Source organism: Manacus vitellinus, unplaced genomic scaffold (assembly GCF_001715985.3).
Source record: "Manacus vitellinus isolate BGI_N305 unplaced genomic scaffold, ASM171598v3 scaffold_2_pilon, whole genome shotgun sequence".
Taxonomy (NCBI): domain Eukaryota; kingdom Metazoa; phylum Chordata; class Aves; order Passeriformes; family Pipridae; genus Manacus; species Manacus vitellinus.
In genome coordinates this window covers 12,208,389-12,279,832 of record NW_021940208.1, presented here as the reverse complement: position 1 = coordinate 12,279,832, position 71,444 = coordinate 12,208,389, and the positions used below count along the sequence as shown (strand labels likewise).

The following is a 71,444-nucleotide window of genomic DNA, read 5'->3' as shown; positions in this document are numbered from 1 at the left end:
GACTCAATTCCATGGGATCAAGAGGTTTTGTGTTAAAATTATCTGACAAAAAATGGGGAACTGCTGCAGCAATCAGTAATGCATCTTTACTCTTGAAATCTTGTCAAATCTCTTATGCAGTGTTTTTTTCAGTGTATCTGTTGTATTCAGTGTAGTCTGTGGGTTACTGTAATGATCAAGAAAGGAAAATAAGAAAAGCTGAGCTTTTTGCAGGAGGCTTAAATTCTCTATGTAGCATTTTCTCTGCTGAAAATTTTTTAAAAATTTACATAGTTAAAAGGTTTAAAAACTGCTGTTGCAGTCCTGAAGCTGTTCACTTAATTTGTGGTTCACAGAGGAACTGAAAATACAACCAGTTCAGTTATGATGCAGTTTGATTTCTTTAGAAGGGGAATATAAAGACATATTACAGTGTTGAACCACTTTTTATGCACACAAACATATATCTAATCAAAATATGAAAATATACTTTTTCTGTCTTTCATTACAGAAGCATGAACTCTAAACAAGGAAAAGTTATTTTACTTAAAAATAAATTTTTCTCTATGTGGTATTTCTGCTGAGTAACCTGTATAGGAAAAGAGAATGTGAGATATATAGAGTGATTGTTCTTGGATCTGCGATTCACTGCATTGACTGGTGTTCTGTTGTTTGAATTTATCAGATTTAGTCTGTTAAATAAATGCAGATTTACACTGGTTTAGCGATTTCAGTTAAGGTCAATTATATGAATGACACATTATGTAATAAAATCTCATTTTGGTGTGATTTATTCCTGTAAATATTTAAGCAGGGGTACAAGCATGGTTACAGTGTCAGTGTAAGTTGACTGTACTTCTTGAATTATTTTGTCTTGGACCTGTAACACATAAGACAAAGGTTGGTGTTGCTTACTATTTGAGTTTCATTATTTAGTTGTTGAAGGACAGAAACATTTCTATGAAGCACCCTTAATTAGGTCTTGGAATATCAGCAACCCTTTTAAATTCCTTTATCATATTTTCATCTTGTCTTTATTTCCAGTACGTACAAGAAGTGGAATTGTAGAAATGAAAAGACAGAGAATGCTTCAACAGTCCGCTCCTGCAAGCTCAGGATTGTTGTCAGTAGCCCATCAGTCAGGGCCACAGAATTCTTCTTCTGTTGTATCTCCTCAAGTAATTCACAGGCCAGCAGTAAATCAAAGTGTGCTACCACAGACGAGACCGAATATGCTGTTTGTGAGCCAGTCGCAAACTCAAGAAAAGATCAACAGTAAGTTGCACACTTTTTTCTATGAAAACTACGGCTATAGATGGAAGTCTTCTAAAACCAGGGCTAATCATCTTCCACCAAAAAGTTTCAGAAAATTTGTGCTTTGTTCCCTTAGCTCTCCAGACTGGTTCAGGAGATTAAAATAAAAGGAGTGCCCAAAAGAGAAATGGTGCTTACATACTTGCTTGCTAATGTGAGTTCAGAGATCAGAAGTGCATCAGTGTGCAATTACTCCGTCCTGTGTTCTCACCCTTACCCAAAACACTTGTTTTGGCAGATAGAGATGATCCACATCAAGTGGATATTTATTTCAGGATATGTTTAAAAGGAATGGTCTTCATTTTCATGGTAGTACCAAATTATTATGTATGAATTCCGAGGAATTGATTGAAACATAATAAATAATGTTATTTTTCCCTTTATAAAGCAGGAGGTTTCATACACATTCAAGTTCCAACATCACAAGAACGGAAGCTTCATTCAAACTTGCTTTCTCCAGGAAGGCGAAAAAGGTAAACATGAGTGTGGTTTTGGTTTGGTTTGGCTTGTCTTTAAAGATCATTTAGAAATTATGCAATGTTCTGACCTCTAGTGTAAATTTTCTTACATGGTAGGGTGTTACACATTTAGGAGCCACTGAGGGTGGCCAGGGTGTGATGTTCCACAAAGGAAAGGAAATTCATTAGAGTGATAGGAGGCTACTTGTATAGAGTCAATCTTGACATTATTCCAATATTAGACATAGGCAAATAATCCTGGCACTGAGACTTAGTCTTCCTTCCAAAATATCCTTTTCAATTATAAAAATTCTTAGTATTGATAAAAATGTGCATTTAATATTGCAAAACTATTGGCTTCAGTAAATTTTGTCAGCAAAAAAAATTCATATTTGCTCTAGAAGTGGTGTGGAAAACTGTTCTTATACTAGTTTTGCATTTTTTATTCTCTGATTCCAATATCCTTTTTTTTTAATGAGTTGACTGGTCTCTTTGCGCTCCATTTATTGTCTTTGACTAAATCCCAGTCGATGGTTTTTCTTACTGTTTTTCCAGACCCTTAGGAGTTCATACCCTTTCCAAGTCTTTTCTATTCCTGCATGACTTTTTTTGTATGTAATTGATTTTAATGCTACTGCTGATTGATGTTTTCAGAAGAGCCGACACTGTGATCTCATATAAAAACATTATATTTCCTATTCATCATCTAAATTCTTTCTCAGCCTAACATTTGTTTTCTTCTTTGAGAATAGCTGCTCCTTGAGAGGTCTTTGTTTTCAGTGGTAATGCCTAAATCTTTTTTTTTTGAGTGCCAGTTAATTAGGACCTGTACCACCACTTAAGGTAACATGTAGTGGAAAGGGGGGGAAATACTGAATAGTGGGCACAGAATTCAATTTGCCATTGTGCTGTTTACCCACAGTCTGTATATTTGTTTGTAACTTCTGTGAAGTCGGACACCATAGATGAATATGATATAATGAAACAGGTATCAGCTTTTATTATATTTTCAATATGTAGTTAATTTTCTGTTGATTAAAATCTGTTGTTTGCTAAGAAGGAATAGAAACACTTCATTCACTGACCATTGGGTCTATTGTTTGCAATGCTCTCATAAAATACATCATAAATTTCCTGCAATGTTTCAGTGAATCTCAGAAGAGGAAAAGTATTGGAACATCTGGACCTCTTTCAGCAACTAGAGGTTCTCAAGACTCTGACGAAGCAGTAACAGAAAAAGAAAGTGAGCCTCTTGAAGAATTAATTGATGGTAACTTTCCAGTGAGTATATCGTTATGGGAAGTATTTACATTTAAAAAACAAATTCAAACTGAAGAGAACTTGTCTCTTATATGTTCGTGTTGAGTATTATAGAAATTACCTTTAGAGGATAAATGAATTGGTTTGTATTTGGAACTAGCTCTTCTGTGTATTAATCTCATAAGGTTGTCGTGGCTGTGTAGTATTTTGTTTTTCTTGATTTATTTGCTTTGCTAAGGTAGCTGTAGGCTGTTGGAATACAGTAATCCTTTAGAGAATGGAAACCAGAAGGCACAACAACACTTGCTGTACTTTAGAACAAGCCTTGATATATTTTAGGAGATTAGAAGTACAGGAATGTTTTGCAATGATTTTCATAGCAATGTCATGTCACAGATTGGCTGTCTCTCTGTTACAAAAGTCTTCTCTGTTTGAATTGATTTTTTAAATGTTTTTTACCAGTAAGTTGGAAATTCATCCTCCTTTTCTAGTGATGATAAAAATAGAAACCTGACTGCTTTAAAACTCTTTTCCAGCAACTGGTTATTGAAAATGCCAGAGAAAAAATTTTGAGCAACAAATCTCTTCAGGAGAAGCTCGCTGAAAACATTAACAAAATCCTGGGCAGGTAAGAAAAGGAACCTGTGAACTTCATATGTATTCTTATTTGATTAATTTGTGAGTTCTGAACTAATGACTAATGTATTGCAGTGATGGCAGTGTTGCACAGGCCCCTAAACAGACAGACAGTGGTCCCACAGAACAGGAGACTTCAATTGATGAAATCCTTGGACTTCAGGTGGGTGTAGGTTGCCCTCTTCACATTTTTTTAAGACCACGCACCTGAGAATGATCAGTTATGGGAACTATGCTGAACCTCTGTCTGATATCTTGTTATTTGTCTCTGTTTGCCAACACACCTAAGCCTACCCGATGGCTCCTTGCATAGGCATGAGCTCTTACCTTGTATGGTGCTGGGCAGGTTCGAGGAGCTGAGCTGACAGGACACTGGTGTTCTGCAGGAACTGATTTTGTGCTGGTTTAGTGCTCTGAATTCATTCCCAGTGCCCATACAAGGCAGCATAAGCATGCAGCAGGGTCAAAAGCCAAGGGAATGGGATTGCTTCTGGCAGTAATTTGCTGTTAACGTTGCACTCAGACTGGATTTAAGTACACTGTCCCACAGTCATCAGCTGCCTGCTTGTCATTGAATCTTTGGTGCCATTAATTGGCTACCAGCTTCTGACTGGGGATCTAATCAATAGCCTTATAGAAGAAAAAGGAATTTAAAATATCTTGTCGTCTCCAGAGATGTTTGATCTGATCTGATTTTCTGATTTGCTCTAAGATAAGCTTGGATCTAGTATAGCAAGAGAAATTGGTTTTGGAGCCTAAATAATGATCAAATTTAGTATCTTCTCACTCTTGAAGGAAATGTACGTTCTCCTTCTACAGCCTAAACATAGTTATAGTGTTCTGCCTTCGTCCTCCTGCAAGCCTCAAGCTGGTAATCACAGAATTAAAAAGGACTCTTAATGAGTGAAATTACAATCTTCACAGCCCTCATGAGAAGGACAGGAGAGTAGAGGCAGTTGCCCATTTATGAAGTAGAAGAAGAAGAAATTATTCTTCTGTTGCATGATGACTTTAGGTCAATTGTCAAAATACAGAGCTGAAAAGCTGTATTCCATTTTTCTGAGCAGAACTAAATCAAAGCAGCTTCTTGGTTTAGTTAGAGTAGCTCAGACAAAATAAGCATATCACAAGGGACATCCACCCTTACAACCACCATATCAAAGATTGTAGAGTGCTTAGGGGATCTTCAGGAAGTCAGGAGAAACCTTGTATTTGGACGCTTGAGTATGTACTGAGTCCCCCACTCATTCCTGGGCCGCTACTAAACAAGTCAGCTTGAAACAGGAATCTTAGAGCACTGTCCCATGTAGCTGTGCTTTCCAATTGCCCTCCACAGAAAAGTAGTTGAAAGTTATATTATAGAACATGTAATGGGTAAATAAAATTAAACATCCTTTTGCTTAATGTTGGCTTCTGGATACATTCAGACCCAAGAAATTAGGGTTAATTTGGGGATTTTTTTTTTAACCAGTGGTTGGCTCATACAAGCTCACAGGATCCATAGTATTTACATAAGCTTCCAGTATATCCTGAGATTTTGTCCTTCTTGTTGGTCAGTGCTGGTTGTTATGTGGAGAATACTCATACTCCAATATGATGCATGTAGAGAGTGTAGTGTATGACAAGAGACATTTGGGGTTTGGGGAACCTTGTTTCAGTCACTGATATATTTTAACAGACGTGACGTTTGTGGCAGAAATGTTCCCAGCATTAGTCTTTATGTTTCTGCGCTGAGTAGAAGTAATAGAACTAAAAACAATCTGAAATAAAACCTATTCTTGTCTGTTTTTCTTTTTAAGTTGTGGAAGTAATTGTCTAATAGTTCTATATATCTTGTCTTTTCTCAGGGTGAAATTCATATGTCAGAAGAGGCTATACAGGACATTCTAGAACAGACAGAATCAGATCCAGCTTTTCAGGCTCTCTTTGACTGGTTTGATTATGGTAGGGTACATCATGCTCAATTGTAGTGTAACTGTGAAGCATCATGAATGATGAGTTTTCCCAAGTATTGCTTGACAAAGCAAAGTAATTCAGCAGGCCTTTTTTGCAAGAGAAATAGACTGTATGGCATTGGTGTCTCTCAATTCACAATTAGATTCTTAGATGTATTTATACATGGCTATAAAGTACAGCATTTTCCTGTGGCTGAAATTCAGGGTTTGTGTGATTGTTGCCAACGACTGTTTTATTGCTGTTATTTTAGACTCTGCTGGTCTAAAGAATGATAGTTTATATTTGTGCTGTTGTAAAATTTTTCTGTTTGTCTGATCAGGGATATTCTCACATTAACTGTAAGGAGATTTTTATGCTATAATTCATTTAAAATGTAATAATCACGCTTGTGTGTAAAATGACATATTTAACTGTTCTTCCTGCTTTATTTTGAAAATAGGAAAGAGCAAGGTAAACAAGAACTTACCTGCTGGTATTTCTGGTCGGAGTGGAGTAGAAAATGAAATCTTGGTGGGTGAGGATAGCCTGGAAACATTTGGAAGTTCTTTAGGAACAGAAGAAAGTAGCAGATGTAGGTTTTTTATTTTTTCTTTGAGATTTCTTCTAGTGTGTTCACTTATCATTATGAAAATATTTTCAGACAATTTGTACATTTCAAACTATTCCTTTTTTTCACTGGTAATATCCAATCTGATGTTTACATTGCAGGCACATACAGATACACCTACAGACATGTTCATTGCATGAACATACAGATACACATAACAGACACCCGATGTGTTAGAAAGTTTCAGTCTATTAAATTTAACAGTAGTCCCATCAGTGTACTTAAAAGTTGTACTTGGTAAGCTCCTAAATGCAACCATACTATTGGCAAATCTGTTTTCTCATTCAGAACAGAGATACTTTGCAGTATTCATTATGGAACACTTAAAGATAATATTTTACATTTTACCATATTAATCTTTTATCTCCATTCTGTATTGTATCGGTTAATTTATACACAAAAACAGTCCTACTCTGGACAACAGGTATGTTTAGTCTGTCTACACCATTCTTGACAGTAGTGCATCAGCAGCAGATACTTAGTGAAAGTATATGAGAAATAGAGCCAAGAGGTCTTTGTCGTGAGATGATTTTTGTGCTTTTGGAAATCTGATTTAGTGACCAGAGCTGTTTGCATATTATGTGTGCAATTTTAATTATTAATGTACAAACTGATTTTCCAGATTATCAAGTGTATGTAACTGTATAGATTCTCCTCTCAACTTGAAAGTAAGGATGAGTAGCTTTATTCCCACTTAGTTTCATGTGAAACAGTTTTCCATTGAACTGATAAGTTGTTTCCAAAATGCTGTAAAAGGCTCATCTGTTCTAATATGAAACTAGTTTATTCTCTGTTTTACAGGTGATAATTCTAGAGAATCACTGTCCTGTAAAGATTTTCAGTTAGGAGAAGCAACATGTGCCTTGAAGACCAGCATTAATGATGATGATATGGCTAAGAAAAATGCAACCAATGAACAGCTGCATGGAAATTGTAGACCAAGGAAGCAGACTGAAGTACTTACAACTATTACCCCTGAACATATTGGAGATCTTGAAATTGCTTTTGACTCTGTGCCTGGTTTGACTGAACCTGACAAGAGACAGAGTTCTGACAGCAAATGTAATGAACACTGTGCAGATACTTATGTTACAAAAGAGTCCTCTACGTTAGTGTCTGAAAGTGAGAGCGCTATGGAAATTGAAAAAGGCCCACCAAGTCATAGTTCTCAAAGTAGTCCTAGTTTAGAATATGTTCGTTCTGGTAGTCCACAGATTTCTTTGATTTCATTGACAGAGGATACTACAGCCAATGAAAACAAAACTCCTTCTCCAAGTAAATGTCAGTTATCACCAGATACATCACTGTCTGAAAAAACACTTTCTGTAAGTCCTTGTGATAGGAGCCTTGGCCACAGTGTACAGCTGAGAAAAAACAATTCATCCATTTCTAGCCCATCAGCAGATACAGAAAAAGAACAGACTGTAACAAGTGATACAGCTACCTTACCTGGTGTTGTACAGGAGAACTCTGGTCACCACTCTGGCCATCAGGAACAGAGCACACAGCCAAACTGTGCTGCAGGATCTCCAGGGGAAATTTCGGATCTTGACAAAGCGGAGTTGCAGCTGGAAGTTGTTGATACATCTAACAAAACTTATTCAAATGATCAGCATACACTTGATAAGCCTTGTAAGAAGGATTTTAACCTCCCTTCAGGACTGTCAAACTCAGAGGGTACACAAGGGGAAATGCAAGAACCTTCCTCTTCTACAAAAGTAGATGCCGATAATTTATATTTCTCTCCTGGTGATAAAGCATGTTCAGAAATTCCTGTAGTATCCACTGAAAATAATCTTACTACCTCTGAAATATGCCCCTCTCCTCTCCCAGAAACTGCGTCCTCAACAGATGAGTCAGGTACTGAGGCCAAAAGTATAAGCAGTGTATCTTCTAGTAGTCAACCAATGGATGTTGATCCTTCTAATATAATGTCCCTCAAGATCATCATCAGCGATGATCCATTTATTTCATCAGACACGGAGATAAATAATGCTGTTTCCAGCATCACAGGAGAAAATTTGCCTACTATAATACTGTCATCTCCAGCCAAATCCCCAACTAAAACTGCAGGCCTGTCCAAATGTCTGACTTCAGAAGACACAGAAAAAAATGTAGATTCAGCTGCCTTGGCAGAACAGAATCTTCTTGTGCTTAGACCTAAAGATCCTGTGGTCACCTCAGTTAACACTCAGAATGAAGACTGCACTGGCTTTTCAGTTGCGGGTTCAACTCATCTTTCCAACGAAGGGGGCCTTATACAATTGATGCCAGCAACAAGCACAGCTTTTGGGAATTCAAGCAACCTTTATATAGCCACCTGTATGACTGATCCAGCAACCTTGGGCACAGCTGTAACACCATCAAATGTAGTTGTATTGCCTGGCAGTTCTATGCCACTTGCTTCCCAAGCTCCAGCTGTACAACAGTTACAGACTCCTCCTAGATCGAGTAATACGTTTCCAGCAAACCAGACTGTCTCCCCAAACTTCCCACAAGGTAATCTCATTATTAGAATATTAGGGAAAATATGGTGTTTATATGGTGCTTTTCTTTTCTGCTAAATAAAACAGGTTTTTGTTTTAATAAGATTTCTGTTATAAATGGAGTGCTACATGTTATAAGCATCCATACTGAGATTAGATAACTGGGTAGATGTAGCTAGCCCTTCCCAAATTACTTCCTTGGTTTTGTTTCATTTTTCAAAATCCTTGTCTGCATTAGAAGTACATTTAGGTAAATATGTCAGTATAAAATTATTTCTTTCCATGATGTAAAATCTCCTGATACAAGCATTTTTATTAATACAGCAGTAAAAATTTCCGAGTGCTTTTTAGAATGTTATACCCAACTATTAATCACCTGTAATCAACACATTTAGATTTCTTTCCAAAGCTAAAAACTTGCTGCAGATACCCTTGAATTTCAGTGTGTAGTCATTTTGTTGTGATCAGAGGCCAGTGCAACAGTATGTGCAAGATCTTAAGAGTGCCAGCTTTTTCTGTCACTAAGATTTCTTTATGCAATTATTACCTTAATTGTTTTTTCAGATAGAGAGAAACAGTTTTCTTCACTTTTGAAAATTTTCTTCCACTTTTCAATGAATGTGGTATGATAGTTTCCCTATGTCATAATTCACGTCTGCCTGGCAGCCAAATGAGCTGTTTGATGTCACTTTTACTGGTTTTTATACATTAGTTTAAATCAAAGTGTCAGCCTTAAGATAGGTTTATCATACTTTAAGCTTAATTTTGAACTATTTCTTAAAAAGACTTTAACTAAACTAAAAATAACACTGGTAGTTGGCCTGTTTTCTAGTAGTGCTATATAGCAAGGACAGGGAAGTTTTTGTAAAAAGCTGCACCTTTTCTTGCCACAGGTTTAACCATGCATAATTTTAATGAGTCCTGTCTTGAAGCTTTTCTTTTCACTGAAGTACTCTTAGTTTCTGTACGATTTTAACACTTTTATATTTTTTTAGGTTCTGCCATTATAATTGCTTCTCCAGTGCAACCAGTTTTGCAAGGAATGGTGGGAATGATACCACTCTCAGTAGTAGGACAGAATGGAAATACGTTCTCAGCACCTGCCTGCCAGGTAGCACATCGCAAATAAAGATTTTCAAAATTAAAGCAGAAGTGATAAGAAGTCTTTTGGTGAATTGTAACAGAATATTTTGATCCTTTCAAGGTTCTGCATATGCCTGTGGCTAATCCAGTGTGCAACGGAAGCGTCCCAAAACTTCCCATCCCTCCCAAATCACAGAAGATTCCTGGACCAAGAAACAAGACTAATACAGGTACCCACCTTGCATTCTTGAGAAGGGCAGAAGAAGAGTGGGAGGGTTCTAAAAAGATGTGTCAGTTCTAAGTAATAAAGTTTTTTATAAATACCCCTGCTTCTCTACCAGGCAACTGCTGGGATGGCTTTGAGAGAGGCCTGTACCTGCAGTTAGTGACTGTATTTTGCCCGGTTTACAAAGAACTTCCAGCACATAACATAATTCCAGATCTGGAATCAAGCTTATTTCCAAATTCTAATGCTTCAAGGCTATCATGCAGTTTTAAAAGTTTACTTTTCTTTATATTTCTGGTAATTTTTCATCTTGTTAGTTTTAAGTCCATTTTACTGCTGCCATTGAAACCAAGCTACATGGTAACAAAGGAGATATTAGATGAGTTGGCAGTGCTAAAAATTTATTAAGGAAAATATTTAATAGAAGTGTTGCATGTTTGTACAAAAAGATGCACTCTGCTGTTTTCACTTTGCCATTTTAAGTATATGCTTCTGTATATTTGTTTTATTGAGACCTTGCTTCTTTAAATAGTTAATTGTAACAAGACTGGTGCTACATTCATTTCTCAGCATTGGGAAGGAGTAAGTAAAAATAACTGAAAATAGAAAAATTGAGTTATAAGGGCAACTTGTGCTTTAGCCTGTCTACCTTTTTAAAAACCAACAGGCTTATGCATAAAAATGAAAACAGAATGAAATTTCAAAATTAAGAAAAAAGCAAGGATTGTATAGTTAGTTTGCATTCCTTTTTGCCAGTGGATAAATGAGAGTTCTCTGTGTTATTTCCTTTCTACTTGGAAATCCCCACTGTGCATTTTTAAGTCCAGTCGTGCCAGGCCTATGTATTATCTGGGTGTAGACAGCAAGCTTCTTTTCTATACTTAGTTGGTGACCTTTGGTAATCCACTAATCTGTAAACTTTAAAGTTACAAAAAAATAGCAGAGTTTTGTTGCTGGCTTTTCTTTACTGGTTGGTTCTCTGTCAGGTGAAATGGCATTGTACTAACTGTGAAATTATTTACTTGGAATACTGTAGTTCATTCATACTTCATCTGTTGTTTCAGGAAAACTGGTTCCAAGTGTAGCTGAGCCTTTGAACCATACAAATTCTCGAACACAAAGGTCAGTAGTGTTAAGTATTGAAACTTGCTTTCTTTTTCCTGCCATGAATTTCTTCGTTCAGTATTGGTGGAAAAGAGAGCAGCTTTTTTTAACAGTGGCAGAAGCAGTACCCCCTTTCCTCCTGCCTGTCTGCAGGAGTATTGATACAGATGTCTGCTCGTACTGGTGCAGCCTGTGCTAGGATTTTCCTGTTCCTATGTTACTTTTGTATGGCTTTGTGTTTATTTTCTCCTGTCTCAATTGTTGAATACAAATTGTTTGGGTGGAGTCTAAGCTAGGAGAAATTGCTGGTTACATTGGAGATTTAAATGACTAAAATTTCTGTTTTTTCTTTTCAGATGAGTGGTAACCCATGGTTTTGTAGTGTAGCCTCATTGCCTTTACCGTTTTCTAACCCAAAACTAGTAGTTTATTAGATTGGGTTCTGCATCTGTGTTTCAGTTTTGTGGATTAGAACAGTGCTTATTCATTTAAAAAGTGAAAACTCAAAGATGGCAAGGACAACAGCACGCTAACTTTATATTGATAAACATAACAATTGCTGATTGGGGTAGGTACTAGTTTACTGTTGGGCAAGGGAGAGAAGAAAGCAAGGCTTCAGTAGTGACTTCTTATCATTAATGGACTTCAGAAACAAAAGGATGTTGGAGTGAGCAAAAGAGTGTAGAAGGAGATAACAAGTTCAGTTTAAATATTAGAGGTGAAATGTTCTTTTATTGTAAAAATAAGACATACAAAAAAAATCTACCTATTCAGAACTCAGTTAAAATGTTGGAAAAGTGGAGGAAAACAGGGACAGTAAGGTCAACTTATTAAAAAGCCCCAGTCATATACCAAGGTATACAGCACATATGCATGCAAAAAGCAGTTATTTTTAAAAAGCCACAGAAGCAAGATTTTGGATACTATCACTTTGATAATTCAAGTTTCCATTAACTTTAATTGATTTCTCGACATATGTTTTGCAAAATCCTCCCTGCAAGGAGATATAGTTTCCCATTTCTAGTCTCCACTCTCTGTTTCATCTCAAATTTCATGGAACTAAAACAAACTGCTACCATCCATACCTTCTTTACTATCCCAAAGGCACCAAAGATAGCATCCCAAAATTAATTTGACTTTTCCTCTTGGGAGTCATAAAGGCTTATCTGCATGGGGAGAGTCTCACTAGCATAGATGAATGATGCAGAAGCTTCTCGTGAAAATGCAGCATAAGCCAGGCAGAGGGCACAGACACAGCAGTGGTATGAGCTGACAGAGCAGAAACATTTTTCTTTTTTGACATTGCTACTGCAGTGGTGGCTTTTTCACTTCAATGTGGTTGGTTGTCAGGTGGAGACCAAGCCCCAGGGAGTTTGTATATTGTTGTCCAGATGCCCATTGGAAGTTTTGTCCTGCTCTGTATCCTGTCACCCACAGCAAATACATAGGGAAGAGTACAAGGCATGCACATGGTGACATTGCCCAGAATATTCTGGCAGCCTCTTAGTAATTTCAGCTCCAAGGACTTCCAGAGCCTTAACTAATATTCTGGGATGGACTGTACTGTCATGAATGCACCCAGTTTCTTTTTGAAGTCAAGTTAACTACCATAATCTACAAATACCTCAAGGTAAAAAAGTTCTCAGGTGAAGTTACATGCTTAGTTACATGCAGTGTCCAGACCTACTTGTTGTATTTTGAACCTGATCAATACTAGTTTTACTCAATGCCCCTAGTTTTTTGACTGGAAGAGGCAGCAAATAGTTTCCTATCTGAGGGCTATTTTCACAGAACTTGGTTACATTTTGCCTCAGTCCTCTCTCTTTCCAGACTGAAGAGTCCCAGTCTACCTAACTGTTCCTTGTACAGACTCCATTTCATACCTTTTTGTCAAGAAAGCCTTCTCTGAGCTTTCTGCAGTTGTCATCCCTTTCTCTTGGTCTTTGCCTGTTGATAAAATACTTATATTTAGAATGAAGAGAGCTTTAAACATGTGTTTTGAGGGGTGGGTGGAGATTTCCAGCCAGCTCAAACGAACTTGCCTAGTAAGAATAAGTGTGTTGATGAAGTGTTTTCATCTCATTTTCAGGACTGGAAACTGGGACAAGCTTACCAGTGCAGAACTGGGAAGGAAAGTGGAGGAGAACTTACCTGTTGCACCAGTAGAGAGCACAAGCTCAAATTCAAGACAAAGTGAGAGTCACAGGAGGGTGCTTTGCTTTGATAACCTCCTACCCGCTCCAGGAGGAAACACCCAAATTCAGGCTACTAAGAGTTCATCCCAAAAAGAAAGAAACGAAAATACTTTATTTGCTGTTGACTCTGCTTCCTCCTCTGCTAAGGCACAGGTGCCAAAGAGAGAGAAGGATAAAACGTTGCCCAGAATTCTGTGTAAGCCAGAAGTTGGTAGCAACAGAAGCACATCTGCAAAGGAGCTGCAGCCCGAGCGGAAGGTGGCAACTGCAGCACTGTCACTGGATCCCTTCCACAAGACTACAGCAAATAAAGAAAATGAATTACAAAGGGATACTGATGAAAAGCTGAAGAACCAGGACACTGCCAAACTCTCAAATGGTCAACAGAGTGTTGGCTTATGGAATGAGAAGACAGTTGCTTCGGTGCAAGAGCTGAACAAAAAGCAGGGATCACTGTCCAGTGGGACTGGAAATAGCAAATCTTCAGGGCCTGTTTCTTTGTCCTCAAAGGAGCCAAAGCGAGAACCGGCTAAAGTTTCCAACCAAGGCATTTGCCTGTCAAGTCCATTCAGTAAACAGTGTGTGGAAATGTTACAAGACATTCAGTGGCAAAGCCCAACTGGTAAAACCGTTGAAAACGGAGAGTTGCCGGTGCCCCGTACGCCGTCTGGAGTCGGGGACAGGCACACAGATGATACCACAGACAGTGTACGGACACCGACCTGCCGGCGCTTCAACGAGGACAGCACAACCCCCAGAATCATGGTGCCCCCTGCCACGCCAGACCTGCCTGCCTGCAGTCCTGCCAGCGAAACAGGGAGTGAGAACAGCGTCAGTATGGCAGCTCACACACTCATGATCCTGTCGCGGGCAGCCATCGCGAGGACTAGCACTGCCACCCCCCTGAAGGACAACACTCACCAGTTCAGGTCTTTAAGGAGCACAGTAAAGAAAAGGAAACTAGAGGACTTGAATGAGGGTGAGAGAAATTCTCGTTCTGCAAATAGGAAAGACCTTCAGAGCTCTCCAACACCATCAAAAAAGAAGAAAATAAAGGCAAGTGCAAGCATTTACCTTTTTTAATTTAAAATCTAAATATATACTAGATATCTATCTATATATTATTTGTAATGGAATGGTTCAGAGATGCTAGTGGAAATCCCTGACAACCTATTTTTATTTGTCAGTTTTTCTAACTTTGCTTCTCTGAAGTAAGTTTTCTTAATCTTCAGATGCACACAGGTAATTCCTGCTGACTCTCTAAATACATACCTGTGGAAATTACATTATTTCTCCTAAAACACAAATGAATTTCTAAATTCTAACTTCAAACTACATTCTAGGCAATGTTAGGAATTAGGCCAAACTCAAAGTAGGCCTTACTGGAATTCAGGCTGTTTTTACATCCTCATTAATCACCATGAGTAGGAATTCCTATTTTGTGTATTCCCAGTCTCTGTAGTGTGGAGCACTGTGCCCTTGACTTGAGGATTTAAAGGGAATCTTGCTGAAGTGTAAGACACAAAAAGGTGATGTATGTAAATAACCAAAAAGGAGACACAGTGTCACTTTGTAATTCCCCATGCTTAGTTCCAGCATATTCCTGAAATACTGTGTCTGGAAAAGGCTCTGTTTCTTACAGTGTGTCTGTGCCTAGCTCCGAGGGGCTGTGCCAGGCTCAGCTGGGGTGGGCTCCTGCTGAAGCTGAGCTCAGCTGTTCCTGTCCCCTGACTGTGCCATTGGTCCCCAGTGCGTGTCAGTGCACACGTCAGTGCAGGAGCACTGCGGTGTCTGAGCTCGGGGTGAGATTTGTGCAGGCATGTCTGTGAGGGAGATGGAAGGGTGAGGAAGAAAGGAATGCTTACAGGCTCATCAGTGCCCTCGGGTCTTTAGTATTTAACATACCTCTTACTCTCTTCTACAGAAAAAGAAGCTACCAAATTCTTTTCCAGCAGGAATGGATGTGGACAAGTTCTTGTTGTCTTTGCATTATGATGAATGAACAAAAAGAAGTTGAACTGGGACTGTCTGAAGCTCAGTGGAACGATGCTGAGGTTTTGCATGGGAATAGAAGTTAACTCTAAAGGGCAAGTTGCACTTTGAGTGCACTGAAGTTTCACTTTATAGCAAAGTTGTGCTGTTTCTGAAGCAGGTTGCTAAGTGTAAATATCATTGAGTTGGTATATGTTTATTTTTGAAAAAGCACTTGCATAATTATAGAGCCATTTAATTTGCAAAATTGTAAATTTGTGTAAATGAAGTGTAAGAAAGGTTGCACATTTCACGTTACACCACGTTGTCTGTGTTCTGCTGCTTTCTCTACTTGCCCCATGAACCAATCAGCCAGTCTGTGAAAAGGTGGTGAATTTGAAGGTAGTGTTTTATCATTCACCATTCTAAGACAAGGGCAGCTACCTTGGCCACTTCCCATTGTCTTGTTGAATCCAAAAGGGACTTAAATCTTCAGATCTAACTGGCTTGTACTAACACTCTCTTCTCTCACAACTGTCAAACCCATGTTGTAAGGCTTTGAATGAGTTAACAAAAACACCAGTATCTAAACATACAGCAAATAAAACCTCAAAAAGTATTTCTCATCTGATGAAGCTCTTCCCAGCCAGTCCTTCAGACAAGAACTTTAATTTGGATAGGCCTCATCTGTTTACAGTATTTGCTGCATAGGATGTAATTTGAATGCAAAAGCTGTTTACAATGTATTTTTCTGTGGGGTTATACCCCAGTATGAATACTTAAACTGGAGCGACAGCAGACATGACTGACAGTGTGTTCTGTTGCAAAAGTCAATTCTTTCACCTGTCTTTTGTACTGCTGAGAAGTTTGTTACTATCTATCTCTTACATTTTTAGCCAGACATGAAAAAATTTGCATCTGATTTTTCTGTTTAACATAGAGGTTATCACTGCTATTATACAAACTCTCTTCAAGAGAGGTGCAGGAGAAGCTCAGCCTGCATTTTACTAATAACTAGCATGGGTTGCTCCAAAATGGCAGAATTTTCTCTATTGGTCTTTCTTCCTGTGTTCTCAAATTCTTGAGGTCTTAAAAAATGCAAGTTTTGTTTTAAGAGTTCTGTACAGCAACAGGGCAATGTTTCAGATCGAATACAAGGATTCCTAAGGAACCAATATTATGCAGTAGATGTTTATATTAAACCCATCCAATAACTAAATACTGCATAGCATTTACAGCTTGAATAAATATTTTTGTTTTAATAAAAATTTGTATGTCTTGCTTAATGTTTTTAAGTCCATGAAGCAGATTTGCAAATATTGTATAGAAAAGTCATGTTGATCAGTCATTTTTGAAGACAAAGAGTCGAGTATTAAACACTAAATTCTAATACCAATTGTCAGAGGGGTGAGGGCAGGCAAGTGAAAAATTGCCATAAGCATAAAATGCTTAATAATATTGACAAGTGATAGGTGATATTTTAAAATAATTTGCTCTTTATCTGAGACCTAATGTAGCTTTTCCATGGGACAGCTACTACCCACCATAATGTACAGGTGATCTGGAAATACTCAAGACACGAATTATGAGTTCACTTTGAAGGGGTCTTCAGTTCCAAGCTGCTGTCATACAGCAAATAATTTTTAGGAGAACAAGTGGAAGAGCAAGAATGAATGTTAGTTTTCTTAGATTGTAGTGTTTAAAGCCCACTGTTCATTTACTACCTCTACAAGTGCATTCCTTCCCAGAAAAAAAAAGGTTCCAGTACAAACCAGTCCAATTATCTGTGGAGGAAAATATTAGGACAATTAATTTGTTCATTAGTTCCTGTTAAAACTACTGTCAGATTTGCATGTGAGCTGGGTTCAAGGTCCACAACAGTAGAAAACCCACCTTTGATTATTTTTTTTTTCCATGAAAATTACTTAGTAGTTAGAAAAATTAAGCAGCAAACTGTAAGAGCTGTTCCTAGTAGCAGCACTCTGAGTTACCCAGAGAATTCCTTTTCAGAGGCCTTTGAGAAATGATACACCGTTACATTCTTTATTGTCAGGTCTCAAGACATAATTTGACATTACTTATTTGTACTGTACAAAAACTTGCACTGACAAAGTAATAAAAACCCAGTTATCTGGATCAGTAATCAATGATGCTGTAAGAAATAGCAGTTACAGAATTCATCCATCAATTGATAAATAAGATGTTAACAGCTACCACTGATAATTTTGATCAGAGAGCATGTAAGGCTGTGTTTCTGATGGTGTAGCTGTTCTGTAGCTGTGTTCGTACTACAGCTTCTCTATCAGTATTGCAGAAGCACCTCCTCCTCCATTGCAGATTCCTGCAAGACCATATTGTCCTTGTTTCAATGCATGGGCCATGTGAACAACAATTCTTGCTCCAGACATTCTAAGTATAAGAAAAAGAAAAGTTATATAGCTTAGTTTAAAGGAAATTCTTAATTTGACCCACAAAGGATAGTGGGCAGAATATAATACCCAAAAAAAGACCAAACCAACCCTTTCATCTACAGGTATATGTGATACAGATTATTCCTCTCTAGCTATGGTACTTAAACACAAAGGTTCTTACACATGCACAAACAAAAACTCCATGTTTATGTAATAAAGTTTCTTCTGGAAAAAGAAATCACCTCTATGTCAGCCTATATATATTATAAAGTATCTCTACATGTAGCAAAACTCTTTCAAATAAGATAACAAATCTACCACAAATCATTGTAATGATTAAATTCAAACACCTTATTTGTTTAAAACTTGATACAGCTCAGTGTCCTACTTTGCCTAATGTGAAAATCAGACATGTAAATTCTGTCAAAATTAACTTTTAAGAAAAAAAAAAGTCATTTTCCTGTATCAGAAGCAGTTGATATGGCAGAGGAGATGCCAGCACATCCTGCAGGATTATGCCTTGATTAGAGCTTTTTATGAAACACGAAGTGCTTCTATTGCTCCTGATGTACAATCTATGCTGGACTGTGCAGTGTGATCACTCCTGGGGAGGTTTAATGGGATACACTTTAGTTATGAGTAAGTGACAATGGTTGGGGAACACAGCAGGTGATCTAACTAACCAGAAGACAGAACTTAAACACAAGACCCACCACCATCCTCCAGACTGTCCCTGCCTTCTGCATCAGGTGCTGGGAGACACCTGCGTTCACTGCCAAAAATCCTTTTATGAGACCTGGAATTTCACTTTGCTCATGTAAGAAAAATAAAAGTCCTTGGACCATTAAATTCCCGGGAAAATAGGTTGGCTATTTTCATAAGGCTACCTGTAAATTTTGCTGGCTTAACTACTTGATTAATTATTATTGTTTATTCTGTCATGTTAATAGGGATTTGGTTTAGTACTTCATAAATCCATATAGCTGCAGTAACAAGTAAGATCTTTATAAAAGTAGGTGATAAGAGCATTTTTCTCTTCGTGGTTGGTTTTCAAGATACCTTCAAATTTAACACCTGGTTAAATAGAGGAAACTATGTACTCGATAGAAAATTTTTTTTCCTTTCCTACTTCCATTAAACTTGAGAAAACAGGTAAATGTGTTAGCAGTTTACCTATAAAACAATGCCCCTGTGCAGAACAAAACCTAGTGCTTATTTTACTTACCCTATTGGATGTCCAAGAGAGACAGCACCTCCATTAATATTTACTTTTTGTGGATCAATGCCCAGCATTTTAATATTGGCCAGCACCACAACACTGAATGCTTCATTAATTTCCCACATTGCAATATCTTCTTTTTTCAGGCCTGTCTCACTTAGAATCTAGAAATAACAAAAAACAATTACTACTATGAAAAAAACTAGGAAGCTAACTATAGAAATAATCAGGTCTGTTATACAGAAATAATCAGGTGACTCAGGCTGCCCGTAGTCTGATTCAAATTCACATTTCGGAACCTCTTTGTCAGATGAGAAAAAGCAAAACTGAGGTACTGAAGCACAAACTTGAGTTTTCACAAAAAAAGGAATGAAGAGTAGCCTATGCCAAGGATACATTTCCGTCACACTTACACAAAGAGCGCTGCCGTGGTAAGTACATTTAAACTGACACAGTATTGCCTCATGCCATACACTTCAGTTCCTTTTAGAAAGAGTCTATCCTTGTATCACGAGCTGCAAAGCTTCAAAGGTGGAAACAAGCCCAAAGTTGGTAAAAGTAGTATTTTCTTTCAAGATAGGTGTGAGAAATTTGTTAACTCTGAAGATCTGCATTCTAGCATCTGTTCTTTGACCTTACAACATAATTACAATTTCAGTCCTAATTACAAGAAGATCCACTGAGGGATGAACCAACAATGCAGTGCTAGGGAAGTTTGGTTTTGTTTTTTTTTTCCTCTCCAGAAAACACTGAGCTTTATTCCTACCTTAGGAACAGCATATGCAGGTGCAATTGGGAAATCAATAGGATCAACAGCAGCATCTGCAAAAGCTGTAAAAAAAAAAACCAACAAAAAAAACAACCAACAAAAGGTGTTTAAAGACCTTTTGTTTTTACCATACATGATTTTCTTTCATGCAAGCACCAAACCTGCCAAGATTGAAAAAGTCTGAATATAATGATCCATGAAATAGAAGCATCTAAAAATGTAGTGCCCTAAGTGAGCCACACAATATTTTCAGATTTTTAGTATTATTACATATAGAAAATTCTGTTCATGATCAAAAGCCTGATGGTGTAACACTTGAAATTTCAGGGACTGTATGGAGAAGATGCAGCCATAATGTCACATAACTAGTAAAACAGGACTCCCAGTCTGAGAGCACACTTTGAGAGTGTTTTTCAGGACTACAGCCAAAGATAAGGAAAATCATACCTACTATCCTTGCCAAGGGTTTGACTTTCAGTCTCTTGGCTGCCTCTGTAGTCATCAGCACCAAAGCAGCTGCTCCATCATTCAGAGTGCTGGCATTGGCAGCTGTAACTGTTCCTGGAAAAGGTAAAACATTGTCTGAGCAGAGGTGAAAGTGTGATGCAAAACAGCTCACGTATATCCTGTTAAGGATTGTTTTTCCCTTTGTTTATTGAACATAAGGTCTCAACAATATGGTGATACCTGTTGCGTTGAGTTAACCAAGTTGTTTTTTTAAACTGGTTTGATTAAACAAGCACAACCACAGGTATTTGTATCTTTACCCGGGTGCTGTTTTAGACCATGCCTAATGGCAGCTGCACTGCTGGCATTAACACAGGCAACCTCAAGTTAGACAGAAGGGTTTATCGCGATTCAGGGAAGCAACAGGCAATGCTCTCAAGGCCCTCCAGCTCCCACTGAAAGAAGAGCTTACACCTGGCAGAGATCAAGCCAAGAGCTTCGTTGAAACCAAGCTGTTTCAGTCTTTTTAAAGTAAATGTCCAAAACAGAGGTTTTCACTAGTTTAAGCTTCTTGGACCATCTTTTAATCCAAGCCAGTTCATGCTGTTGTGCAGCACACTTCTATATCTCAGCAGACATTTAAAAATCAAGGGAGTATTGTTGGGCTCTCAAGCTTTTCTGAATAGTACTCTTCACTGTAACAAAGTATCCCTGCACTTGGCAGGAAATTAAGCAGTTCATTTAACAACATTTACCGTTTTCTTTTTGGAAAACAGCTTTCAGCTTTGGAACTTTACTGAAATCAACACGTTTGTATTCTTCATCTTCTTTCACTTCCACATCTGGCTTTCCTGAAATTCAGGTCTGGTTTAGTATTTTGTGGAACACTCCATTCTTAAAACACTCTAACACAGTACTTTGATTAAATGCTGGCTTATTTAAACAACTTATTACTTTGGTAAAAAAGTGTAAATGCGTGTAAAATGCACATCAAGAAAGGTGCTTACGAAAACTGAAGAAAAAAAATTACTCCTTAATCAAATTTATTCACAGCAAATCCATTTATACTTTCTGGTGGCTGAACAAAGGAGACAAAGAACATATCTTTAAGGTAAATTAAAACACAGATGTCCTTAAGCCATAGTAGCTAAATTCAATAGGTAGTCTTCTACTTACACACAAAAGGAAGAAGATATGGTGTGTAACATTAAAGAAAAATTAAGAAAAAAAAACCAGGTCACTGACCACTGTTCACCAGAAAGTCTGTCTAACAGAAAATTCTTAGCTGATCTAAAATTAATATTCCCAAGATCTGCATGTTAAACAACAGTTTGAATACAGACGGTGTTACAGTTTTCAATGAGAAACACAATTCATCTCATCACACACTTCCATAATACCTTTTTTTGAAACAGTGACAGGAACTATTTCATTTTTCAACACTCCTGAATCCCAGGCTGTTTTGCTCTTGGTGTAAGAGCCTATGGCGTAAGTGTCTTGTTCCTCACGAGAAATGGTGAACTTCTTCGCAGTATTCTCAGCACAGTTGCCCTTGGAGAAAACCAGGTATGTTAGGTTTGATACTTCTGAGGATGCAAAGCACAAAAATAACAGAAAAAAACTCAACCAGTAGATTTCCAGAATTAAATATGACTAATATTTGGTGTCCATTTCTAATTTACACAGTCATGATCAAACAGTAACTTTTGATTTTGAAATACCATCTTCAGATTTAGAAAATGTTTTCTGGATCCAGACTACCAAAGCCATAAAGGAACTTTCCTTAATTACCTTTTTTAATTTTTATTTTTTTTTTAAGTTAAAAAACTGCATGTAAAAGTAAGTTTTAAAGTGCTTAGGGCTGACACCTTCAGAGACTAAGGATCATTGTTCAGCCACAGAACTCTATGTTCACTTCATCTTACTAGTATTTTCACTCCATTCTTAGCTTGCCTACTCCAAAGATTGCAGAACAGGTCAACACACAGGCCTTTACTTGGCCCTTGGGATCTGATACTCTAAAAACTGTAGAAATAAAAGTATGTCTAATAACTATTTTTGTTTAATACCTGGAATGAAATAAGTAGAATGAAACAATCAAATATTTTTATATATAGATCAGTTGTAATTATACAATCAGAATTCATTTTCAGCACTGTCTAAATACTTGGTGACAAAATAAATAAAAAAATATCATTTACTCAAAGACTTGTCCTTAAACAGGCTTTGTTCCACCTCTCATTTCTCTAGGAAACTCAATGAATCAACACAAAACCCTTTACTACTGTGTTCCTCCAGTTCTTAAAAGAAGCAAGTTCACTTCTATGCAATTAAAGAATTAACAGTCTTCACGGCACCAGCAGCTCAATCTATTGCTAAAACACAGACAAGGGTGAGTTCCTACAGCCATCCTTGGATTTTATGTTCTCACACAGACTTCTAAGGCTTTCCAAATAACCTAGAGCTGCTATAATGAAGACAAAAGATTCCAAAATATTGTCCCCATCTATTAAAACTTGTTGCATTATAACAAACTCCTAGAGATTTTCCTCACATACGGGAACTAGCAAAGCCACCATTTACACTCCTCACAATCAAAATCCATTTTAGCTGAAATGTGGGAATGAATTTCAACCAATAGCCTAAGCAGAGTGCACTGTATTGCAAAAAGAATAAAACACACACAGAGCAGCAAGGTCTGTATCAAATCTATGGAATACAGTAGAAAATTCTTCATTACATGTTTTCCTGGACCTCAGTAAGAACACTAACTGATCAATCAATAATGCCCTACAGTTGTGAATTACCACAAGCAAAGGTCAGAAATATTTGTAAGCTGAAAGCAGTCATTCTCATTTCAAACTGTTCTTCCCTGATGCTTGTTCTTGGCTATCTTTGTATCAGTTGTTTTCCAAAACCATCCCAAGTTTGCACTTGTCTGTCCAATTTAAGTTACCGTGCTGATGAGCAAGCACATCAGCTGACTCAAACCTTCCCACAGAAGATATGAGATATGTACATTGGGGGAGAGAAAAAACATGAGCCCACTGAACCCTACAGAGCAGGTACTCTAAAAGACCTCCCTCCCACAGATGGAGCAACAGCAATCCATCAGTAGCAAAATTATTTTTTCTTTTAATCCCTGCTCTAGGGTATTTGGACTTCAGAGAAGGTAAATATTAACACAGACTGTGCTGTTCTGTTTTGGTCTTCTGTCTAGCCCCTCCACTAGAGTTACTACAGGAAATGGAAGACTTTTTCCTCCTCGTTTCAAGGCTTGCTAGATGAAGAAGTTCCATAATAATTATAAGCAAGCTCTTCAGAGCTGCATCAGGTTATGGTTGATATGTTAGCACTGTGCAGGAATATTTACCATATGGATATGGTTATAAGCATCTGTCAGCCCATCTTTTACTATCAGGTCTTCCAGCTTTACTCCTCCATAAGGTGTTGACCCTCTGCTCATGGTATAGGGAACATTAGACATGCTCTCCATTCCACCAGCAATCATTACATCCTGCCCAAAGGAAACAAGTTAAAATTAACAGTAATGCAGTGTGTTCTCTATGACTTCTTGTAGGAACAAATATTACCAAAAGCTTAAGCATGGGCATTTTAGTTTTCTGAGGAGTCTTAGAGAGAGAGGAAAAAAAACTTTGTGCATTTAAAAAGCAAACAGGGGAACAACTGAAGATAGTTAATCCACGCTGGCAGAACAACAGGACTTCTGTCTTGTATGCAGCTTTACAAAGCTGCAAGACCCATCTTGATCCCTTGCACTTTTACATCAAAAGCTTTCTGAGATCAAATTATAAATTTTACTTTTAACAGGTTTTTCTCCTTTTTCTCGTTTTCCTTCTTTATTCCCAGCTTCATATCCCTTTGGAACAAACAACAGTCAGAATACTGGTATATGAAGAAACACATTTACAAGCACCTGCAATTTTACATAATATTGTTTCATCTTACTATGTAAAGACAGATGACTTATACTATGGTTTTATCATCTGAGAAGGCCACAGAAAAAGACACATTAGTAATTAATGATTGCTTAGTATACTTTTCAAGCTGAAACAAAGCAAACAGAAAACCTACAACAGCAAAGCTATAAGGATCGTAACTATACCCACTGTTTGTCAGGCTACAGCCCCAAAATCCCTAGGATTTCAGGATGTGAGGAACAGACACGGTTGTGTTTAAGGGCATATTTGAAATACACATAAATGTAAGAAATACACACACCACCGTGTGAGTCCTTGAGAGTTCAATAGTGCTGGTAATAGAAATTCAAAAACATTTTACACAAAACAGCAATGAGAAGAAGATTAAAGCTTTTTTTGGTTTCTTTAAATTAAGGTTCAGAGAAATAATGGTTTGGTTCAGAACAGATCATAAACTAGATCCAGGAACAGTGACATGAAGTAATAAAGAAAAGAAAGAAGGCTGGAGACAAAACTGAAATGACAGATAAATTGAAAAGGCAGTTCAGATATGGAAGCAGCAATGGATCAGAGGAACAAGAGTTCCTGGCATTTCAATTCCATAAAGTGAAAGACCTGGATAGAGAGCCAATACAATTGTTTATATAATGGTGTACACTGACTCAAGCCACTGGGAACCATCACCAGCTGTCACACCACAGATACCTCGCAGTCCACAGCCAGGAAAAACGAATACCAAAACCCCCCATAATTTATAGCTCTAAGAGACTAATAAGTAGCTGAGTCTCTGCTTTTGCTGAGACTGGCAGCACAGCATGTATGATTAATTCAGCAGAAAACTACGATTCTATTCAGAGCTCATGGCTTACATCTGTCAAACCAACCAAATGCACCACCTCTCTCATGAAGTCATTGGATATAAATTACTAAATCCAAATGTAGCTGTTTACAAAGACATGCTGGGCCTCGTTCAAAGTCCTGTGACAAGACTTCCACCGCCTTCAGCAGGCACCGGACAAAGTGCTGTTCTCTGCACGGCAAGGCCAAAGCAATTCAGCAGTTGCTTAACTCAAGCTACACTGTTATTTCCACAGAAGGGACACCAAAACCTAAATATTTTACTTCTGTTCTAAACACACACACACACACAAAAGTATTTCTCACTTATGAGGCACTTACTTTTTTAAGCCAAAAATATATATTGAACAGACAATACCTTCCCTTTAGAGAAGGAAAGATGCTGACAAAATGCTTTGAGTATGGAATTAAAAACAAAACTGAAATGTCTTTTTTCATATTCACACTTCTCCCACATTCTTTGCTGTACAGCATTTAGTGGCTTACTGGAGATGATGTATTCTCCTATCCTCCCATCAAGTGGTAGTATTTTTTTTCCAATTGTATAGAAAATCTTGGAACATAGTTGACAGAGATGAGCAATTCTCCTCCATCAAGTTCTTCAATGAAAAACCTTATGCAGCAGCAACAGATTTCGCTTCTTCTAAAACAATAAAAAAGGCTGAGACATCTTTAGTGTACTTGGAAACAACACTGCTTGAATATGTATATTTAATTCAATTAAGTGTTAAAAGTGTCTGAAAGTCAGGTCATCAAAAAACAAGTCTATAAAAGTTTCTTCAGTTTTTCAAAACTGAAAGCTTGAAAATTCCCTTAATTACATTTTCAGGGCTGGAGTGGTAGGTGGGGTAGGGGTACAGCAGGAGAGAAGATGTAAATACCCTCCAAAAGAACCCATTACTTGTTTGCTCAGCTCTAAAAACATATCTGACAATTTTTATTTACTTTTTTTCTCTTTTAAACCAAAACGCACTTAAATGACTATAAAATAAAGGTTGCATAAACAAAACGAAACCTCTCTAATTAGCTTTATTGTCCCAAGCCAAAACACAATAACAAATCAAAGAGCAGAGTCATTGGTAGGACAGGATCTACAACATTAACTGTGTGTTTTTTCCACAGAACAGCACTAAAATTCACATACCTGACTCCCACACATCAGGCTTTGTGCTGCCATCATGATCGACTTCATTCCTGAAGCACAGACTTTATTGACAGTTGTAGTAGGAGTGGCGATTGGTAGACCTGAGTCAAAGAAGTTGTTTGTACAACTGTATTATTTAAAGGGTAGACTAATACTTTACTGGTGTTCAGCAACATTTCATATGGGACCAATTTTTATCCAAGCCCAGGATGTCCAGCTTCCACTATTTACCCTGTCAGGGCAATTTATCTACCCTCACCTGTAGTTACCATCCTTCTTTGAGACTCTTGTTTTTTCTCCCCTTCCAACAAGAGACTTGTGGTAAAGAGATCAAGCAAGCAAGGAATCAGAGAAACAGAAGGTAAAGGAAGTGACACCAGAACTATTCCTCCTCCCAAAATCCCAATCCCCACCTCTAAGCAGCATCCAAGACTGAAAAAGCATAAACAAGTTTCAGAATTTAGCAACTGGCAACAAGGCAGACTCCTGAAGTACAGGGATTCTAAACATACACAGTACTAAGGTCAGTGTCATTCACTGGACTGGTTATTATTGAGTGATTATTGTTACTAAGTGCTCATCACAACAGCTTTGGGCTCTGCTGTGTGCAGCTTGGCTCAAGACCCCTGCATCACTGCCTTTATGAGCCTAGGCCTGCTCACTCTAGTGTTATGGCTCTGGTACCAGCACATCACCTCCATACCAGCAGAGAGAGAGAGAAAATAGCCAGGGCAAATTCTTAACATTGAGGGTGGTGAGGCACTGGAACAGGTTGCCCAGAGAAGCTGTGGATGGTCCATCCCTGGAAGTGTCCAAGGCCAGGCTGGATGGGGCTCTGAGCAACCTGGTCTAGTGGAAGGTGTCCCTGCCCACAGCAGTGGGGTTGGAACTAGATCATCTTTAAGGTCCCTTCCAACCCAACCCACTCTGTAATTCTATGAAAGAAAAAAGCCGTATTCATGACTTTCCTCACATGGAAGCAGTTCCTTCTCATAGAATCAACTGGGTTGGAAAAGACCTCCGAGATCATCAAGTCCAACCCTTGATCCAACACCGCCGTGGTTACTAGACCATGGCACTAAGTGCCACATTCAATCTCATCTTAAAAACCTCCAGGGACAGTGAATCCACCACATCCCTGGGCAGACCATTCCAGTGTCTGATTACTCTCTCTGTAAAAAATTTCTTCCTAATATCCAACCTAAACTTCCCCTGACAGAGCTTAAGATCATGCCCTCTTGTCCTACTGCTGGTTGCCTGGGAGAAGAGACCAACACCCAAAACCATACAGGAACAGAGACAAGCAAGCATAAGATCTTCCCTGATCCAAGACTTTCCTAGAGCCATGCTAAGGTATGGAATCCCATCCCTACAGCAAAAGGGAGCAGAAAATAATTCCTGCACCCTAACAATATTCGTTCTGCAGTTACCATTAGAGTGAACCCTACAAGTGACAGCTCCAGACTCCAGAGAAAGATGAGTGTAATGACATACTCTTATCTGCAGTTCAAGGAAACTCAATGACCCCTTATCCAGTTAGACTTAAGAGTAATGATATAGTAAAGAAAACCAGTCTGTTTTGTAAAAGATTCAAAGAGCAGCATCCATCATTAACATAAAGTGCTGTGGTCCCCAATATTGTCTTCTCCAGGTTCTACAAACACTGTAGGCAGTAATATCCCACTTATATGAGTACAACATACTCCCTTCATCCACCATGGGGTAAAAAGGTACACACAGACTGTCTGGACAAAAGGCTGGGCACAACTGTGCTTTAACTTACAGTTCAATAGACTCCATCTACATAAAGACAGAAAACCTTTGGTCCCAGTATCAAGAGAATGAATACCTGCACCCAAAACTGCTTGTCTTGCTGGAGCTTGTCCTTGTCCAGCCTGCAAGACATTGCCCATATACGCCTCTTTCACTTCTTCTGCAGGGATACCTGTAAAACAAAATTGTTTTGATTCAGGATCCTTTGCACAGAAGATGTAACTTCCTTTTACAAAAGCTCCAATTGAAGTTTTCTATCAAAGACTAATGAAACTTGCCATGTTTGATCCACGTGCCAAGAGCACACAGTCCCCTGTTGGGAGCCTTCCAGATCTCTACCCTCATGTTCATGGAACATGGTGAACTGGTAAGCCCCATAGAACAGAATTTCCTTGTTATCCTGCAGAACAAGCCACAGTTTGCTAACTAAAGCAAACATTTCCAAGTCTCACTAGTCACCCAAGAAGCTCAATTTTTGTGGATGCTTAAATGCACAAAACTTTCTATGTGCTACAATTATGTCTAAAGACGGTTTTGTTAGTCTGTTTAACTAAGGGCAAGCCAAGGCCACAGCAAGCTGCCAGCAGAGAGAAGAGGCTCTCCCACTGAATCTCTTGCAACAGCCCTTGTGTTCAAGTCCTTGTAATATGCTGTTTCAAGAAACCAAATCTGTAGAAAATTAACCTTCCTCTCCCCTAAAAAGACTTTTTTGCTCATTTCAACCCATCAATAGACTCACAAGACTGTTCTTCAAGCATACATGCCCATGTAAAAAAATGGACAGGGAAAGGAAAGGCTACTGGTTTCAGCAACAAGTAGCCTTTGCAATAGTTTATGTGAGCCCTAAAACCCCACCCCAGAAAAACAATTAGCAAATTCAATCAGATTTGGATTAGCAGAGATATCCTTAGGTAACATTCTGCTCCCAGAAGCAGCACCTAATTCAGATTGAAACAAAGCCCAATAGTCAACTTTATTTAAACATTTGTGGATAGATTTAAGAATGCCACAGGAGCAAAAAAAAAACCAGGGCATTCTGTTTACCAAGCAGTTGAAAAGAAATAGACTGATACTGTTCAGAGCCACTTTGTCACAGAAAAAAACATATATACATACCTGCTCTGTCAATTGCTCCTTTAATTGCAATGGAACCAAGTTTAGTGGCTGGTAATGATGAAAGAGATCCTTGGAAAGATCCAATTGGAGTCCTTACAGCACTTGCTATTACCACCTCCTAAGTGGAGAAGCATAGGGTAAAAGTCAGTCTCTCAGAATTGTGCACATACACCAGTAGTTTTTAAATGTATCCACTTTTATTCTTTCATTGATGTCACAGCTTCTCTTTTATCCTGAAAATGTTTCAGAGCACTAAAATAACCTTTATTAATGCATGCAGCATGAGGAATAAACATAAAGAGATCAATGTGCAGCTGCAGGGCTACAATCTTGGAATCACGGATCCATGGTGGGATGGCTCACGTGGCTGGAGTGCTGCCAAGAGGGATAAGGTCTCTTCAGGAAGGATAGATCAAGAAGACAAGGTGGAGGGCAGCTTGGCCTTTATGTGACAGAATAGCTGGAGTGCATTGAGCTCATCTTCAGGATGGATGATGTTTGCAAGAATCTTGAAGGTCCTAGAGCAAAGGGAGGATTGAAGATAGCTGGTTAATGTTCAAGGATTATTGCCTCCAAGCTCCACAGCAGTCCATTCCAACAAAGCACTACGTCACATAAAAGTGCCAGGATGGACACAAAAGATGGAAACAGGGACAGAGAATCTGGCAGACTGTCTGCATATGCAGGGATGAAGTAATGAAAGCCAAAGTTCAATCAGAATTGAATCTGGCAAGGAATGTCAAAGGCAACAAGAAGGGCTTCCATAAACACCTAAGAAGCAAAAGAAAAATATGCGGTCGCTGCTGAATAGGGCAGGGGACATGGTGACAAAGGACATGGAAAAGGCTGAGGTACTGAATGCCTTCTTCACCTCAGCCTTCAGTATTAAGACCAGCCTTCAGGAATCCGAGGGCCCAGAGACCGGAGGAAGGATGGAGCAAGGAAGATGTACCCTTGGTGGAAGAGGAACAAGTCAGGGAATATTTAAGCAAACTGGACATACATAAATCCATGGGCCTTGCTCAGATGCCCCCTTGAGTGCTGTAGGAGCTGGCAGCTTAAGGTCACTCTCAATAATCTTGGAATGGTCACAGCAATAGTGAGAGGACTAGAGAAAACACAAACATCACTCTTATCCTCAGGAAGGGTAAGTAAGAGGACTCGGGGAACTACAGGTCAGTCAGCCTCACCTTGATCCCTGGGAAGGCAAGGAAACAACTAATCCTGAAAACCATTTATGAGAACGTGAACAACAAGCAAATCAGCAGAAGTAATCAGCATGAATTCACCAAAGGGAAGCCACGCTCAGACAAACCGTTAACCTTCTATAGTGAAATGACTGGCTTGGTAGATGAGGGGAGAGCAGTAGACACTGTCTACCTAGATCACAGTGAGGCTTTCACTACTGTCTCCCGTAAGATCCTCACACAGAAGCTAATGAAGTATGGGCTGGGTAAGCAGTGAGACAGTGGGTAGAAAATGGCTGAATGGCCAGGCCGGGGGGTGGTGATAGTGGTACAGAGTCTGGCTGGAAGTGAGTAACTAGTGATGTACCCCAGAGATCAATACTGGGTCCTGTCCTGTTTAACATCTTCATCAATGAACTTAATGATGGTGCAATGTGCCCTCAGCAGGTCTGCTGGTGACACCAAACTGGGAGGAATGGATGATACACCAGAGGTTTGTGCTGCCACCCTGAGGGACCTCAACGGGATGGAGAAATGGGCTGTCAGGAACCTCATGAAGTTCATAAAAGAGAAGTGCAAATTCCTGCAGTTATGGAGGCACAACCCCAGATACCAACATATACTGGGAACCAGCCAGCTGGAAATCAGTTTGGAAGAAAAGGACCTGGGGATCCTGGTGGACACCTGGTTGAACATGAACCAAAAACGGGTCCTTTCAGCAAGAAAACCTGATGTTGTCCTGGGCTGCATTAGGCAGAGCACTGTCAGACGGTCACAGAAGGGGATCCTTCCCCTCTACTCAGCCCTGGAGAGGCCACACCTGGAGTGCTTTGTCCAGTGCTGGGTTCCCCAGTAAAAGGGAAACATGGACATGCTGGAGAGTGTCCAACAAAGGGCCACAAAGATGATGAACAGACCAGAGCATGTGACATAGAAGGAAAGACAGAGAGCTGGGACTGCTCAGCCTGGACAAGAGAAGGTTCAGGGGCACCTTGTCCATGTACATTAATACCAGAGAGAAGAGTGCGAAGAGTACAGAGCCAAGCTCTTTTCAGTGGTGTTCCATGACAGGAGCAGGGACAGTGGACACAAACGGACAGCAAAGGATGTTCTCACTGAACATCAGCCGACACTTCTTCACAGTGAGTGTGACTAAACACTGGCACAAGTTAGTCAGAGTGGTTGCGTGGAGCCTCCATCCCTGGATATATTCAAAAGCCTGGGTCCCAGTGTAAAGTGTAAGCAGTACACTTTATGTAAGTGTAAGTAAGTAAGACATGCTGTGACATTCAGCTCTACACTAGAAGATCCTCAAAACAGATGTACTCTTATTTTGCCTCTTAGCTTTAGTGTTACATCCACATGTCTACCTGATAACCCTGTGAGAGCAGCACAAGAATCTGGCACCAAAAAAAGAGGCACATTTCAGACCTCTGGCTGCCCCAGATAGCTATGGACTAATGACTGTCTCCAATTGTGCTGGTTTCAGTGGAAGTTAAGCAAAAAGCTTTACAGGGTCTCACCACGAGTTGTTGGGATTCTTTTGTTGTTTGTTTGTTTTTTTATTTAGACAGGCAAAGAAAGAAAACACTAGAAAAAATAAACAATAAAGACAAACTACACTTGTTTAAAACTAAGAAGGGCTGTCTGTTATTGTAACCCCTTCTCCATCATAACTGACTTCAGTGATAGCAACATATTTGTCCTCATCTTTTAGTTTGTAACAGCAAGTTGCAGGATAACACACAAATAATTTCAAAGGGATTAGCTGACATCAGCTGTCTTTTCCAACTATGAGTAGATAGGCGCATTAAGCTTAAATTAGCTGACACGTTTCTAATCTTGTCCCGCACTGTCAAACAATTAGCAAATCAAAATAAAAATGGAAATCTGACTTTTATCCCACATTTTGCAGTAAAGTGTGACTTGGGCACAAGTGACATTGTCTTCAATGCAGACTTTTTTTGCGTTAATTTTTTTCAAAACTTCAGTGATTAAGAAACAGATTTAAAACAGTGATTTACTACTGTGAGATAGTGCTTTACACTTACATTTAAAGTACGCTGGGATGCATAGCCACGGCTTGTACACTTCAAAGCCTGAAAATAAGAAAGTCCTCAGAATTTCATATCAAGAAAGCTAATGCCATGATGTTTCAGTAATGTACCATTTTCATAGAAGTCATTATTTCAAAAAATAATATCTATGAAACACTGAAAAAATATCGTGATATGCCTTTTAAAAGAAGGGTAGTATAAGTACAGCCTCACCATAACACCTGTGATAAAATATTTTCCGAAAAATAAACAAATACTCCTTCAAAAACAGCAACCAATTCATTTTGTCCAAGTCTTACATGTATACCTATAGCATGTGTCTGAACCAGGACTGAGTGGAGCTATATTGAAAGAGTTCACTAGTTCTTCTGTCTGCTTCCTTGGACTTTGGTTCATTCATTCCTATCATTGACTTCACTGCTTTTTAAACAGTGGCAGTTTGCATCTACAGTTTGCATCTATCTTCATTTCATTGGTGTTTCATGAACAAAAATGAGGATAATGAGTTCAGAATGTCACACCAAAATATGATAGTAAAGTAAAACCAAGAAAAAGGTATTACCTGAGCAGGCTAATTTACCAGCTACTAGGTCCATCTAATTAAGCAGCATAAAAATACAAAATTACATCTGTAGGTATTGTTTTGTACATTAAAAGAATGTTCTTTCCACTAGTGGTTCAAGTCAACTTCTTAGCCATTTCCTTAGACAACATTGCAGCACACTGGAAATTTAATTACTGAATTACAGCTAAATAAATATTAATTAAAAGGACACCACAAGAATACCATCGTTTTTATAAATCAAAGAATGCCTTCTGGTATTGTGTCTCCAATATGAAAATTTAGCCTGTTTCCATTTCTTGTCTTCATTTGACAACCTTCAACTAACAAAAGACTGATTTTTTTACCTACTGTTTTGAATTAGTTGTTCAATTTTTGATTTGTTTAGGGTTTTTTGTTCATTGTTTGTTTTCCCCAGCTCATGCTGTAAAAGCCAGCAGAAAGTTTTAAATTAAACTTGTACCTGAAAAATAATTACATCCCTCCAGGGCTTTAACAGTAGCGCTTTCAAGGGTTAGTGTCAAGAAAACCAAGCCAAATCAAACAAAAACCTAACCTAGCAAAATAATATACCCTCACTACACAACACTTAAAATTTACCTTTGCAGTAAACTGGACAAACAAGTCAATTGTGTACCAAGTCTGCTAGGAGTGTTCATGCTCTGTGCCGATTATAGACTTAAAAAAAAAAGAAAAGAAAAGAAAAAAAGGCAACCCCCACTTCTACAGCTAGTAAAATGCAACGTTCAACTTCGCACATGGCAATACGGAGGGGATGCACCGCCCATGCTTCACCTTCCTTTTCCTTCCCAGCACAGCTCCCCACCCCAGCGCTCCAGGCAGGAACGGCCAGCACCTCCAACACGGCCAGCTCTGCCAGGCACTGAGGCTTTTCCGGCAGGAGCACGCAGCATCCCGCTTCCCAGCTGAGAAGCGATACCTACAGATGTAATTCTGCGTCTTTACAATGCTTAATTAGATGACTCCTACCCGATTCCTGCCCCCGCCCCGGCTGGAGGCCGCCCCCGACAGCTGCCGCACATCCCCGCGGCTGCAGCAGGTGACCGGATGGCACAGTGCTGGGCTCCGGGGGGCCAGCGGCGAGCCCTGCGCCCAGGGTGCAAGTGCCAGGAAAGGGCCGCAGCCGCGGCACTCCCGGGCGCTGACAGCGGAAGAAAAACAAGCAAGGGCTCAGGAACGCGGATAAAGCGTCCCGCCTGGCATCCGCGCAGGGCCGGCGCGGCTGCGGGGCGGGGGCGGGGAGAGGCCGCCCTTCACCCCGCCAGCGCTTCACCTTTCACCCTTCTGCCTTCGCCCCTCCGCCCGGCCCGGGACCCGCTTCCCTCCCTTCCCGGGTCGGAGCTTCCTCCGCCGCGCCGCGGCGGGGATGAGGGGAGGAGGCGGCAGCCACCCCGCCCGCCAAGAGGACGCGCGTGACCTAGGCCGAAGCCTTCCCTGCCCGACAGCGGGGCAGGGGCTGCAACAGGGAGGGAGGGCGGAGAGCGGAGGAGGAAGGGCCCGAGGCCCCGCCGGCCCGCCTCACTTCCCGCAGCAGCCCCGCGGCCGAACGCCGCGCACGCCGCCCAAGCACACCGCCGCCATGTTTCCGCGGCGGCGCCCCCGTCACCTTCGCCAGCGCCACCGCCACCGCCTATAGACGGCACGCGCCCCGCCCACGCCCAGCTCCTATTAGGTCCGCCGGCGGGGGCGATGCCAACACAAATGTCCTGCCATTGCTGGTCGGGAAGGGGGCGGCTGTCAGGGGCGGCGGGCCGGCGGGGTGCAGGCGGGGTGTGAACCGCCCGGCGGCTCCCGCGGCCGGGGACTAAAGCCCCCTCGGGAACCCGTTTGAGTTGGACATTAGGAGGAATTTCTTCACAGAAAGGACGATTAGACATTGCAATTGGGCTGCCCAGGTTGGTGATGGAGTCCCCGTCTCTAGAGGTGTTTAAGGAAAGACTGCACGTGGCACTCAGTGCCATTGGGTTGTTCTGTCCAATAGGTTCGCGGACTCGGATGATTCTCAGAGGTCTTATTCCAAAGACAACTGATTCCGTGATTCCGTAGCGCCAGGCGCGTTCCCCTCGCCCGGTGCTGCCGCTCGGGACCAGGCGGCTGCGAGGGGAGCCTGGCAAGCACGCGGCTGCAGGGGCACAGCGCAGGCGGACAGCCAGGATTCTGTGCTGAGGAGGGGACAGTCACTGGATGTACGCGAACGTGTGTGAACACAGACCACGAGAACAAGAACCAGCCCGCGCGGTGTGTGTCCTTCAGCTCGAGGGCGGCACTCCGCCGATCGCCGGCCCGGCCCCTCGCCCGACCCACCTGCGGGTTAAACTGACGTGAAACCACGGGCGTTTAATCCCCATATATATGGAAAACAACCTGCGCAGCCACAGGGCCTGTGCGGGTGCCGGTGTATTTCTGAGTTCGGGACGCTGTCTGGCCTACCCGTGTGCTGTAGCTGAGCGCTGTTCTCAGAAAAGCCAGCAATTTCATTCCCCTTACGCTCCTCCCTGTCTAGCCATGGTATAAACAGCGCACAGTGTTACCTCAGAATTCAAACATAGCTGAGAACGGCCTCGGCAGGGGCCTTTACAGAAAGACTGATGCCTGCTCAGCCCCAGCTCGGTCTCAGGATGACCATCCCAGTTCCACAGTCTTTCCTGCACTTGGCTTTGCCCCCTCAAGTTCTCTCTGAATCTGGATTTCTAGATGAAGGCCACCATTAAAACTCTACAGCTGTCTACCTGCCTGACAGTGCCCCTCTCCACCCTGTTTCTCCAACATGCACAGAGCTAGGCCAGGGAAAGCCTGGTTCTTTCCTGGTCTTGAGCTTGATATCTCAAAAAACAGGTGCAAAAGACAAGGTGATGTTCTCTGAATTGTGCTGTTGCACTCTGTCTAGAATAAGCAATTCTCTATTTGTTTCTGGTCAGTCTTGCTTACCTTCTTCTCAACCACTTTTTTAATTCCTGAAGGAGTTCGCATGCTGTTACAGTAACTGACAACTGAATGATGCATTCCTTGGAGTTGATGTCTACAAGTCAGGTAAAGCAGCATTTACTTGCACTATTCCTTCCCTTTGTACCACAAACTGGAACAAATGCCAAGAACCATGCTTTGGACATAGCATCTAGAAAGCAAGGGTATTTCAATAACATCTTGACATCCATTTGCTATCATGACTAATCTATTGTTACTATTTTCTCTTCACACTGTAAAACTAATCTTTGTCAAAACTGCTTCAGTTCATTTTCTGTTCTACATCTCATTCATTACCCTGTGAGAGAGGATTTCACTTTGTCTGTTCTCAAAAGTAAAATACTTCTTGCTTTCCATATACATCTAAAGATTCTCCAGACATGCAGCAAGAGGCTAATTGGGACTGGCATAGATGAAGGAAGAATTTGTACTCTTTTTCTTCCTTGACTGTCAGTAGCTGATATTCTAAGAGTTTGACCAATCTAGTCCAGAACTTTGATTTAGAGCCAAAGTTTTCAAGTACAAACCAGAGATAACATAGGGACTGACAAATATTGACTCAGGAAGAGCTGAAGGTTTTACCTCGAAAACATATATGTACCACAGAGGAAAACCATCCAGCTTGGTTGGATAAGGATATTTTTCAGAAATGAGTAATGCCAAAAAGATGTAGAACAAAAAAAGAGAAAGCTCTTATTTAACTTTGCTCTTACTCCTGCAGTATAAAGCTCTTTTTCAGGGATATAGCCTACAAATGCACCAGGACTAACATCTGTCTCATCTCAGCCAGAAAAGCACTTGGACTCCTGGACATATTGATTAATAGGCCCTTTATTGCACCTAACAGAGAAGGAAAAAGAGGACAGTAAAGATAATCTTACTTCCCTTCAGATACAGGCAACTTGGAGCTTCGCAGTATCAGACACACGTCCAGTCGGGACAGAACCTATGGTGCAGATCCCATCCATGAAGAGGTTCCCCAATGTTATTGTTTTTGAGGCTCTTCTGAGTAGAAAACAATTCCAATCACTATTCCTACTGTCAAACGAAAGCATGTTCACACAAGAACATGTTGCTTAGTTTTGAGATAAAGACAACTTGCAGGTGGAGGAAGCTCTTACAGGTTCCTTCGTTATTTCATTACTTGGCTGGCAAGTATTTTCTGTGGCCAGGGAAATAGGTGCAGCACAGGATAGGCCAGAAGGCCAACTGCCTGCTCCAAGAAATGCAGATGATGTGCTAATTTCCTTAATATCTTCGGTAGTAGAAATCAATGACTGCAATAGCTGGCAAATCCTGAGCTGTATGTACATAATATTAGACCATGGTCTTAAAACCAGAAAGAAAACCATACTGCATTCTCTTCTTTAATTCTTTCAGCATCTTATGAGAAGCGGCTGAGGGAACTGGTTTTTTTTAGCCTGGAGAAAAGGTCATGGGTGGACCTTATTGCTCTCTACAACTACCTGAAAGGGGGATGTAGCCTGGTGGGAGTCAATCCCTTCATCCAAGTAACTAATAAACAGCCTCAAGTTGTGCCAGGGAAGGTTTAGATTGGATATTAGGAAAAAATTCTTTGTAGAAAGCGTTGTCAAGCACTGGAACAGGGTGCCCAGGGAAGTGATTGAGTCACCATGCCTGGACATATTTGAAAGACATGTAGATGTGGCACGCAGGGACACGGTTTAGTGGTGGACTTGGCAGTGCTGGGTTAACGTTTGCACTTAAGGATCTTAATGGTCTTTTCAAACCTAAATGATTCTACGATTCTATGTTGACAGGTGAAGCAAAGCAAGAAAAAAAGCCACATCTTAACTTTATCAGAAAAATGAACCAGGTTTTAGAGCCTTTTGTATTTAGGTCAGTGATTCTACCTAACCTGTGACCAATTTACAGTGCTAGGAATTGATTCAGCTAAGGAACTCCTGTGATAACTGGCTTCTAGAGAACAACTCCTCCTGGGAAAAGACTGCACGTTGCCCTAACAGAGGGAAAAACATTTGGAAATAATGGCAACCTGCTATCAAAGTTCTGCCTGCAAGAACTGTGAGCTGGCAAACTGCCATGCACACTACTGAACAGTCACTCAAAAAGAGCTATTTATTCCATACAAATACTTCTAACTGTGGCATGTTCCAGAAAGCACAAAACACTGATGTTAGCTGGTGCACTTAAAGAATGTAAAAAGAGATTCACATTAAAAGACAAGGACAATCAGAGAAGAGCCATTACAGTAAAAGCATTTCCTTCAGGCAAGCGACTGTTCCCACGGCACTCTTTACTGCAGGATAAGGTACCCGAAGGTCCCAACTGTCTGGTGACACCACCAGTAATTTTCAGTGACACACAGTGTAAATAATTTCAGAGACAAATCAACCAAAATATTCAGCAATCCAAGTACATCCCAGGAAGTTGCAGAGACATAACCCTTTTTAAAAATGCCATAAACAGAAACTGAGGCACCCTCAGCCACTTCTGGCATGGCAGGCTTTGATATACTGAAATGGAAAGACTGAGGTTCATCTTTAAATAGAACTTGGAAGACTAAATAGTTCTATGTATAACCTTAAATACTTGAAAAATCATAAGAAAATAATTGGAAGTCTTTACCTTTTTTTTTTTTTAAATACTCTGACTGTAACAGACTTTGGGACTTGGAATCAGGCAAATTTCATACAGTGGCATCTTTCAGGAGCAGCACCTGAATTCAACGTTAAAATTTTGCAGGGTGAGACACCAAAATACCTTGCTAAATGAGTAGTCTTTTATATTACATTTTTATTTTGCAAGAAAATAAATTATACAACTTAAAAAATAAAATTCAAAAATTAAGCAGTACATCAAAATAGTTCAGCTGGACTGCCATACAGAAACTACCACCATTCAAAATTGTACAGCATTATTATCTTGGTAGTGGCACACATTCAAAATTGTAAATACCATACGTAGATAGTTATTACAACTCAGGAACTCAAGTTCGCTCAACACTCCAGACTACATATAGTGTATATGACAGGAAAGCTTTCATGTATTGTTTATTTCACAAATATGACCTCAAAGAATTACAAAGATAGCATCCCAGTCATTTAGATGAAAATAGAAAACAGTTTGAGTTCAAGATAGCAAATCTTTCTGTAAAACTATCAAATCTTTTTGCCAATTGTATTTTTAAAATTTGCACTTTACAGGACAATGGCATCCCAATGCAAATAAATGCAAGATGTTAACATTCAAAACATTTATATTAAGTTTAAAAAGGTGAAAATGAGAAAGTCACATTGTCATTTGGAAATGTAATTGCATTACAGTCATAACAAATGAAAGAAACGAGTAAAAATAGAAGCTAGGGACACCAACTGTGGAAAGAGGAAAAATGGAAGACTTCAGAATTGAAACTGAGATTCTCATCAAGTTGTTGGGACAGAGAAAGATTTAACAGTATTTCTTAATTAAACCCATTAAGAGTGATTTTTTTCCCCCTCCCCCCTCTTCTATACCAGATCTCATTCCTTAGCTATTCACCGTGGCAGTGTGTGTGGCAACATGTTTTTCAGATGCAGCACCTTCTTAAGCTAGGTCTTTGGACATATATATTCATAGCTAAAAACTGCAGCCTTAAAAGTGCATTGTTGCAATATTGCAAGTGAAGAATAGTTTTGAATTCTACCCTCCCCAAAAGAACAGTTTACCCCAGGTTTCTCCCTGTGCCCCAAGTGATACTAGTTTTAAGTGCAAATTGGTGAAAGTGACCTGATGAAGGATGCTAAACGTGATTCTGCATCTTTAACAGATTTGCTGGTGTGAGTCTCAGATTTAATAAAAAACCCGACATCCATTTCTGGAACATATTTAAAGAAAAATGACCATGTCATAGGCACATTACCAATTCTATTTCTGCATCCCAGGTTTTGAGAATTATTTAGGTAACAATTAGGTTGTATTGTATATATTAGTTGAGGGAACGTGTAGCTCCTTAGCTTTCAGCAACCTGTTGCTTTCTGCATACACTCCAGCTTCCTAAACAGTTGCACCTGAAATGCAGTCTCAAACTTCTCTCTCAAATCTAAGCCGATGGCTTCAAAATCAGCATTATCCCCTTTGCAGCTCTTTCTGTGTAACAATTTCACACCTGTTCTTCTCTGGTTAAGGGTGGAAATTTTTCTCGTTGAGAAGTGTGCTCAGACTGTCATGTTTTCCCCAATTATCCCAAGTAAGCATTTATTACTTTTAAGTTACAAAGACTGAAAGTCTTGCAGCACAAAGTTTTTTATTAGAATTTTGTTTTCTAATGTTCAAATAATTTCATTGGTTAACTACTTAGAGCACCACTTGCTTTTGATTCTGAATTGCAACACCACAGGGCCAACATGAAAGATGCAATATTTTTAAACGGCATCTACTTTTGAGTATCAATAAAAGCATGTAACACAAGCTGTAGGATTTCAATCAATTGTGATTGGCCAGGCCTTGATTTCTCTCCGTCTCTTGGTCATGAAACTCTCACTACCAAAAATTTCTTACTCAAACAGATGTCCAAGTACATACTGTTCTCAGTCAGTCACACTGGCATTTACATTAGTAATAGAGCAAGCAGCCTGTTTAAGGGTGCAAACAGCCATTCTTGGAGAGTTTGCTTTTAAACCACTCTTACTGCATACTTTACTGCAACCATGTGAAAGTAGAACTCCTCTTACTTACTGGAAGGCTTTCTTTTTTGACTAAAGTTAATTGTATCCTCTTCCCCCTTTCATCATCAAAGAAGATGAGGCCTTTAGATGTTGTAGTTCAATTAACTGGTTAATTAAAAAAGAAAAATTCGCACATTTGCGATTTATACAAGAAATATTCATACAGAACTGAGTAAAGCGCAACTTACCTTTTGTCTTAAGACAGGCACTCTGCTCCTGTGATTCATGGTATCAGTCCAGTACATGCTGGGACATTTCAGAATAGCAGAGAGGCAGGCAGTGCCAAATGACTACTTCAGACGATTCAAAATAGAAGAGGTAACATTAGGAAGTTGAAATTCCTGATGTGTATTTGGCACTCTCTCCGCATACACTAAAGAAGGTATTTTTCCTTAGCTTTCCACCATTTTCATCAGAATTATATTTCCTACCCTACCAGTTACAAAATAAAAAGCAGAGCATTTTTTTTGTATAAAGATGTTGACTAGTCCAATTGGATTAACCTTGCATGTATATAAAAGTTACCACTGAGGAAACAGTACAGGGATCTTCAAGTGTTATTCTCTTTCTGGGGGAGTTGTGCATCAATTACTCTTTAATGCATCCAGATATATGTAGTCATACCTAAATATTTGGAGTACAAATATTAAATGTACAAGGAAATACACTTAGTATTTCTGTTCAGTATAGCAGACCCTCCCATGAAAACTGCTTTTAGAGTGAAGTATCATTCAAGAAACCTCTACCTTCTCAAAAAGGATTGTAGCAAATCATCTGTCCAAATAAGGTAACAAGTAACACATATCCACTCGTTTACAGGAAACAAAAACAATGATCTCTTGCTTAGCGAAAAATATCACCCATGACTTGGAATTACTTTTGTGTCACTTAATGTGTCAATTATTAAAATCCAGTTACTAGATTGAAGCACTGCTCTAGCCAACAGGTTTTAACTGTAACAAATACATATCAGTTGTGATGCATGTGTTTGTGTGTCTCAAATGTTATTACATAAAAAGGATCAAAGGTGGACAGTACATTACTCTGTTGATCCAAAACACAAAAGTGAAAGTGCTACTTCTAGTCCTAATCGCATTTAAAAAAACCCCAGAAAACCAAAACCAAACAAAACAAAAAAACAAACCCAAAACAAAACTAATAGCAGTTCCTCAGTGCATGAATATTTGAATATTTTTTCCTTGTGCAAGTACTGGTCATCTAAAAACCCAAACCTGTATTCTTCCTGGTGGGTGTAAATCAAATCTACTTTAAAAAGTTCACAATGGGCTCTTCATGAATGCAAATTTCCCACAAAACAGCATGCTGTTAGAAGTGTGCAACATGAAGGGAATGCCATCATGCTAGCTGAATGAGATTGGCAAAATATAGTCCTCAGTTAAGGTAAGGCAGGGATTTTAATACGTAACAAAAGTCAAAACAAGTCCTTCTGCAGCACAAACTGTTGCAGCTGTCTGTCCAAGCACCCTTCCATTTATGTTCTCAGCATCCTGCAGAGTCCTCAAATTATGCCATATATATGAAGGTGTTGATATCTGACTCATCTCTTCTGATATATTTGTGCTCTATAAGCCATTCAATTTGCTCTTTTATCATTTTCTTTTGTGGCAAGAACATATTTTTCAGTATTTCTACCAGTTCAGTCTGAAGCTGGGCATGAGTAATTTTCTTCCGCATTTTCATTATTTGGATGATAGCCTCCTGGTGGGGTACAAGAAGGACAAAAAAGAAACACTTTTAAATGCCTGAGTGAAGTGACAAAATGAACACAGCATTATTAGGGAGCTCCTGGTATGGCAAGACAGCAAGGAAATCTGTATTTTTCCTTAAAAATCAGATAGATGCTGCATTTCTTAGCCCATGTAGGTATCGAATTGCTTTTACAAAGAAGTTCATAAACGAAAAGAATGAAGCACTGGCAAGATGCAAGAGATACAAGACAATTCCAGTCAAAGGCACAGTTAAATTCTATACCTAGAGCGTGAATTACTCACTAAAACCAAACGTTCATTCATTCTCTGAGGAGTCGTCACCATTTCCTAGGTGATTTATGATATACCTTGTGAACACCTCATGAAATGCAAGCTGAATGTAAAATTGGAACTCCCAAGGAGTTCTTACTTCATAAACACAATTGGGCATTAATCTTTTTGCTTCAAGTATGGTCACATTATATGTTACGTCAGGTGATACAATTCACAATGTGCATGGCCTGGAATCTACTCTGACTGATAGAGCAGACCTGAAACTTGAAGGTAAAATGGGATTCTGAAACTCCATAGTAGGTAATGATCTCTGATGCCAGAAAAAAATCAGGTTTTTTTAGAACCATCAGCTCAAAAGATTTGACATGAGTAGCTGACTGAAGGACAATCAACCACAAAGCAGGAAGCTGCAGTTTGTACAGCTAAGATGCACTTTTAAACTTTCCCTCTAAGGAGAAGGCCTCTTGAAGAGTCATGTTCTGTTACTGCAGTGTGATCCCATCTCCAAGATTTTCCTCCTTCATACAGACCAAAGAGATCTCAAGATCAACAATACTGTGTGTTCATGGTGGTGGCTAGTGTAAGTCAACTTTACCAATCTGCTGCTGTCATCCACCACAACACTGTTATGCCTTCACCACTTGCTTAATATCTGCTTTGCCCTCTTTAAAGATGATGATGATGTGGTATTTCAGAACAGGAGGCTGATAACTACAAGTGCAAAATCAGGTATTTACAAAAGATCTAAATCAAACAGCAAAAGTAATTTCCAATGGGATTCAAAAGCACTCATTTCATATATCAACATCCAACTGTGGACAGCATGTAATGATAATACAATAAAAGAAATAGGGTAATTTTATATTCTTCTGGTGGTTTACTTGCCTGGGTTCGTAATATTCTTAGCTGGACTATTCCTTCATTTTCCTCTTCCCGCATTCTCTCTGTAGTAAGTTGCAATCGACCAATCAAATTTATCTTGCCCCTTTTCTGAACTTTAGCGTTTTTTCTGAAAAAGTTGCATTGCATGAAGGTAAGCAAAACAAAAAACCACTTTCAATTACGGAATTCCCGTTAAACTTAAATTACAGCTGCAAGGAATAACATCACATATCAGACATTTATGGGCTATTAGCATTGCAGCAGTGAGACAGCTGGCTGACAAATCAAAACTCAATGCCAACATCTCTGCACAATAAAACCTAAACAGTGCTAGTAAGCATTACAAATAAATCCATCAGTTGAAACTGCTAATGTCCGAAGTTGAAAAGCTACCAGTATCACTTTAAAGAATAAAATTTCAGAGAAGTATATTTCAATTTAATTATATAAAAGTAGGGTTGTTTGGAGGAAGTTTTTACAGCAAAATTCAGGAAATTGGACTAGCTAATATTCCATTAAAATTGTCTGTCTAGCTGAAAAGGACAAAATCCAGCTATTGTAACAAAGAAAGCTGATGGCGTTCTTCAGTGATTACCCACGAATTTTCTGTACAGCCTGTCTCTTCTGTCATGTCCTCTCATCATTTCCCAAAGCTCAGAATCCTGAGGACAGGAATAAATATTGGCCCTGGGCAAGAAACTAAGTCCTGGGGAAGCAGATTTGTCACCTGTCTCTTTCTCCACAGATCCAGATGTCCAGTTGCTATTGAGTAGGAGGCACAAAATCTGAGGTTACTAGCGAGGAGCCACTTCTCATCATAGTCATGATAATAGAGGCAGGCAGAAACCCAAAACATGCTGAACATAGTATATACCATTTAGATATTCTCTCTTAATATTATCTTGCTCTCTGAAGGATTTCAAAGCAACAGGAAAAGAGCACCATGATTCTCACAGAAATAAAGATACTCTGGTGAGAGCCACACTAAATATCCTAGCTTTTGACAGCACGCCATATTATTAAGCAGTTTCACTTCCTTTTTTTAACTTATCACTCTGCTTTTGAAATTCTGTGCGTGTGTAATAATCAATACAGCACTAGTGCTCTGATTACAGGCTGTCCTTCCATGAAATTTCATAGGCTCATTGGTAACAGGAACATAGCAAAGCCTCCAGTTTTGCACCTCATCCCTAGGTGCTTAAGAAATTGAATTTCACAGAAATTACATTTTGTCTGAAGGGATTGCTGCAGGTCATCTAGTCCAGCCACCTACTTGAAGCATGACTATAGCCAAAACTAAGTGAGGATAGGGCAGCAAAGCATGTGTCTAACTTAATTTTGAAAAATTTCAAGAACAAAGGTTAAGTTAAAGTGAATTCCTTTAGTTATAAAATAGTACATTGTTATTTTACTTTTCAAACATCATCTTACATTAAACTGAACTCCTGGTTCACCGAGAAGAGGGTTCCTTCTGTAAAGTCTTTGGGTGAATTGACTTGAGGTTCATATAATAAAACCTGACGTTTCAGCTTTGGAAATGCTACAAGAGACTACAGAGAAAAGGGGAGGGGGGGAAAGAATGAAAATAAAACACCAGACTTTCTAAATGGAAACAATTACTTTCTAAGAACATAATTCACTGGTGTGCAGACTCTAGTGAGGGAACCACACAGCACTGCTTGGAGCTGCTAGAGGTCAACATGAAGATACCAATAAAACCAGAGAGGGGACACAGTTTACCAAATCTCCTTCTGAAATGTGTTAGCATAAGCAAAATATCACACAAAGTAGTAAAATATACAAACTCACGGCTACAGAAGCGGTGTTAAGTCTGATTTATGTTATTTCTCTCTTTATTTGTGAGCTAAATAGTTAGAAATCTGATAAAGCAAATACTGAAGTTATTTTTAAGCAACATATATTTATCAGGTGCCACTAATTTCCTAGAATTAGACCAATCCCACTCCACAAACCACAATCATAACTCTGTGCTTTAGGCAGCATATGGTCAAAAAAATCTTGCAGTTCCCAAAAGCTTGTTAGGTAAATACTGGGTAGAGAGAACATGTTAACGTAAAGGCTGTGTGTGCTCAGCAGTAGTGCAAGGAGCCAACATTACAACTGATTAATTAGCAAGAAAGGTGTTCGTGTTTCAGTTTCAATGTGTTATCTGACAGCGCTTTCAAAATACTAATCCAGTATTTCAGAGTACAAAAATCAAGAAGCAATTTGTTTCAAGAGAAAGGGATATACCCATAAAGTCCTCCTAAGTTCTGCATCAGGAAGTTCAGTCGCCAGTTTCAGATTTTCAAAGCTGATCTTCTCTCTGGGTCTTTGGTTCCATGCAAACAGCACAGCTAGCTGAAATGTTGTTACCTCCAAGTCATACTGGCCAACCTCATTCTTAAATGTTATCTGTGAAGAGGACGAAAATTTTACTCATAAGCCCTTCTGGATCACAAGCTTGATTCCTATTATAAATACACAGAGAGTACAGTCATTGAGACTGATACACTGAAAACTATACACTTACAATTCCATTGGACATGAGGTGGTGCCAATGGAGTTTCCTACCACTGTGATTCTTTTTATAAAATTCTTCAACTTCTGGGATGAGATCTTCTAATTCCGTGGGCAGTGAGACAAACACTTTTTCAGAACTTCGAGACCAGGCGCCAGCATTTAAAATTTTAATATTCACAGAGTCAGCTGTAAGATGATATTGGATTATATGAATCTCCAGGTATGACTGATAGACAAAACAAAATGTTTATTTTTTTTTCTACTCTGTGTACAATTATGGAGGACTGGATTTTCAGAAAGTCGTGGGGTGTCTACCTACTTAAACATCAAGGTGCTCTATTTAAGCATCACTGGCTTTCTGCCAACAATGCTGATTGAAATCTGGTTTTTTGGCTTGCTTCTGCAGAGCTCCTTAAGCCCTGATACAGCTTTATAGCTGATGCTTGTAGGAACTACTCAAAGGTTTTCAGCAGTGATAGGTCCAATACTGGATTTTCCTCAGCCTCTCTTATCAGTGAAACTTAATCTCAGAAATGTGATTTAAACTCTTCATAGCATGGTCCAGCTCTCCTGCTGGCAGATAAAGGAGGAGCACAGCATGGTGCACTCATGAAGAGTGATGAGGGTATAAAAGAAGGGAGTAGTTCAGGCATTCACCTGGTTGATGCTGATTCAAGCCCCTGCTTACAATTTATCTAAAAGAGGAGGGAGTCTGTATCTACAAGACTGCTCACAATGAAACTTCACAACAACTCACAGAATGATACAGCTCCAGCTGTATCAACTGCAAGAGAAAGCAGGGTCTACAGACACTTCCAATCTAAGGGTAACAATGCCATGAAGACTATATTCAACCTGCAGTTGATATAATTTTTAACAAGATTTAACAGACCTATTCTTTCACTATGAGAAATGAAGAATAGCAAATAATTTGAAAACAGTACCTGGTAAAGCAAGTTTATTATTTTTGTGCATTTCTTTGAAGGCCTGGTTCAAGTCTTCAGACACTTTGATATCCTGGAACATTCTGGCCAGCTTGTTTACATAGTCTGCTGGCATTCCCACTTCCTGTATAAACAAAGAAAACACTAAACAATGACACAGACAACTATGAACAAAAAAAACTTCAATTTTAAAATACTAAGCTTGAAAACATTGAGAGCATAGAAGTACACAGGTACCATCACTTTACAGTAACTGCTAATGTGCAATGCAATAGAAAGTGTTTTTTTGCATGGATCATAAGCAGTTACCCCTTAAGGGCATATGATGATTCTTTTAAAGAAATCCAAGTGCTGAAGAACATATGCATGCATTAAGGAATCAATGAATTCTGATATGTGATGGAATGTTTAAGGCATGCAAATAATAGTCTGATGTACATAAAATTTCATAATTAGAATGCATCTCAAATTATTTACATACCAAAAAATGTACACTGCATTTTGCTCATTTGCGTACAGAATCTATTTTAAAATCTATCACTACCACTATTAGCCCTTAGAAAAGAGCTAAACTTTTAATTTCACAAAGTTTTGCGATGAAAGGGAAATATAAGATGCCCTGAGTGGCCTGCAATTTAAGATAAACTTCATCTAAGCAAGAAGGGTATTTAAGTTCAAGAGTGGGAATATTAATTAACCACAAGCATGAGGCACAACCAAAGAAAGGTGTCATGCTACTTACTCTGAGCCATTCCACCATATTCTCCTCAATTTCACTATCAGCTGATATATCCAATATCAGACGTCTTGTTAAGTGAGCTTTGTGATATCGCATGAAAACATCTTTATTCTGTACATATTTAAGTACCAAAAGCTGTTAAAAATAAGAGTTTAATATATTTATTTACATTGTCAATCAGACAAGTCTTTGAATGCTGATCTAATAGCACTGTGAAGTAGAAAAAGGCTATGTGACATTGCCTTAAGGGTAACGGTGTTAATACTATCACAGGCATCAGCTATGAATCTGTCATAATATTGCACTTCCAATTTCTTCATTTAAACATCAAGAAATTCTCTTACATCAAAAAAGACATCAGCACTGATATGTAAAAATCTCCTGTATTATTTTCTAGACTAACATTAGTTATTGTAATACATTACAATCTCATACAGGCATTTAGCATACCAATTCTGTGAACTGACACAGGAGACATGAGACGCTGAATGATTTACAAGATTTAAACACACATACACACTTACACACACTTCATTAACATAATAAACTCTTTTCCCTACTATTACACCTTGCATAACTGTTTTTGAAGATCAAAGCCTTGACCCACATAAGGAAATGGAACAAACAAATTCATTATTCAGAATAATTGAGAAGTAGAAGGCAAAAACATACCACTTCCTTAAGCTTTGCTTCAATTTCTTCAGAGGTTAGTTTTTTGCTTAGTGGTGTTTTTCTTAGCAACATGTCACAGTAATTAGCAAGAAGCTCAGGGCATTTGGATTCAGGCTGTGTTTTCAATCCAACACTAGATAAAAGAAGAACAACACATCTTCAAACCATACAGAATCCTGCTATTCTGGAGAAGTCACAATTAACAAGACAGACCACTCTTTCCTGATGCCCTTGGCAAGGATCCTGGTGGTGAATTCATATCCTCGGTAAACTAATGAAAAATGAGGGATAACACCCTTTTCTTCTTGAAAGAATAAATACTACCAAACACTTCAGAGAGCTTCTACAGCTTGATCATTTTAACTGCTTATAATTTTAGAAGTCTCACAATGAAGGATGAAGTTGAAACTACAGTTTGAAACAAATAAATATTGCATGGCAAAAAGTATTCCAGTGAAGGATTTAAAAATGTTGCAGTGAAATGTTTCACTCATCTTGTCAGTGTGCTGTAATGAAATTTCAAGAACAGCCCCCTGCACCAAACTTCACAGACTGCAAAACTCAACACATCTATCACAAAGTAACAGGATAAAATTATTTCAAGACAGGTATAAAGGGTAGACTAACAGCTTGGAGATTAAAAGCAGACTAAAGTTAAACCAGAAGATGCTACAGTAGACAGACTGCGGTTCTTAAAAATTCATGCACGCACAAGGTCATATTCTGAACCTGTCTCCAGACTGGTGAGTAAAACCAAGTGCCAAGGACCAATCCCTATTCCTAGAGTCAGATGGCACCAACTTGATTGCTACTCTCAAGGGCCCCAAACAAGCTCAGGAATCCAGTGTTCTTGATCATTCTCTCAACCTCTCATCAATTAGTTCAGACAGACTAACACTTTCAGACAACTTGTCCTTTTTTTTTAATTAATGAACCAGCTTGCAGGCTAGTGTCTTCTGCCTTCCTAAAGACCAACTGAAGTACAAGCAGATCACTAGTCTTTCGGTTATTACAAGACAGAACCCTTATTTAATCCATGTGTTCCAAGGTATTTCTGAATAGGAGTCTTCAAGATATTGACAGCAGTGAAAAGTAGTAACTGGAAAGGGAAGCTGGCATCCTAGTTACATAAGCTTTGTTTCCATAGTATATCAGAGTACTAACTACATATAAGCAATCCCAACAACCTAATATATACAAAATCCTACTCAAGTGGCACATCACATGGTAAATGTTAACAATCAATTAACTGACTGCTACCTTCTCTTGGCTGAGTTAGCAGAGTGGTCACTGTAAGCATGGTCCTTCTTCTTGAGTCACGCAGGTCTGCCTAATCTACTGGAAGGTGTTTAAACTAACCTGGTTAATCCTGCACTGAAACAAAAATGTAACAGCCGGACAGGTCACACTCACAGCTGGCACAAGAGGAGGTGGAAAACAACTTGTGGATGGTTATACCTTAATCAGCCATAAAGATTACTGCCTCATTTTAACTCAGGACCTTTCCTGAAGCTGCAGCAGAGCTATACAGATTTTTGGAATTAAGAGCCCAGGAAGGTATTATTAACTTCAGCTAAGACTGACTCATTAGTATAAAAGAATAGATCCCCAATTATTCCAAACAAATTTGAGTTTAAACAGGCTGCTGCTATTCACTGATCCATGTGAAGAGGGTATTACTAGAGGTCAATTAGCAATCTGAAATTCCATAATGCAAAGAACACAAAGCCCTTTTAAACACAGTGTTACCTTTTGAAGAGATATTTTAAAAACCTTGATTCACATAGAGTTTATATGGCTTACCCCTTTTGCTTCAATGGCAATTCAAGTTTAAATATTGTAGCATCATTCACAACTGCTTTGTATGCCTGAAAAATAATTACAGATTATTCGTGCTTCACTCAATTTCTTTCTGATATGAATTGCAAAGATTTTCTCTCTCTTTATACTACTGTAACATGAAATTAATTTGATTTTTTTAATTAGCTCAAAGCTTGCAGATTTGATTTTCTATTTGAGAATTCCAATTCTATGACTCAATTTTCCATTAACGGATGTTTTACATTTTCCTCTTTTCCATTAGCATACTACTTTACTTTAAAAAACAACTTAGGAAGGGATTACATGGAGCAGGTTGCATGTCTGAAGTCATGAGACAAATATGCAGTAAATTCTAAACACGAATTATTGCTGAATCAGACATTAAGGTTCTCATCACAAAGATCATCTTCTAATATGCTCTACATTACAAAGCTGAACGCATGCCAATTTATGCAGGACTACAACAGAAATTAAAAGCTTATCAGCTGGTAGAAAGTTTCATCAGTGTTTTAGTCTGTATATTTATTAGAGTAAGAGCAGCATCTAGATTTAACAGTGACTGGGTACAAGGATTTCGAAGACATCCTAATATGAATTACAACAATTCTTATACTGAAAACAAAAGGTCAGCAGAAACACATACCTTATCTCTTGCAGTAAGAAATCTTGGATCATCTTGAAAAGCTTCTTTAACCAACTTACTAAACCGATTAAATAGCGTGAGCAATTGCTCTACGTATTTCTCAGAATCCTAAAGAGGCAAAAATCAAATAAAAGACCAAGGCTCCACAGAATTCAGTGTGAGCTTACATGTAATTCCCTAATCTGTAAAAATGTTGTATCCTCAAAAGCCCGCATACTATGACTGCATTTTATCTTTATTCTCTGTACTGAAGATCTCTACAGCATGTAAGCCTACACACAGACTTTCAGGATAGTATTTGAAAGTTATATATAGAAAAATATATATAACTTTCAAATAATGTGCAATAACTTTTAAAATAAAAAGAAGTTTTCAAGAAGAAATAAAAGACACATCCTAATAGCTGCAGACACTCAGGCCTCCCAGACCCTGATGATACAAAGCTGAAAAAGAAAGGTGGGGAATAAAACCTTATAATTCCCACACTGAAAAACCACTTGTAGATTGAAAGCAAATTTCAAATTTCATCACGAAGTTAGAATTTTGGAAAAATTGTTTAGGCCTTTTTAATTCAGAAGCTAACACAATCCTATCATATAAGCATCCCATGCACTTCATAACCTTTTCTTTACTGCAAATTCAATTCACTTTTTAAAGATACAACTGAAAATGTTAAGAATATAAAGGTATCCTGAAGACATTTAAAACTTCCAGTGGATCAAAATTTGAAGTTTAAAGATAAAATCTTCAAGAACTATTTCCATTCACAAGCTTGTCCCACAAATAGAGAATATTTAAATTCTGCAAAGTTGTTTTTTCAGTGTTCTTTTATTACAAACCAATACACTTACAGTAGTAATAGTTTCAGCAGCTGCTACCATGTCTGCCAGTCCAGCACTAACAATATGTTCTTCCAAATCCTTTAGCATAGGTTCTATGCCATTCGGAACTTTATCCATCAGTGAAAACATTAAATGCAACTCTGAAAGATACGAATACTGATGAAGCTAGCAGTCAAAATCCTGTATAAAATCCAAATATACTGCATTTCTGCTAGGAATGTATCAAGTGGAACACTAAATATGTAAAGCACAGATAATCCAATTCACTCCTTAAAAAGAAACGTGTTTTGAGTACTGTTCTAACTCTGGCTCCATAAGGAGATTCTTCTGAAGGCAAAGACAGATATTTATTGCAATAAATTACATTTATTGCAATGTAATACTCATGCATACAGTATCACAAGCTTGAATAAAATCCCCTAAAATCAGCAGCAATTTGAATTAAATCCAGATTCTGCCTGCCTCATAATCCCTGGCAAAAACGGGTCTCTCTCAGTTAGAAGCCTACAGGACTTTAGGCACAAAATTGTATGGATTCAAGACATTTTTTGTTTTTAAATTAAAGCCAGAGCTGTCTCTGTGTATCTTCCAATACTACCTACAATGTGTTTTGTTTAATTAAAAGCATGTAAAATTCTGAAGTAAGCAAAACTAAGGCAAACAGTGAACTCTTTTTCCCAAAGAGTTTATTTATTTTTTCTGAAAGTTACCAGTTCAAAAACTTCAAAAAATGATATGCTTTGTCTACTTTTTGTGAAGATATTTCAACATTGCTTAAAAAAAAAAAAAGGTACTGAAACATCAATAATCATCTTGACAAAGCTGTCCACAAAGAACACTGGGATTAAGGTCACCAGATTGTTGTAGAGAGACCACAGAGATTTGAACTCAGCGCAGCAAAGGATTCTGCTTAATGAAGTAGAACATATCAGTCATGGACTCTGATCCTTTTTTTGACAGAAATAAGTTATAGATTCACTTAGTTTTCCAATGTTGTGTCTACTGTGAAAGGGGAAAAGTCTCCTCAGCAATACTTCTGTCAGCCACAAACATCAAGATCTTGTCACCACTTCGAATGAAATATGTTACCAACTTCTGTATCTCAACAGCTGCTGCAGGAGCAAATAAAAAAGCAAAGCACATAGAAGGAAAAAAATCCTTTTAGAATGTAACAATGCAAATTAAAGAATGGGAATTAAAACCAACTTTCAATAAGAACTTGCAATGGTACTAGAAACAACTCACAATGGACTGAACGACAGGATTTCAGGAACCAGAAAAAGAAATTGAGTCAGAGGCATTCTCAGTGCAATTTAGATGTACTGTAAGTGATGGCAGCACTGTTTTACATAAAGTCCAAAAAGCTCACTCAACTTTTACTGGATCTTTTAAGCTGTACTTTTAGAAAGGGTAAGAGGGAGGAAGAGATGGCAGAAAAAAGAGAAATAAAGTATATATTAAAGGGTTCTACATCTGTTCCTGTAAACTAGTGGTGGCATGAATAATTCAAGAAAAAAATTGTCCTAAGAATCAGTGGCAAAGGAAGATTCCAGGTGTGTCCCTAAAACTGCAGGAACCCAAAAAATCTCAGATTCTTCAAAGACAGATTTGAAAGTAACAAAACCAAAAGGAGTCTTTCACTGGAATTTCTCTCACAATACATTATGACACTGAACAGTAAAGAAATCCATTGTAGTTGGTGAGGCACTTAGTCTGTTTTCATTCTTAATTTATAAAAGCCAAGTGTACTTTTTATTTCTGTTGTACTTCAAGAATACAACTTAGGCCTAGCCTCCCCACTACCATAAGCAAACAAAAGTACACTAAGTCAATTCTGAAGTCTGCAAGCTATGTCATATTTGACAGTTTTTAGTTGGGAAACATTATTCCTTCCTTCCTTCGTACAGCATGTAAATATTAAGTACTTCATATAAAAAGAGTGTCTTACAGTAGTGCCCAGCTCATAGCCAAAAAAACCCAGCAAAAGAGTCCTCTCTTTGTCACTGCTGTTTAATAACAAAAACATGACTAAATTCTTTGGGGCACATATCAGAAAAGTCACATGCATAAGCAAAGTACAGCAGAGGGCACTATCAGATGTATATATTACTATGTATAGCTCCAGTCTTTAATTACGTTTCAGTCATCTGCACCTGTGTCCTTCATTAAAACATTTCACATAGTTCTTATGTACCAAGTGGAAGTACTTTGCAACCAAGCACTATACACAGGGCAGACACAGCCCTGCGTGAATATTTCAACAGGTTTCTTTAGAAAGATGCTTTGGCTGCTATAGATGAGCCCTTCTGAATCTCTGCATTTACATAAGCGTCCTGTATTCTCCCAAAGGCTGTAACATATACTCGTAAGAAGTTTTGTGGCTTTCTACATTTAGCTCTGGACTACTGCCAGAAATCATGCTGCTAGATGAACAGATCAGTACGACATAGTTTTGAGGTCGAATTTTTTCTGAAATGTTAGCTTTAGAAGTATTTTCTACAGTATTCCAAGTCATAAAACAGTTTTCACATTTCTGTAGACATTAAAACTTCATAAGACAGTAAATATTCCCTGGCTGCAGGATACTCAGACTTCAAAGAAAAATTAACCTGTGAGTTCAGCTTTTATTTTTTTTCAATTTCCCTACTTGAATTATGACATTTTAATGACATATCTAGTTTGTTTTATCATACAGGACCAACACAAGACTTCTGAATCACACTAGCCTCTCAATTTCTGGCAGCAGAATTAAAAAAAAAAACTTCTGAAAACTTTAAAAAGGCATGCAGAGCTAACTTTCAATACTCACACTGACACTGGCTATAAAACCACATGAACAGCTTGCAGAGATTTGGTTCATTTGACCTATGGTCCAGCACCAATATCAGAAGAAGAAAAATTTCTCCCTGCCTTTCAGAAAAAGAGCTTTGTAAAGAGATGCTTCACTTTTTTTCCAGGTGTAAACAGGCAGAGGGGTAGAAATGAAGTGTTTGTATCTGAAGTATTCAAATAGAAGGTAAAGACATTCGTAGCATTTACCAGAGCTGGTCAACACGATGAAAGTAAATGTAGGAAAAAATAAAGAAAATAGAACACAAAATATTCTTTTTGTTTTTCAAGTAAGATGAGAGCTATCCACTCATTCAAATTAGGTTATTGTACATACAGATTTTAAAAGTGATAGAAAAAAATACGAGCCAATGACAGTAGTTTTTTGTGGGATAAAATTGATCATGAGCAGTAGTACTTTTCTATGAAAGACTGCCACCATCTATTAAAAACCGTAATTTGATATATCTACACACAAATCTATTTTTATGCAGTAGATGCTGGGTTCATCCTGCACTGTTCTTGAAGCTTCACTTACTTTCTGTTTCATTTCGTTTGATCATGCCTTGGCATTCAGCTAAAATAGTCTCTTTAAAAGATGTCACCAGGGCATTGACGCAGCACTCCATTAGCTGAAATACATTAAACACAGAATTAGCTCATGCAGCCATCTGAACGCCAAAGTCTGACGTGTCTCAAGTTTGCCATGACACAGGATCTAGCCTGTTCTCAACAACCAGCTCTATAAAACAACGAATTCATTGACTGATTCATGAAGAGTATGTGTAGTTTGAATACAATCTATACAGGAACCATACTTCCTCAAAATGCTTTGGTTCATAAATGTGGTAAAGTCTCCTCCAAACCATTAATAAGCTTAGTATTTCTGTCAACTCTTTCCTCTCAAGGGAGCCATCACTTTTGGAACACTAACTAGCCTACTTCATTTCCAAGTATACATCCAAGAGCTAAGAATAGTTCTCATTCCAGCATACCCTATTTGGACCAGGCTGGATGGCTTGAATAAGGCACTAGATCTAGAACAGAAACTGTATATACATGTCAGGACCATCTCTCTTTTGTCAGTCTCTTTATATGGGTTACAATTTATAGCTGTGCAGAATGAATGATTCACAGCTTAACAAAAGGCATAAAGCACATTTTGATCCACTGCAAAAAAAAAAATCAGATTTAAAAGGTATTTATTTAAAATAACCTGTTTCCTGAACTAATTTCAACACAGACAATCATGAACTATTCGTTACAGTTAAATCTTCCTCCAGAATCTGAGCTGTGTAAAATACTGCTCAAGAGGGAAGAAGGGGAAGGAAAAAAAGAAGAACGACCTTTATATTAAATGGTCATATTTCAGCCTAAGAGGAAATCTATTACAGTTTTAATGAAATTTCTATAGCTCCTTTTGTTTGCAATGAACAATAACTCTTTCAGGTATTCTAAATAAGCACTGAGAAACCCTTTGCCAAACAGATTGGTCAGCTTATTTTCAAACACAGGAAAAAAACCAACCATACTCGACTCAAAATAAAAGAACAAAAACCAATCTGAATAAAAACCTGCCCTTCAGTGTGAACTTTTGTTCTACATGTACTATTAAAACACCTGCAGAAATTGTAGATTACCACTAGAAAGTAATACATCTTGTTGCAAATTAATTACCATAAAACCCATGTAAATTAAAAACCATAAACCAAATTGTTTCAATTTAGTGCTACCAAATAATACTGTAACAGAAAAATAAAAACTGCAATATAATAATACTATATAAATATAAATATGTAATTTTTCTACATATTATACTCACTGCTTCTACAGAGTTACATTCACGTCTTGTTTCTAAATATCGTAGTGCTCTTTTCTCCTCTTCTTTTAGTTTAGCATCTGCCTGTGCAAAAGTATAACAGCAATCATTTTAAGCACTAACACTTTCAGAACAAAATTCCAACAGAATTTTTACTTACATATTTCATATAATTCTGTACACCATTTTGTTGTAAATAAGAAGGAGCCTGTGTTCTATAAAATCTCTCTGTTGAATCCAAATATGCCTTTTCAAAGTTATCCCGATATATCTGAAGTTTATCTTCAGGATTAGAACAAAGATTAACTGCAAAGAGAAAGTCCAAACTTACTCTCAAGTCTTGGAAACTTATGTGGCTAATATTAAGCAAATCTCAATGAGAGAGTGAGTCTTGTATCAAAAGGTTGCATTGAACAATTTGAAATATCTGATAAATGCACTCTGATCACAAAAGGACACCAAATTTGTTCAGTCTTTGCTCCAAAAAACAATCTAATTAACTATAGAGAACCAGAAAAAACTGCATACTTAGCTCCAGCACTTCAGACATTCAAACACAGTAATCATAAATACACATATAAATAGAAAATTTTAAGGAAGAAGAAAAAAAAAGATCAGTATAATGTCTAATAAAGTGAAAAGTTCTCCACCTGACTAAACAAAAAGCTTCTCTTAGACACTGTTATTACAATAACAATGTCTTCATTTTATTTTTTTCCTGTTTTAACAAGAATGGAGACAGTGAGCTTACTGGAGTGCTTTGCATTAGTTGGAAATAAATAGTCACTAATAGGATATGCTTTAAAAAAGTTTAGGATTGGACATCCATAAAGCCATCCGAGAGAAGCCAAAAGTTTCATACAGCAGGCTGCAAAACAGCAGACAATGGTGAAATGTCATAGAGGTTTCAGATATACAGATCTGTTCTGCAACAAAATGACTGAAAGTCTTAAATGCAGCCTGTTTAACATTTCTTCTTCAAACCGTCTGAAGAATCAGAAACAGCATGTAAAGGAGTACAGACAAAGTTATATCTGCAACCCTAAAACACTGAAAAATTTTCTCTTTGTAAACATGGATTTTGCAGTAACTGATACACAGGTAAACCACTTAGAAGCTAAAGATTATATGCAGAATTTAACTGATATCATGTATCAGCAAGAACAACAAAAAAATCAATACCAAATGCTGAGATAATAGTTTCAACCCTACCACAACTGCCACCTTTGTATGAAGAAAATTAATTTACTAAAATGAAGGGGCAACAAATTGGCCTGTGCAAGACATACCATATGATTCTCGAACTCCAATAACGAGCTGAGAGTCGAAAGCTTCTCCTAGTCTTTCCGCATGAACTAGCTTCATTGCACTGTCCTGAAGCCTATTTTTTATATTGGAAAATATGGATTCATTCCACGTATCTAGCATGAGCTGTGTATTAGGAAGGAAAAAAGAAATCCTGTCAGAAAGGTACACGCAGACCTACGTTTGTGCAAAAGACATGCAAGACATCAGAAACACAAATCGAGCAATTTTTAATGTAATTTCCAGGTTCATACAGCAGTTCAGCTACAGTAGAATTTCATCTTTCTCTGAACTTGTTATAGAAGGAATATTCAGCTTACCTTCTAAGCTTACTTTATATAACTGGACAGCTAGGGGAAATCAGTCTTTAATGCATATATTAATTCCATAATTCTGTATTATTTCTACAGTTCATGGTAATTAGTCAGGTAACTTTTCCAGCCATGCAATGTGTCAGAGTTGCAGTATCAGGGGGTACTTCTGAGCCAAATATCCAAATACAGTTCACTATTTGGCAGGCTTTTTCTTAATTTTCTTATGTAAAGAAAAAGACTGATGGTTTTAGATTGCATTTATCTAACAAGAAAGTTCAGTATGCAAGTGATGCATATGTAAATTATAAAAAACTCCAAATCTCATTTAAACAGTGCAAAGTCTTAAAATTAGTTATGCAGGCTCCTGTCAAAATCCTCATCACTCAATGGGTCCCTTTTTATTCCATTGTGTGATTTATTAATTTTTGGTGATTGCTACTGATGCTGCCGCAAATGCATTGCATTACACCTGACCACCATACTTGTGCCCACCTAAGCCCTATTAGCTCTTCAGTAGTAAATACTTGAAGCATTCTATGTGTTCGCTAAAAATCTTAATTTGCTTTGAACCTCAAGTCACTGGATCTGGCTCTATCTATATGTCACTGAATACCTAATGAAATTATGCCAAAGCTTTAAAGATAATGTAATTTTTTCTATGCAACTCAGGCCATTTCATTGCTTTAGAAAAAAGCTCAAACTTACACTATCTACAAACTTGACAGTAACTGCTAATAATGGAATTTAAGCACAATAATATTCAGTCTACACTGGTAGTGGAAAGCAGGTTGGAATCATAAAATTTATGAATTCAAAAACTTTACCTCATGACTGTGAATAACCTATGATTGCTAAAAAATAACCTATGATGACTTGACATCATTGTATGGTGAAGCTAGTAGTAAAGATTAGATGATCTTATTCCATTCCTGCTTTGTAAATTTTAGATTTTAACACAGCAAGCACCTAAGAAAAGTTGGATATCCTTTCAAGAGAGTTAAGTTTACCATAGTTTATTCTTAACTTCTCCATAACTGTCTCTCAATTTCCACTAAATTTGTTTCTACAACTGAAGTAATTCGTGTTGGAAGAAAACGTTTACAACGTTGCAACATTCTTAGAAGCAAAGCTTTATTGAATTATGCTTCCTCCATGACCTTTCTCATTACTTGAACTTTATTGATACAAACATTATGTTGCACTGTGCAATTAGAGAACTAGTTTACAAGAGCTGAAGTGAGTAAAAAATGGAGAAGAAAACAGTGAGATAATCTCAAGCAACCTGGCAGGCACATTAATGACTTTGTCATGGTCAAACTGCTTCTAGACATTATGGATAGGGAAGTTTTACACAGATATTTGAAGGAAAACACATGTATCATTTTGGGTGACTGTATGAAGAACTTCTCAAGCATGGGAAAAGTTTCCACAAAGCACTTTTTAGAAAACTACAGAGAATGATGCCAGAAACAGAAAGTGACCTTCAGCAGTGAATACAAAATAATGAGATAGGTTGGAGACTCTGGGTTTAACATCCCAGTGATGAGCTGGTCCTCGCTGGCCTACATATGAGAGACAACTCCATCAGCTTCAGTCTTGACCAAAATCTGAACTGTTAGAAACCAGTTCTTTCTCCCAGATTCTCCTCACTACTTTGTCCACTTGACATTATCTTTTCTTTAATTTCTTAGTTTTCCTGCCTTCTGCATAAAGCAGAGTTAAGAGTTCAAGTTTTCCAGATCTTGGTGAGCCTAATAAGATCACATGCTTTCTCCAGCAAACAATGAAAACTAAAAAGGTAATGTGAAATGGTGATTCCTCTCTTTGCTGCTGTTTTCTCTTCCTTTTCTTCAAGAGGTAAAGAGGACAAGATGTCAAAACAGAAGGGCAAATTAAAAAAACCTTGCCCAAAGTAAGGCATTCAAACTATTTTGGTCTTCCCATCCTGGATATAGGGGAACAGTTAAAATGATCTTCAATACCAAGCTAAAGATTGATAAAGAAATTTCATTTCCCTACAGATACTTTCTGCAATGAAAAGGAATAATGAAAGATGTTAAACTAAAGTACATAACACTTTACAACTGATATGTTTCATTTTCCTTATAATAAAAGACTAAAGCAATTTCCAGGACCACTATTCATGGGACTCAGAACACTGAGCACTCCATACTCAAAGCACTAGACTTTCTTATGTTTAATATGAACCAGTAAAAAGATCATATCTACAAGATTCTACATGTCTAATCTTTTCATTGATATGACTGACAGTTTGGAAAAAAAAGGGGAAATTGAGATATCAACAGCCATATTTAACTTAAGATGACAGAATTTAATCAGTCATTTATAAAATGTCCATTTATAAAGAGATATGTCCCAGTTACCATTTTGGCCTAGGGATATAAACCAGGAGCAGAAAAACTACTCAATGATGTATACAAATACACTTGCTACTCACAAATATACAAAAAGTAGATGAATTTACAACTACTTGTTGTAAATGGGCCTAGGATTTTTGGCCGAGGGATATAAACCAGGAGCAGAAAAACTACTCACTTCTGTATACAAATACACTTGCTACTCACAAATATACAAAAATTAGATGAATTTACAACTACTTGCCATTCCAGGATTCAAGTCATAATTAAAAAAAAACCAAACCCACACAAAGTAAACCAAACCCCTCAAAAAACCTCCACCAAAGTCCAGACAAACCCAAAGCCCAAACGAGAAGTGTTTTAATCACATGAAAAATACTGTTAATAGCCAAAGTTGAATTGGAGAAACAAAGTGAAACTATTATGGAGAGGAAAAAAAAAAGTTGCAGGGTTACTCTGACTCTCACGCCAAAGAAAAGCGATACATCATGTGACATGTGTGATGTGGTTTCATTTTCAGCTACAGAGTCCCTTCCCCTGTTTACTGTAGGCAAACAGTGCAACAAAGCTTTTAGTACTGATCACTTACCTTTCGGACAATACTGTCTTCTACATTAGACTTTTTGTTGCTGCCCTGCTTGCCCATTAAAGTAATCTCTAATTGACAAAATGGCTTGGGCAAAATATCACACTGCGTGAAGAACTTGCGCCACTCCACTATATATGCCTTCAGTAAAGCTGTATCATCTTGATGACTCAGCACTCTCTGGAGGGACGGGGGAGAAGAGGAGGTAATTTATAAACAAATTTATGCACAAAATATGGGCTGACTTTGCTTATACTGAAAATAACTCTCCATATAAAATTCAAATGTACAGATATATCAGAATAAGAAAGTCTGCATATTTAAGTGCCATTTAGCTCGCAGAAGTAGTTATTAACCCATGGCATATGGGTCATTTCTAAAGGGTAAAGAAAGATAGCAGCAAACAGGTAGTCAGCAAGTTCAAATTCTCCAAATTAACCTTTTCTTTTTTTCTCCTTCTAAGCCATCTACAAGTCAAAATATTAAAACTTTTGGCATGTACTGGCACAACCATATATAAAAACCTTCAACATAAGGACTATGTTATATTCTATGCAGTGAAAAGTTTTGATTCAAAGGCACCTACTAGCCTTTCATTAGACCCAGACAGCTAGTTAACATGTATATTTTAATAAAGTCTGGAAACTACAGCTACATTGTACAATGGCTATCAAAATGCCTAAAAACCTGCCTCTCAAATAAAAGCCAACACAGACCATATCAAAGGCCTCAGTTCAGCATAGCATTTATGCCTGCTGTAAGCAAGTAAGCTGTGGAACTTAAAAAGTCAACATTTATATGCCAGGTTACACAAATGCCTCTATAAGAAACTAATTTCCTTTAAGCAAAGCCTTAATGGTGTAAATCACTTCACTAAAGAAAGACTTTAATTTTTTTCCTTTACAGACATTTGTCATGATTTTTTAATATTTTAAAAAAATATTACAACAACCCCCTCTTTTAAATCCCTTATTACAGACAACATCTTTTGCTACATGTTTTACAAACAAAAGAATTTCCTTTGAATCTATTGACAAATTCAGTTGTCTTGAGGGAAGACTATAAAACTGGACAGTTAAGCTTGCTGAGTCGATAGCACAGATATTTGTGGTAGGCCATACATATGGCTTATTTTAAAGCCATCCATGAACATGTCAGCACAGCACTGAAGCTACATAAGCAATTTTTTTTTCTGAGGAATTTCTTATGGAAAATTCTGCCTTAAGAAGTTTTCAAGTGGAAGAAGATTCCATAAGTACTGTTAGATAAACAAAGATAATGCTTGTTATAGGTTTTTTTAATATAACACAAAAACCACTGCCCACTCCAGATTCAAGCACTGTGAGAAAACAATGAACCAAGGCAAATGCTCAAGGCCAAGTCTTCTTTTTGTCAATAGAAGTTTGCAGGGTAATTGTGATCTCCAGAAAATCACAAAATTTCAAACAAAAAACCAATGCATTTAAATCCAATGAAAGTCAGAATTATATGGTTATTTTCTAACAATATGAATAGAAGTTATGGAACCTTAGGAACTTACTGCTTGTGCCTGTTTAATAAAATCAAGGATGTCTTCCTTCAGAGCCTGGTGGATTTTTGCTGGACCTTTATCATCCCATAAGCAAACTGCATGTACATCTCTAGAAAACAATTTATCCACCTTTTAGTAATAGCTACTCAAATTTTAATGTAGTAATGTATGAGGCTTAAACAGTCGTAATTTCAGTATGTCTAAGAAATTAATACACTTGTTATCTGTCTTTGTCAAACAACACACAGTTAGATCCCAGTGACACATGCAAGAAAACGTGTGGGGAAGAGACTGAGGCTTTTGAGAAAAGTCCTGGAAGCAAGTAACTTCAACCTATCGAGGAGAAAGGCTGTGGTCAAGAAGGAGATATACGAGACAATTCTATTTTCAGTACCTATTCAATAATCCTTACTGAATTAAGGACAATTTTTAAACCTTTTCCTTGACAAAGATAGAAATCACCTGCCAGTAGCAGTATTACTACTCAGCCCATGCTATTCTAAAATACTCTCATTAACATGCAGCCTTCACTGACAGTTTCACAATCCAAACACTGAAACATCCTTGTGCTACAAAGGAAACAGACCTTCTTCATGAGAAACTTGAACTCTGAGGGATCAGGTAATTTAAAAGATGATTTAACTAGTTTAATAAGATCACTTAAACATTTCATGGCAGTGGTAGCATTTTAAAGTGGAACCTTACTACAGAAAAGCTACCAAACAGAATCGCAAAGCCAAATTCTATTACTGGGTTCTAATCAACACTCAAGTATGATTTTTCCTACCTGACAGCCCAGCAAGTGGAACTTAATTCCTACCCATTCCATAATGAGGACTAAATAAAGCAAGTTACACTCCTACCCATACATCATATACAACATGGCCTAGGAAGCCTTTTTTTGATTCATTACCATCCTCTGGTTCTTCTGCCTTTCATTAATAAGGCCACATCTTTGCAGAAAAGCAACCATATAATCTAAAGTTATTACTTTGTTCCTATTAAATGAATACACTTATTTCAACAGAAAAGCAGCTTTTTTAGTTTAACTGAAAAGACAAAACTTGCAAGGTAAAAAGTTCCTTTGACACAGATCAAAGGTGCAGGCCTAGGATTTATAGAGCTCTACCTAACAGGTGAGACTTCCACAATGCTCATGTGCAGAAAACGTGTTACTGCATTTAGAATGCCGCTGTTTCCTCAGAGCAGTGAAAAAAGCAATACTGGATAATTATACTCAAAGGGCAAGTAGAAGACACCTACAGATTTTGAATTTTTATTAATAAGCTTAACAAAGCACTGTCCAAAAATATGAACCTAGGACAGTGGGTTCCTTTCCCTCAAAAGCCTTATTTTAGCCATAAAGGTAATTAAGTTCTATTCAATAATTCAGCTACAAGAAAAATAATAAACAGAAAGTTTCAATCTCAATGCAGAATTATTGAACTAGTTATTAATCATTAAAGCAATGACTCAGAACTGAATTTTTACCTTAACTATACCATGTTTCTGGTAACTACTATAATAGACACATCCTAAGAGATTAACAACCATTACATGATAAATTACTGTTCCTTTTGGTTGGCAGAAAAGCATGACAGATGCAGTAAGATGGGTGTAAAAAGAGCCACTACACCATCCTCATCAAAAAGAGGATACAGACACAGACTGCAACAAGACTGCATTTAAATAAAAACTACTTTTGTGACAATTTTAAAAGCAGGAGAGTCTACAGGTTTAAACTACAACTGTATTTAAGGGAAAATAACTCCATTGAGACAAAGATTATTTTAGATATACTTCCAATATATCTTTTGTAAATCACTTCCATATTACGTTGGCAAAAATCATCACCTAACAGGAAGCCACTTCTGGCTTTTTGAAAGGAAGAAAATGGCAGGGTTTTCAGAAAGAACATTAATGCAAACATTGTCTGAAAAGTATTATTATATCATTCTTAGGGTACAAAACTATTCAAATAATACCAGTTAAACTGCACCATCCAGCTACTTCAGTAGCATTCTTCAGTTATTTTAGAAGAAAGCCATTCAAATTAGAATAATGTAACATTCAGCAAACTGCCTTTAATGAACTTACTGACAAAGCAGTAAACATTTTCTCTCTAATTCTAAGAATAAGTTTGTGGGCAGGTACAAAACTTACTTACTGTGGTCAGCTGAAGTCAAAATGATCTGTTGTTCTTTCACCATCCTATTTGCAAAGACCTGAATCTCAGCAAAACTCTACTTTTGAGCATTTACAGCAATGTAGGCAGATTTATCACTTAATAAAACTCAAACAGTACTTTTGTTCTGTTTTTCCACACAGTCTATGTCACATGCGACTTCTGTATCAGGAGTAGTACATGTATTCCCATTATGTAGAAGGATGTAAGATATTAAAAAATTACTTACGAAAACAGATCAAACCACTGCTGTTTTGTGACAGACTCCTGACGAAGAAGTTTCAGAACGATAGGGCGCATGAAATCCCATTTGTCTTCAAACTGAAGTGAACCTTTATTCTAAAAGGAACAAAAAAAATATTGTTAATAAACCAGCTTCTTATTTAAAGTTATCTTGAAGGATTGCAGTTTCTACAGTTAACAAAAAAATATTTTCTTCTCAGAGGTGTCCCTCCTAAGCTAGCGTTTGAGCTACACCACCACAGCTGAACAACACTTTTCACAGTATTACTTTAAAAAGTGAGAGCTATTATTTGTTTCAAAGAGAAACAGACTGCCAACTTCTTCATTTATTCACTGCATTAGCTACAAGAAACAAGTTCTAGCAAGTGTTCTTCAGATGTAAATGGAGTTATACACAGACAACATGAATGATACTTGGGTCAGCTTCTCTGTCGCAGCAAAGACAGATGCAATAAAAGTCACAAGGCACAGTTGCAAACCCATCTTGAATAAATTACCCTGATCAAAATGGCAGCCAGGAATCAGGAACTGTACCTGTGGATGCTGCCATGTACCCTTTTTCTCTCACCGTGTATTTGGCATCAGCAGCAAAGAGGGAGGAAGGAAACAGAGTAACATAGGAGCTACTGTATGACAGACTCCCTTCCTGCGGGTTAACTGGCCATAGGCATTCTGAGGGCCAAGAGTACAGCTGGTGCAGATAAAAATTATTTACACCACGCTGAAAAGTCTAGTCCAAGGTGGATTTTTCAAACTTACAATAAAATCTAAGAGGTAAGCTAAAGAAATGAAGTGCTTCCATATAATTCTGATTATTCTGAAAAATCTCACCATAGTATACAGACTATCTTCTATTATAAAAAAAACACACCAAAACCACAACAACTTTGCAAGAAAAACAGCAGTTCTACTGCATATGTTGTTATCCTGTTTGCTTACGGCTCCACATTTTAAAAAGAAAAACCTGCAATTAAAAAGCTATGTTGATTGGGAGTTCTGTGGCAGAAAGACTATAGATTATCTGAAGTGTTGTGTTCCAATGCACTGTTTACTTTTGAACAGATCATTGTCTTGGTCAGCGATACTACACTTGACACAATTCACTTCAAATACAGCAAATAATACAGTCTGACTACTTGAAATTCTGACAAGTGCACTGTTCTGTCACTAACATCTCTTCTGATAAACAAGCACAAGCAGCACACCACGTTCCCTCAACCATCGCCTTTTGATTAATTTCTACATGGAAATTTACAATTAAAACTGTTATTTTGTATTCAGAATAAGCACAGTTTGGTAACTGTATCCCCTGGTGCTCTTAAGTGCAAAGATACATCTTGAAGCTATAAAGATGCAACAGGCACCACAGTAACTATTTTTAAAGTAACAGCACCTGGAGGCCTCACAACATTATCAAACTACTGTGGTAGGTACTGAATATGGCTTTCACAGAAGCAGCCCCTGTTGATAAAGTCTGTAAATCTTTCAACATAAAAAAAATAGAAAAATAAACTGCTTTCAAATTCAGAGGGATAGTTTTGCCTATTCTTTCCCACTACAAGAAAAAAAGGTCATTTGAATACATCATCTTTGAAAATCATCAACTACATGCTTCCCCCACACAGAGCTAGCTTTACAATTATTCCCTTAACTTTGATGTGCTGCTCTAATCTTTCCCAGTCCTGTGAAAATTATTAGGTTTTACTTGCAGATACTTCTGTTCCAAGTCCCTCTTTGCAGGATAATGAACTTGAAAGGCCAGCTACTGAACAGTTAGAAGTTACAGAAAGGGCATTATAAAGTACGTAAAAACAACGTCCTCATAAGTTTTCCTTTGGCGTAAAACTTCAGAGTAGATCCCGTAAGTTTTTTCCAGAAAAAGTAAAAAAAAAAATCTGTTCTGCAATTCTTGAGAAGTGTAATTCAACCCTTCACTGAAAACAGCTGAAGATAAAACCTGAATGCTCCATCTTTGTGAATAAGATTAATTTCATTGTAAAACATGGGGGGAGGGAGATTGCAAACACAACTGTTTATATGATTTAAACTGTGAATACCTACTTCATTCTAAGAAACACACATAAAACTCAACTTCAGTTGTAAAAGTTGTGTATCCACTTGAAATAAACATCTGCTTACTTAAAAGGAATTCCTGAAACAAAGCTTGTCCTGAAATGTCAGAGAAGTTTAGAACTTTGTTTCCTATACATAGGAGTATATTTTTTCCACATTTCCTCCTTTATTCCTTAACTAAACAGAAGAGGAAACAAAATCAATGGATGAAAAATCCCAACGAAACTACTCTAAGTTCAACAAACAATTCAACATTATCTAGGTAGATTCATGCTTCCATGACCTTATACTTTTGTACTGAAATTACAAGAAGGGAAGGGAGCATTAAATACCACCTACGGTGTGTCCTTCACATTCATTAATTCTACCCTTACGAGAAAACACAAATTTTACAGTAGAAGAGAAGGTCAAACAGTGGTAATTCTTAGTTGATACCAAAGTCACACATGCAATTTCTGAGCAGTATTTCCCGGGCAGTTTTTCCTTCTTAGTTTGCCTCAAATCACAGTTCCCATAGAAAGGTAAGCAGGATGGTAAGGTATAATACCTTGGACGAGATAAAATTACTCCAGTTATCAAATCTTCTCTGAAAACATGGGCTACAACTGAGAGCCAGACCCTGGCTAAGTAGCCATTCTAGAGTTTAAAATTTAAAGCTTTGAAAAAAAACTCCACTTATAAAATAATTTGTCTCAAAAGTCATTTCAATTAATTTGTTCATACAGATTTAAAGTTCCATTTTAACACTAAATTTTACTTGAAGAACATACTACTTTACACCCTATATTGAAATACGTCCTCCAACTTTACACTTCAAACGTACTTTTCCCTGTTCTTTACTTTTATGGATAAGCACTTAGACATAATAGACATAACAAGGCAAAGCAATACCCCAGGACCTCCATGTTACCGTCCCTCTTACCCTCGAAATGTCTATTTGGATGTTCAGCTCTCTTTGCTGTGTACTCTCTATATTTCAGGACACATAGAAATTCAGCCCTCATCTCTACCAGATGCTCTGGACAGTACTGTAAAAAAAGCAACACCCTCTAGGTCTTACTGTACATCTTATCTACATATGAGTAACATCATTGCCTTTACTACTACTTCATTGTTTTCAGACATTAGGTATATTAAAGCTAGTTCACAGAGGGATGAAATGGGAAATATGACATCACAGATTGGAATAAACACTGTCTGATTAATCTCTGCTACCAGCAGCTCTAAAAATCAGTGTAATGATTGTAACAAGTTCCTATTCAAAGCAGGAAAGTAGCCACAGGGAAAGCTTTTCTATGTAACTAACTAGCGTGCAACATTCCCATGCTTCTTAAGGATATCCTAAATGGAAATAGCCAGGAAGAAACAGAAAAACTTAAAATACAGAGCTGGAAACATGTACTTCAAGTTGAAGAATTCAAATATTTCAGATGTGTTTCTAGTTGTCATTGACAGCTGAAACTGATGCAAAGGTAAATAACGTTTCTCATTTGTTTAAGTCCATGGAAAATTTGTTGCTTCCTTTGCTGCTTGTCTCCTAACATCAGGCTCATGCTGCAGTTCATCTTGCAAGGACAGACTCCTGCATTTGCTGGCAGATCTGCCAGCATGGATACAGCTACAGGTTTTCTTTATGCTGCAATAAGTGGGGATACTTTCTGTTCCAGAAACGGCAGAAAAACTCAAATGTCTTCATGTCACATGGGTGAATTGGTTTAGACTTTGTCATTGCAAAGGGAACAAACTACAAGTCTGGCACACGCCCTGAAATGAAGTATCCCACTTTGAAAGTGTCACAGTCACACATATGTTTAGACAAAAACCTCTAGGGGACTCTCCTAGAAATGGCTCAGCCATCTACTGAAAGCAAGCCACCTCCTCAACGAGGGAGAGCAGCTTTGCTACAGGTAGGGCAGGCACCCCTGACCATGTAATGGCTCTTACTAAGTACTTCAATATTTCCAGGATTTAGCATGTGATTGGTCATTCTAATTTTGCATTTAAAGAAGGCTCTCACAAAAGAAAAGAAATAACAATTAGGAAAACTATGCACTAGTGGAGTTTAAATGATGCCCTTTAAAATTATGACAGCCAGTCAGATTTGGATTCAGCTAGTATTTGTTACTAAGAATAAGAAAAGAATATTTCACTTCATTTTCTCAACTACGCAGAAAGCTGAATGAGGATGGAGTAAAAGAAGAGAAAATGCTTAGTTCCTGTTCATGCTGGCAAAACCAAGACCTGTCTATACCCAATTTATGCAGGCTTATTTGGAAAAGCTATGGAAAAACTGCACAGATTTTAATATCTCTCCTTTCTTACCCTGGGGTTTACTGTGCCCAGATATCGCTTTTTTCCCATTAAACATGAAAGCAGAAGTAGAGAAAGAAGTTGCACACCCTCAGATGGCACAAGGCACTGCCAATCAACACCAACCTGGAATCAACAGTTTGCTTCTCAGAGAGTACTCTCGTGAGTGGGATTTGGGAACAAAAGACCTTACCTAGTTCCAGTTCTTGCACTGGTTTATTTTGCCATGATAAACAAAGCCAAATCACCGTATAATTTTTCCTTCTGTAATGCAGGAATCGTACTTAATATTGTCATTAGAAAACTCACTAATTAGTAAGTTATTGTGCTTAATAACACTTTGAGTGACAAAAAAGGCCTGGTTTAGAATAGGTATCTCTGCAGCATTTTTCTTAAAACACACTGCGTATATATATCTTGTCAACATAAAATACTGGTGATACAAAGGCCAGTTGCAAAAACATGAATAGTCAACATAAAGACTTCACTTTGGCAAGAGTCATCTCGCAGAATCAAGGCCTTTGACTCTATTTTCACTTACTACTCTTTCAAAATAGCTGAAGTGGAATGCTGACAAAACTCATAAGCCTATGCTTCTTCTCTCTACTATGGGCTATATGACCACATCTCATCAAAGCACACATCAGTCTTTCCAGAAAACCTCAGATGTACAGCAAAGAGATGGTCTAAAATATTAACAAGCCTTGCTCTAAACACATGCTTTTCCAATAAAAGGGTACTTCTTCTTATAGGACATTATTTTTTTCACCACTGTTCTTGGACTTCTCAATTTTAAATTTTAAAGTATTTTTAAATATTATCTGCTTAGATATGTAACCCCTTTTAGGCATAAAAATATACAGAAATTAATCAAAATTAATTTCAATTACATTTCAACTTCAAGGAAGACTTTTTAAAAATATATCTTTTTAATACTGAAACATTTTTTTGGATACCAGGAAGAAACAAGGTGATCAATTATTTCTCATTTCTTCACACTCAGTGTCTCAGAATAATAGATACAACCAGCAGATTCAGGCCAAATCTATACATCCAAACGAGGTCAGATTGCTCAAATGCAAGCAGCACTTCTTCGGGACCATCTTTAAAAATAATATATAGTGCAGAACACATGATTATGCCTATATTTATACGTGTTTTCAGCTGCTAACTGCTCGAGTTCAGCAGATAGTCTTCCCAAGGCCTTTCACACCAGTGGAGTTAACTGGTGCTGTAGAAACACTGGAGGCACTACTAATAGTTGTTTCAAGTAGGCCTGTCTTCCCTGTGCTGGCATGGCCTCAAAGGCCATGCAGTCTTCTGCTCATACATACCGCAAATATCAGGACAGGCAGTCCTGAGCTCAAACACTCGACTGTCCTACCGAAATCTTCCTGCAGCAGCTTGGGGTGACTGACATCTGCCATCGAACGCCGGGAAAGTGCCTGAAAACATCTGACTACAAAAGCAAAGCTACTTAACGTAAGCGAAAGGCCTCCGAGAGTTTTCCTTTGCAGGAAAACTGCTGTTAACAAAAAAGCTGGAACACGGTGGCCACCCCAATAACGACACCTGCCCACAGCGAAGGCGTTTTCCAACTCTTTTGTTCAACTTAAACATTTTCCATACACCCGAGTCTTCTTAAATAAACAAAGGGAAGACGCCGTGCCCTGTCTAACTGCACGACGCAACGCTGTTTCCCAACGAGGCGTGTTTGGTAAGGGAAGCCGGGGAGGAGCAGCGTCTGCAGCAGCCGCAGGCCGCCGCGGGCCGGCCGGCCGAGGCGCAGCCCCAAGGCGCTCACCTGCGGGAGGGCCCAGGCAGCGGCAACTCGGGCAGCGCTCAGCGACTCGACCCGGCTCTGCCCTGCCCCGTCCCCGCCGCCCGCCCGCCGGCCGCCCCGCCACCCGCAGGGCCCCCGGCCCTCCGCCGCGCTCCCGCCCTCCCGCAGCCCGGCCCGGGTCCCCGCTCCTCACCTTTAAGAGATTAGACGTCGCCATGATCCCCCCGCGAGGCGCTTCCCGGCCGGCCGGCTGCGCGCTCCTCTGCCGACCTCGGCTCGGCGCCCCCGCCGCTCCGCTTTACATGGCCCCGGCGCAACCTCCCGCCCGGCCTGACCCGCGGCGCCGCGCAGCAGCGCGGCGGCCTCAGCGTGGGGCTTCTCTGCCCCCGCGCTGAGGCTCCGGGGGATGACTCGGCAAGCGGCTGGGGACCGCCGGCGCTCCTCACCAGCCGCCCCTCAGAGCCTCATGCGGCTCCGCCCGGCGCGCTCGGGCTGCCCGCGGTCCATGGAAGGCCGGCCCACATGCATGCCGGCGCCGGGACGGCCCCGCCGCCCACCACGGGCTGCGGGCCCGCCTGCAGCGCCCA

At 38.5% G+C, this 71,444-nt stretch overlaps 3 protein-coding genes across 4 annotated transcripts in view; 1 reads left to right on the top strand and 2 right to left on the bottom strand.

The window, feature by feature from the left end:
- LOC103756715 (protein NPAT) overlaps nucleotides 1-16,512 on the top strand; it is a 23,917-nt gene extending 7,405 nt beyond the window's left edge. Inside the window, exons 6-18 of the mRNA XM_029960896.1 lie at nucleotides 1,024-1,254; nucleotides 1,682-1,766; nucleotides 2,900-3,032; nucleotides 3,548-3,639; nucleotides 3,723-3,810; nucleotides 5,495-5,591; nucleotides 6,043-6,174; nucleotides 7,012-8,709; nucleotides 9,692-9,807; nucleotides 9,901-10,009; nucleotides 11,070-11,127; nucleotides 13,199-14,360; nucleotides 15,229-16,512. Coding sequence (XP_029816756.1) covers nucleotides 1,024-1,254; nucleotides 1,682-1,766; nucleotides 2,900-3,032; nucleotides 3,548-3,639; nucleotides 3,723-3,810; nucleotides 5,495-5,591; nucleotides 6,043-6,174; nucleotides 7,012-8,709; nucleotides 9,692-9,807; nucleotides 9,901-10,009; nucleotides 11,070-11,127; nucleotides 13,199-14,360; nucleotides 15,229-15,306 — 4,079 coding nt within the window. The 3' untranslated portion in view covers nucleotides 15,307-16,512. The remainder of the gene's footprint in view (nucleotides 1-1,023; nucleotides 1,255-1,681; nucleotides 1,767-2,899; nucleotides 3,033-3,547; nucleotides 3,640-3,722; nucleotides 3,811-5,494; nucleotides 5,592-6,042; nucleotides 6,175-7,011; nucleotides 8,710-9,691; nucleotides 9,808-9,900; nucleotides 10,010-11,069; nucleotides 11,128-13,198; nucleotides 14,361-15,228) is intronic.
- Nucleotides 16,513-17,290: 778 nt separating this feature from the next.
- On the bottom strand, nucleotides 17,291-32,239 carry ACAT1 (acetyl-CoA acetyltransferase 1). The gene is made up of 11 exons (XM_018071163.1): nucleotides 32,192-32,239; nucleotides 28,954-29,071; nucleotides 27,914-28,009; nucleotides 26,065-26,165; nucleotides 23,495-23,638; nucleotides 21,522-21,672; nucleotides 20,877-20,972; nucleotides 20,122-20,235; nucleotides 19,672-19,736; nucleotides 18,912-19,069; nucleotides 17,291-17,684 (listed from the first exon to the last, which is right to left on the bottom strand). Exons 3-11 carry the CDS (start codon nucleotides 27,975-27,977, stop codon nucleotides 17,564-17,566), a joined length of 1,014 nt encoding a protein of 337 aa, XP_017926652.1. The 5' UTR covers nucleotides 27,978-28,009; nucleotides 28,954-29,071; nucleotides 32,192-32,239; the 3' UTR covers nucleotides 17,291-17,563.
- Nucleotides 32,240-38,626: 6,387 nt separating this feature from the next.
- Nucleotides 38,627-71,098, bottom strand: CUL5 (cullin 5). 2 transcript variants are annotated; one of them, XM_018071126.2, is made up of 19 exons: nucleotides 71,051-71,098; nucleotides 64,678-64,787; nucleotides 62,273-62,372; nucleotides 60,736-60,912; nucleotides 57,439-57,580; nucleotides 56,310-56,455; nucleotides 56,153-56,233; nucleotides 54,869-54,962; nucleotides 51,511-51,641; nucleotides 50,660-50,767; nucleotides 49,999-50,063; nucleotides 48,196-48,328; nucleotides 47,527-47,658; nucleotides 46,785-46,908; nucleotides 45,851-46,026; nucleotides 45,571-45,732; nucleotides 44,749-44,867; nucleotides 43,321-43,444; nucleotides 38,627-42,151 (listed from the first exon to the last, which is right to left on the bottom strand). In XM_018071126.2, exons 1-19 carry the CDS (start codon nucleotides 71,072-71,074, stop codon nucleotides 41,957-41,959), a joined length of 2,343 nt encoding a protein of 780 aa, XP_017926615.1. In that variant the 5' UTR covers nucleotides 71,075-71,098; the 3' UTR covers nucleotides 38,627-41,956. The 2 variants fall into 2 exon arrangements, with proteins under 2 accessions (XP_017926615.1, XP_017926616.1); XM_018071127.2 differs by lacking the exon at nucleotides 71,051-71,098 and adding an exon at nucleotides 70,409-70,516.
- Nucleotides 71,099-71,444: the final 346 nt, after the last annotated feature.

Excerpts from the sequence above, each read along its gene's own strand:
- ACAT1 (XM_018071163.1), bottom strand. The coding sequence starts at position 27,977 with ATGGGCAATGTCTTGCAGGCTGGACAAGGACAAGCTCCAGCAAGACAA. Across the intron at positions 20,973-21,521 it reads TGTCACTGTTTCAAAAAAAG|GAAAGCCAGATGTGGAAGTG; the intron begins GTATTATGGAAG and ends CCTGAATTTCAG. Across the intron at positions 20,236-20,876 it reads TGTTTTCCAAAAAGAAAACG|GAACAGTTACAGCTGCCAAT; the intron begins GTAAATGTTGTT and ends TACCTTTTCCAG.
- CUL5 (XM_018071127.2), bottom strand. The coding sequence starts at position 70,501 with ATGGCAGATGTCAGTCACCCCAAGCTGCTGCAGGAAGATTTCGGTAGG. Across the intron at positions 64,788-70,408 it reads TGCCTGTCCTGATATTTGCG|AATAAAGGTTCACTTCAGTT; the intron begins GTATGTATGAGC and ends TGTTCCTTTTAG. Across the intron at positions 46,027-46,784 it reads TAATAAACTTGCTTTACCAG|CTGACTCTGTGAATATTAAA; the intron begins GTACTGTTTTCA and ends ATCATCTTACAG.